Here is a 55,009-nt window from a genome sequence, read left to right on the forward strand (position 1 = left end):
GCATTTTGAAATCTGAGCTAAGAATAACTTTTTTTTGAGTATAGGAGCATTTATGATGTGCATAGGTATTTCATTCATGTCTGAGCAGAAGACTGTTTTTGGCAGTCACTCCTCTCTGAGGTATCAATTAAGACATATTTCTGGTATAAAAGTCTGTGTTTCTATCTAGAGATGGACAAGAATTTGAGCATTAATTGTATACTTTGAAAGTCAGTGGAAAAAAATACTCAGTTCAACTGGGACAAGATATGTTCATTTTTTTTTGGCTTCTACATACAAAAATAGGGACACTGTATTCACACCTAGCTGGTGAAGAGACATTTGTGGGTTAACAAACAGGGTAAAGTTGCAGTATTTAAAAATAATAATGGTAAATAAATACACATTTCCTAAGTTCACTCCAGATAAAGTGAAGTTTAGTGAGAACAGCTGTGTGGGGTTTTCTTCTGCTGGTTGAAGAAAGCAGTGTCTTTCTTCACATTAAGATCTCAGATGAACAGGATTTGTATGAGAATGTCATGAGTCTAAGTCACATGGATTCTGCTATGAAAGGGCTCTGTACTAACTGAAGTGCCTCTGCGGCTTGTCTCCTGCTGCAATATTCTGCTTACTGCTGGTAAGGAGCTGCTCCTTCCATTTTAACAGAACTTGAAATCAGAGGGAGAAGGAACAGGCAGCTGAGTGAGTGTTATCTTGCAGAAGACCTGAAAAGCAGTAGAAGTTCATGTCTGTTGCTACAACTTCTACCTGGTGTGGAGGCAACAGCCATTTAGATAGTATGCATATAGCTAATAAGAGATGAAAGAGCTCCTTTTTCCTTTTTTTTTAAGGACTAGCATTTTTGTCTTTTTCATTTAAAAAAAAAAAAAGAGCAATATTACCTTAATGGTTAAAACTTGAAGTGGAACTGATTTTCATTGTGGTATTCTGCCACGTGTAGCGTTAGATGTACAGATTGGCTGGAGCCTTTTCATGGATACCAATCATACTAGTTTTTTGTAACAATCACATTTTTAATCTCTGTCTTGTTTTTGCTTTGCTTTTAAGCTGTGTCCCTCTTTGATAGAATTATATTTTTAAAATTACTGTCTTCCTACTTTGAGAAAGCTTTTAGGAAGTCAGAAGGGCCAAGGCCCCTCTGTCCACCTGTGGTGGGCCGGCCACGGCCAGCAGCCAGGCTGCCCCCAGCTGCTTGCTCACCTTCCCCTGGCCCTCAGGCAGCTCTTCCTCAAACCACATTGGGGTGTGTTTGAGGACACTTCCAGCTGCAACTGTTTTGGCCTGGTGAGTATGGGTGGCCTGGCTACCACTGGTGTTCCAGCAGAGCTTGCTGAGGACATCCTGGAGCTCACTGTGGCACCCCACAGGTTGCAGTCCCTTCAGGGGTGTGCCTGCTCCACTACGGGGCACCTCATAGTGCTCTGACCTTGTTCTGTCATTCCCATGTTCCCTTCTCCTCAGAATTTTCTGCCTTCTTTTGAATGTGTTTTCACAGAGGTACCACAAGCTCATCCAGCTGTGGTGTGCTGCAGAGCCGGCTGGAACCGTGACTGGCACAGGTCACCTCAGACCACCTCGCACAGAGGGCACCCAAGCAGATCCCCACTTCCAAAACCTTGCCATTTATACCCAATATGCCATATAATTCTGCCCCTGTCCTTGCACATGCAGGAGAAATCCATCATCATTCACAGACCCAAATACTTTGAGCTTTACGTGGAGGTTTACTTTCCACGTGTATTTAATGAGTTCTTTTGCATGACACCTTACCTTCAGCTGCCTCAAGATTAGGTGACATAGATATGGGATCGCAGTTGAAAAGTGCCACAGATGTACTTAGAGAATTGTTGTTACCTATCTCCCCTGAGAATGGGCTGGAAAACAAAGATGTCAGGAATTGGCCTATGCTCTCAATGTTGTTCTGATGTAAACGTGTTGTGAAGGGAAAGAGAGATTCCTGCAGGGTAGGATTACTGTTATCTCCTGTTTCTATGCTGCTTATTCCCCTGAACACCTGAAGCTAGACCGTCTTCTTCTTCTATAACTATGACTATGATAGTTAGGATGATTCAATTTGCAGTCTCCTGTTCCTGACGTTCTGTGTAGAAACAACAGATCTTCCTCTGAAGACAAAGTTATTATGAAAACTCTGAGGTATGTGGAGCATCTGTAAATGGGGCAGATCCACCAGGGTGCTCCCAGTGCTGGAGATGCAGCTTCTGTCGCTTTATCCATTGATATAAACAGCAGTGTTCATTGGAAGAGCCTCCAGAATTAACTGACGCTGGTACAGCTGAGAAGCCAGGCTACCACCTGAACACCCAGTGGAGCATGCGGTGGTTGTGCAGGTGGAGTAACAAGTCTCAGTGCTGCTGATTCTTCCTCCTGCTTCTTCTGGTTAATGTGCTATTTCATGTCTTTAGGCCACACTCTCACTTTTGCTTCATGCTGTGTGTTGCTTTGCAAGCTTTGGAAAGCAGAGCAGTAGAACCCTGGCTTTGCTGCATCGCAGTGCCTTTCATTAAGGTACACAGCATGCAAATAATTGCTGCTGCTTGGCTTCTGAGTGACCTCTGAAGTAGGAATGATACTCCTAAACTTCAAACCTTTTGGAGCTATCTGGAAGTCTTTCCCTACCAGGATAGTATGCTGCCTCTTATCTGAATTTCCTTTCCATTTTATGCTTTGAGCTGAAATTCAGTAGGTCTTATTTCTTTAAATCCAAGCCTTCAGTCGCTGTTTGAGTCTCTGAGCTAAATCTCACATTCTGGCTATATAAACTACATTTGGTATCTACATAAATGTTATAGTTCTGCACCTCCTCCCACGCAGCTAGCACAAGTGGAGGCTCCCAGCCAATAATAATACTTCTTGCAAATTGTTTGATTAGGATGAGATTTCTTGGATAAGGTACTGCTGCATGATGAAGAGGAATCTCTGTCTCCTCGTCTATCAGCCAACACTGACACAGATTCCTTTGTCAAGACTATCCCCTTTTCCTCTAATACTAACACTTTGCTGCAAAAACTCACTTCATGATCTGTGTTCTGCAAGAAATCAGTTGGCTGTGGAGGCAAAATTGTCATCAGATCATCTGAAACTATCAAATTAGAGGGAGCCAGTCCTCTTCTGCCGCCTGTCAGCTCTTCCTCAGAGAAACCAGCCTCATCCGTGCCTCAAAAGGAATAAACCTTATTCTCCAGGCATTAGAGGAAGCTCTGCTTCAGGCTGTTTTTTAGGATCATCAGAAGGATCACAGCTGTATTCAGCTAAGTTTTCGGTTAAGTTTTGCTGGAGATTGTCTTGGCGACTCTACTATTAAGGAACACTTTTGTTAATGGTTCTCTGTATCCCTTATTGTCCTTCTTTGAAAGAAGGAAAAACCTAGGGCTGTTCTGTACAGAATCTGATTCTGAGGCACTTACATGGGATGCCAGGGCTCTTCTCAGAAGTGTCAGAGTTATCTTTAATGCTATAAAGATCACTGGAATCCTCCGCCAAGGTCTGTGCCATGAAAGAACATGCAATGTGGCAGCTCTTAAATTACACATTTGTGTTTTCCCTCTTTTTCAGCTGTTCAAGTTCCTGAAATGGTGACTGATATCATTCTGTTTGATTCTGATGCTGATTCTCCAGTTCTTTCACCTGAGCTTCATCACGTTCCCTTTTTGCTGGCCAGGGTCAGCCCACAGCAGTGGTTATTTCCAGGCCCCGTGTGCACCAGGGACAAAAAGGGCACAGAGGAGGAGCAGAGGTGGGATGTGACGGTTGGCTGACAAGTCCAGGTCGTGCTGCCGTGACTCACCAACAAGAGAGGTCAGTCTGATCTGGGAACGGGGAATTCCCAAAGCCTGGTGGCTACTCTGAGTCACTTGCCTGAAGAAGCCTTGCTTCCTGTCAGTCTTTGTGCACCTGGACGTGAAGTTTAGCCCGCAGTAACTCTAATACTAGAGAATTACTGGATCTGCTGTTGTTCCAATGCAGCTCATTGTACTAATGAAACAACATGGATAATTGTGCGACTGATTACTGTTTGTTACTGTACTGTTATTTAGAGAGAAACAACTTATCCCTAAAGCTGTTGGCCCTGTGTCTGTTACCCAAACTGTAATGCTGCTGGGCCATCTAAAACCCTTACACTGGGACAGCCCCATTCTCATCCCCCACCCCAAACTGGGACAGGAGAGCAACTCCTCAAGAACTAGGACCTGCCCAGCTTTGGAATTCAGACGAGACCTCAAGATATCTGCTGTAATGTACATTTCAATAATCTTCCAAGCAATGGCACATGCATTTACCAGCCATCCTATCTCCTGAGTTATTCAGAGAGGGATGCACCGCTCACTTCTCAGTTTTTTCAGTGAGAGATTTGTCTTTGTCACTGTGATACTGAAGAGTTTCTAGACCTGTGGGACCTCATCTCTGGTTCAAGGTTATAGATGCTAATGCAACTTGAACAGAAGGCTTGCGTTGCTAGCAGTCTTTCAAGTACTGGGATATTTGCAGTTCATGGTGTAGCTGCTTTGGTAGTTCGTATGCTTCCCTCACCATCTGTGTATCGGTTTCCAGCAGCACACTTAAACAGTTGCTATTGAAACATGGTGTAATTTGGCAATGATTTTATTAAAGCTGTTTTGAAATGTCTTTCTACCCCCACCTTGTCAGAACAGTTATGCAGTTATAAGGGAAACCTTCCTCAAACTGTCTCACAGCACTGAAGAACTGAGCTGAGACACTAGGTGTGAGTGAGGTTTGAGCTGAGCTCCTGCCTGCTGCAAGAGCAGCAACTCGCAGTGCTTTTCTCTACTTTGTGCTCATTTGTGCAGTGCTGACCAGGACATGGATACAGGCTCTCCCTTTTTTTTTCTGCTGCTACGCTTCATTAGAAAGCAACTTAAAACCATAGTGATATATGTGACTCATTTAAATAAGCCAGTTGAGTTATTTAAATAAGTCAGCTGGGTGTTACGTGATCATGGATGGAAGTGGAAGTAATTCAGAGTTAGAAATTGGTCACAAACTGGTAAATGGTATGTGCAATGCAGTGTTAACTTGATCCAGATTTTGTTTACTCTTAGTACACAAGAAATCAACAGAGCTCTTTTTTCCTTTTACCTTGGAACAAAGGGGACTTAATGTATTTCTTTTTCTGTAAATAGTCAAGGAATCTTGTGTTTAAGAGGAAAGGGTTCCATAAAGGGCAGAATCAATTTAATAATGTACATAAAATACAAAACACAGGAGGAGGAAAATGAGTTTATAATTCGTTACTAGATGCACGGTAGCTGTCATATATTTGTTCTATCACAATATGTAGTTGATTGCTCTAAAATGCTTATCATTGGAGATCTAAGAGGCTGATGCGACAAGAAAACCTGTGTAAAAACTTAATTTTTTTGGCAACTGTACAGGAATATAGGGTAGAGGATTCTCAAAAAAAAAAAAAATCTTTTTATTCCATTTTAACAGTTCCAATTTAGAGCCATATAATGATTTAAGACATGAATTATTTTATGTTTTTATCTTAGCTGCTTCTGAAGGTGAACTTCACCCTTGCAGACCACAGGTAGATCCCTTTATTGTGTTCTGAATTAATTAATTAACTTTCGAATCTGAATTTTGTCTCTATTCTGCAAATCAGCATATTTCTCATATATTCAAGTTGTGCAGACAGACTTAATACAGCAACAGATTTGTGAAAACTAAAGGGGAAGAGCAAAGGGAACAAAGTTCTGTTTGTTTATTTTGTTTTCTTTCAGACGGTCATTTCCTAATGGAAAATATTCACCGAAATTTTCTTTTCTCTAAAATTTTCAAGGATTGGGCTATGGTTCACCTGTTCAAGCTGTTTACACAATTTCTTTTTTTTTTCTTCTTTTTGAAGTTGAACAGTTATGTCCCTTATCTAAATAGAAATAGATCATAGAAAATGATCTTAGAAGTGGGCAGGCATAGATGTAACATCTGCCAGTCCCTTGAAGACATCACAAGACAAGTGCTAAAACCTGTCTTTTGGGTACTGTTGTCAATTAAAATGATACAACCTGGAAACAACAACAACAAGTTCAAAAATGCAGAACTGTCTGCAAAAGTCAGTATAAGTAATGACCTGTTCTTGTCACTAGCAGGGAAGTAAGAGGTATGATTGGTGAAATTCTGTCTGAAGGGAAATTCCTGTTACTTCAGTATTGAACAACAGCATTGCATGACTGCCAGTAATTGACATGCCGGAGAGATCCAGCAATATGAACGTGGTTGCTCAGCCCTTGCTAATAAACAAGGCATCATTCAACAGTGTTGGCATCACAGCATTTGCTTTGTATACAGTCCAAAACTGGACACTGAAAGGACCCAGGATGCTGGTGGCAGGTATGTGAAATGTGCACAGTTCTGCCTAAACTTCTCAAACACCTTTCTGTAATAAAGGATTTCCACATCAAGTGGCAGTTTGTGAGGACAGCTACACTCAGCAATGATTTCTTAAGAACTGGCTGGGCTATTGTTAGTTATACTGTGGGTGGTATTTTTTCTTGTCAAAGGAAATGCGGATTATCATAGTAATTATCCCAGATATTTCTGACACTCTTACAAGCTGTAAAAATCATGGATTAAAATTATAGATAGTAAACGCAGATTTCCCTGTGCTGCTTTTAGTATTATCTTTTGTGCATGGACGCTACGTGCCTCTGTGCAGGTATAGGCAAGGGCCTGAGTAACTCTTCTGAACAAAAAAAAATTAATACTTCAGACTTACGCTGGTCATGGAAAATTAAAGAATTGAATTAAGATACGAATAGAGTTCAGTCACATAAAGATAATAACTAAAGCGGCTTTTGTGTTTGTGTGTGTTTTTAGAGATCTGTAAAATAATTTGTAAGAACTGTTCTTCCAAGTTACCATGGTATCAGACTTAGGTATTTCTGAACTTCAATAGCATATAATCTGAGGTAGCCCTTTTATCAGACCAGAATTCTTTAATCGATAGCACCAGCACCCCACTTCAGCAGCACATCGCTACTCCTTCGAGTCTCTGCATTTCTGTTTCCACGTTGTGTGCACCTGCCTGACACACCTGGAATTTCTCCAGCTGGCCAGCACACTTGCTTGCTTTACATCTGTCTACTACTTCAGCCAGATGGTCTGCCCCTTTCATTTAGCTTCCTCTGACTCCGTTTTCCTTGAGTAAAATGGATGTGGTAATCTTTGAATGTATCACATCTATTAGAGTTATGATCTCATTTTACATTATGATCTTCAAAGATGTTTACGAACTATTTTACAACACCCATATGAAGCGGTGAGTACTAAGTTGGTTCCTGTATAGCTTATTTCATTAACAAACACTAAGTGGGTTTTGGAGCAACAAGTACTATATAAATGCAAAATATTTGTTACCAAATAGTTGTTCAGGGAATAATTTTTCAGAACATACACCAATGAGCTTGTTGTTCATTACGATCAACTTTTGTTGCATTTTTGAGTTCCTGAAGCCTCCTCTAATAACTACACGTAATTTTTTGTCTGAGTCTGTAAAGCTTGTTTTAAAACTTGGAGACTTTTTGGGTGATAAAAGTGGCGTTATGGTAGAACAAGTGTCCGATCAGCTGAGGTAACTGGCTGTCGTGAAGGAGGGTGAAGGGGAAACAAGCTCCCAGCCAGGGGCGGAGCAGATCTTGGAGCATCTCCTGAGCGCACTGGGGCGAGGGAGAACCCCTTGGGGAGCAATTGGGGTGCTCAGACCCGGAGCTGACAGCGCTGAGGCTGCACCTCAGGGGCTGCCCCCCGCGGCCTGGCGCTGCCGCCTCAGCCCCGCCCCGCCCCGCCCCTCCCCGCCCGCCGCCCCAGGAAGCTGGGTCCCGCAGCGCCCTGCCCGCCGCCGCCATGCATTGTGGGGCGGCAGCAGCAGAGCCAAGATGGCGGCCAGCAGGAGGCTGATGAAGGTAACAGCAGCGCCGCGCCGCCGCGGGCCGAGGGGCGCCCGCCCGCCGCCGCCCCCTCCCTCTCAGCGCCCCTCCGGCGGCCGGGGGGCCCCTTCCGAGCCCGGCGGGGCTCTCACCCTGATCCTCGCCGCCGGCCGGGTCGAGTTGGCCGGGCGGGGAGCAGCCGGCACCTAGGCCGCGGCCGTCAGGGGCCGCCCCGGCTCCCCCCCCCCCCCCTCCGCCGCCCGCCGGGCTCTGAGGCGCCGCCGAGGGCCCCGCCGAGAGCACGGGGCTGGGCGGGGGCGCGGGGCGGGGGCCGGCCGGGTCCCCTCCCGCGGGGGGCTCCCGCGGTGACTAAGCAAAGAGGAAGGGCCGGGGGGGAGGAAGCGCCGCTGCCGGGACGCCGCGGGGAGAGGCCGAGCCCCGGGGCGCTGCCAGGGGTCGGGGCAGCGCCGGGAGGGAAGGGGAAGGACGGGGGGAGAGGGAAGGGGGCGAGGAGAGGGGAGGAGAGCAGAGGCGCCCCGGCCTCCCTGCCTGTCCCAGCCCTGCCCCGGGCAGCGAGTGGGGCTCCGGGGCCGGGGGGGCTCTGCCCGGGGGGTGCCGTGCTCGGGGGCTGCCGGGGGGGGCTCCGGGTGAGGCCGGGGCTTATCGGTGAAGTCTGGACCCGGGTTCAGCACTTTGCTCAGACGCGCCGGGCGCGGTGATGTTTGCGTCCTCAGCCGGCGGCTCGCGCCCGAGTGCGGTGCTGTTTGCAGCTCGGCTTCCACAAAGGGAGCGTGTGATTTTTAAACCGACGCTTCGTCTGAGGGGCTTGTTTTGTCATCGTCTTGTTTGAGAGCTAAAATACTTCTTAAAAACAAAAAGATACTGATTGTCCCCAAAAGGTGCAAGTTTCTTCTGTGTTGTGTGTAATTGCCAATTCGTGTCACAAGCTGTTTGCAGTGGAATTTGCCTAGGACACGCATACTTAGTGGCATAAAATCTGGTCATCTGTAAAATGCTGTGGCAGTACCCTACAGTATTTGCACGCCTGGAACATAAATCAATGAACTTTACAGGCTAGTGCTGTGAAACGTAGGGGAAGGACCCTCAGACCATCAGGCAGTGCTTTAACCTGATTAAAAACCACCTCCCTGTGGAGTGCAACGTAACCGTGCACTAGGATTTGGCATATATATGGGTAATTCTTTTAAACTTAGCCTTTTAATACAGGGCTTAGAAGCATCTTCAAGGATGCAGACCCCCAGTAGGGCTGGGATTTGGCTGGGATAGGTAGATATTTGAAATTGTATTTCCTTAAGTGTGCAAATGCTTAATTAACCATTGAAGCTCGGTCACTTTTGAAGAAAACAATAGCTTAGTATTGCTTCCATAAGGGTAGTTTTAACATTTTAATTGTGCTATGTAGACATCACAAATTAAATAGTAAATAACATTATGTGCAGAGTCATTCATATATATTGAATCAATAGGAGTAAGCCTTTAATTGTCCTTAAGGATCCCGGTGAGATGACGTTCATTTATTTCATTTTTGATAGCATTTGTTCTTGTCACAGCTTTAGAATCATCAATATGTCTGTTCCTTTGTACTCAGATAAGGTTCTTTGTTTCAGATAAACTGAACTGTTGTTAACTATCTTTTTGCAAAGCAGTTTCTATGCTAGTTCTGAAAAATCTGTTAATTGTTCAAAAGAGCATTGCTACTTTCTTGTTAGAGGGGAAAAAGTGTAATTATTTTTTTTAAAAAAAAAAAAAAGCACAGGACATAAAAATCCAGGAGGTGAGTAAATTGTCCTTAATATTTACAGTGCCTCTTGCTTTTCAGCCCCTGTTCAGTTTCACTATGCTTCTTAACCATCAGGTAATACTTTAGTTTTGCACTGAAAGCATACCGTAAAAATGACTTTTGATAATGTGATGTTCTTTTCTAGAAAAACAGTGTGGCAATTGCTCTTCAGAGGGAGTGGTTTAGGAAGGAAGGAGGCATTGGTAACTTCCCTCTTACATTTTTACTTTCATTTTTATTGCCTTATATTTATGGACTGTGTGTTGTGCACTTTTCTATGCGAGTTCAACAGCTGTGAGATGCTTTATTGTGTAACTTGTCAGTGCTGCTAAATAGGCAGCTACCTTTGTGCTTTTTGCAGGGTCCAACATGCTTTGAGTCTTCATTCATCTCGGTAGGAACAAACCAGAGCTCTTGTGCAGATGATGTAATGCGGATCTCTGCAGCATGGTGTTTTGCAGGTCCGATCTCATCTGTATCAACCTGATACTGTTGTTTAAGTTCTAAAGTGGAAATTCATAGATCAGCAAATGACTTTTTAAAGTCTTTCACTGTTAAAGTTTTGCAATATTGAAGGGTAAATGTGGTGTTTATTTCTCAGGGCCATAGAATGATGAGAGATGGTAACTAAAGGAAATAGTTTTTCAGCACGTCACTCCATTTCCTAAAGCAATTTAGGATAAGCATTAACTGTCTTCCTTTGGGCTAAATATCAAGTTTGTCTTTGGTAGCTGAGAATAAGCTTTGAACCTTTTATAGGTCACATAAAATAAAGTAATTCCCATTTCTGTAGGTCTTGCCAGCATTTTGAAGTACTGTAATTTTTTCTGGGTGCGTGTCATGCAGCATAGTTACTCACATTAATCACAGTGGCACAAAGACTGGATGTAGTAAGTTTGTAATAACATGCTACCTGCCCACAGAAAAGTGGCAACGGGAGCCTTGTTGCCACCTTGCAGGTGGAAGTGGATGTCCTTTTCCGATGGTGGAATCTTCAACTCACAAGCCTCCTTGTGAAAGAAGTACTAAAAAAAATCAAGTCCTAAAGAAGTCAAGTTAAAACATGCATAAGATTGTCTTGTTATATCAGGCTCTGTGTGCACAGGTTACATTTCATGGGCTGGAGACCTTATTTATGGCCTCCTGTAGCTTTATGCCATTGACTTTATACCATTGACTAGTCTAACTCAAGTGTTCTCTACTGTTTTTTCAAGTCTTTCCAGGAGCACACCTAGGTTAGTAAAAATGTGAAATATTCATAGCTAATGAATCACGTTCCACCAACATTTGAGGTGGAGTTTTGATCTATGAGCCACCATTACACCTCTTCAAAGAGCCACAGCTGTCAGATATCAGCTCCTCATGAAATGTGAGAGGTGGGAATAAGGCAGTCTTCAACAAGGGTTTGTTGTTTTGGATCATCTCTCAAGGGGGGAAAAAAAAACAGGCAAATACAGAGTAATTAGATTTAGGAAAGCAGCATAGCTTTCTCTTTCAAGGGAGCTGCTTTGCTTCAAGACCCTTTCTCGTAAAAATCAAATTGTCTCCAAACACTTCTGATGGGGAACACAGATCTCCAGGAGACGTGCCAGAGATTTCACTCGAGTGCTTTTCACAGTTGCCACCCACTGATGTAAAACAAGCCGCTTTCCATTGGAGATCTGGAACTAAATGATATGTGGAGAGGTAGTGGGTAGTTGCAAAGGGAAGGCTATTTCGGGGCTGGATAGTCATAGTACTTGGGGTTTGAGTAGCGTGTGGTACCGACACGGGCCTTCAACTGGCATTTTTCAGCAACATCTGAGAAGGCTGGCTGCTCCCGGGCTTGGAGCTACTTCTTTGTGTTCATCTGCAATATGAGCAAGCCAAGGTTTCTGTAGGATCCATGCTTTTGTTCCTGGCTTTTAGATATCAAAAGTATTTTTAGCATTAAGAACTGAAAATAGATTTAAATAATAAGTAACAGGTATTTTCTTCTTGTTGTTCTCACTCTGCTGCCATGATTGCATAGGCAAACATTTATGCAACTATTGAACTTCATGATAAAACAGAAAAACAAAGCCACACCCATGTACCTGCTGTAGATGGCCTGCAATCTGCAGTATGCTGTGGTCTTGTAAACAGTATAACCATTCCAAATAAAGGTGTTTTAACCAACTTCGCTATTGAAAAACAACTCTACGTGGATCCAGACACTGGTCCTGTCCTCAGTAACAAGGGAAGTCTGGCTTTGAGCAGCTATGGTTGTCCCTATGGAAAAGTGAGAATACTGATTTACTTTCCTTTTTGGAAACTGAAGAGTGGCAAAAGGATTTGTAATCAACATCTTAAGAAAACATTTCTGAATAAAGATCAGATGGAAAACATTCTGCCAAAAAGTAGAATTAATAAATAAAAAGCGTGTGTGTATACAGGCTGTAATGTCACAGTGGAAACTTAATAATAGCTCCTATAAGAGCTAGAATCTGTTTTGTTTTGTTTTCCATTATACTGGGTTTTAATGTGTGTTTTTGTTTTTGTTTTTTGACCTTTCTCAGCAGTATACAAGATTCAGAGAGTAAAATTGGCCAGCGCCTTATCAGTGCTTTGGAGCCTTGTTTAACTTTGTCACGCTTCTCTTAGAGATTCTATTTATGACCAGGTAAACAGAAATTGTAAACACAAGACAAATGAGGTTTGGAGTTGTTTCAGTAAACTCGTTTTTCTCTGTGAATTTAATAGCATTTTGGGCTTGATGCAGAACTTGGTGAAGTCAATATAAGACCTTACCCTACTCCCATATCTTGGATTAAACTCTTACTGGTGTTAAGTCTTCACTGTGTTTTCATACTAGGTTTGTTTCTTTTTAGACAAGACCCCAAACTTCAGAGATGCATGGGCAAAGCAGTTTCAGGCCTGTGTTCAGAACCATTTTTTCCTAGTCCTGGATGGAATTTAGAGGAACTGGGAATTCTAAAAATTATTAGAACAAGAATATATGGATTTAGGTGTATACTTAATATTTGAACCTTCTTTTTAAGAGCTGAGTACGTTTTAAGCTGATGCCACTTAATTTTCTTCTTCATTTCAAACATTTTATTTTCAGTAGCATGTAATCATTTGTGCTGTCCAAAGCTAAAATTAAAATTTTAACAATTTATTGATTGATTATATATGAGAAGGGTAGCGCGTACTTGTAGGACTGCCTTCAGACCAGTTATTGCCTCTAAAACAACATTTTCCCCTTTTCACGCACTGTGTGTAACACCTTCTCTGAACATCTCCAAACTACAAACATCCTGTCCCAAGGGAGCCCCCTGAAATAAGACGTTTCTGTTTTATAAACGGGCAAACCAGTGCAGGCAGGCCACGTGCAAGGTTGATAACAGAGTAATGAAAGATGACTTAAATTCTTACTGCAGTGTTCTAACCTCTAGTTACACTCCTTCTGTGTGCCTTTAATTATGTTACTTGACAAAATTAAGGGGTAGAGGACGGGAATAGGAATTAATCCATTCACTGTCTGCCTAAACTCCTAAGGGTTATTTTAAAGTAAATATTTGAACTATATCCTTTAACATCATCAAGTAATTTTTGTCTCTTTGGACTTACTCAAGCTCATGTTAAATACAGTATGAACTTTTAATCTGCGCTGTTTGATGGTATTTAGTAGCTCATTCACTCCTAACTGTACGTGTATGCTTTAGTTGTGTCTGCCTCTGTAATTCAGAGGCAATTTAGATCTTTACTGGGGGTTTTGTCAGTTGCCAGAAAAAAAAACAAAAAAACACAAACACCCCCTGTGCCCTTTTTAATCCCGAGTACTGAATCTCTTATCACTCCTGATGAATTACACACAAAAAAGAACCTAAAAATATGAATTGCAAATATAGTATTACACTGTAAATACACTTCTAGGATAAATTGGAACCCGTCTTAAGCAAATAATTCATGCAAGTCGTATCTGTGTGAGGAGAGGAATTGCTGAGTTTATACTCCTCTGCTTCCTTTTTCAGTTATTAGTTACTACCTCAAGACCCAAGGCAGCAGCAGAAGCACAGAATGTAGTCCCAATGCACCGCAGTAATTTACCACTTCTTTGATTATGAAAGGGAACTCCTGCATAGGCTTAGCAAGTCATTTTAAAAGAGGAAGGTGCCCTGAACACGGTTTCTGCTTGCTCTTTGCCCTAGTGTCTTCCAGGCTATTTAATTCCCTCTCCTGTGTGGTGGACTTGAGGGAAAACAAGGAATAATTTTTGCATATTTGTCTGATTTTTTTTTTTTTTTCTTCCTTTCATGCGACTTTTCCAAACCTGTGATGATAACTTCCACATGGAAGCTGCACCCTCACTGGGATGTTCTGGGGATTTCTGTAGGTTTCCATATACGTGTAACATTTTAAATATATTGACTAGAAAATATCTAAACCCATTTTTCTTCCCGTGTTTTAGAGGCAAACTACTTGTGTTGCATGTTTATTCATGCTTGAATGCCTTATGGTTAATCTGGCTTGTTTTGGTCCTGGTGTTTGGCGCGTTACATCTGGTGTAGAAGGGGGTTTATCCCTATTACACCCTGTGGAGGGGTTGTTTGCAGGCCTTCACAGTTCTGTAAGTGTAGACAGCAAGCGGCTTAGAGCAGTGTTGTGAGTTAGTTCCTTTCCTGAACCAGCCAGGATGAGCAGTGTTGATCAGGTCATTCCTGAGCTGATGCTTTGTGCAGTGAGCGTTCAAAGCCAGCTGTAAAGCAGCGTGCAGATTTGCAGTTTCAGAGGTCAAAAATGATCTCTCATACCTGTGATAACAAAGGTTATTTTCATCTGGGTACTTTGACTTGCTCTGGATCCCTCTAAATGTGCTTCATGGGATTTTTTGTTTCCGTATGTTTTCCTGCATTAAGGAAATAAGATAATCCTCTTATCCTTTAGAAAAAGCAAAACAACAACAACAAAAATGTCTGTGATATTGCACAAATCTAACAGCAGTAGAATTTGGGGATTAATCCAGAGATCCAGCCTGAGCAGCTGGTTTTAGTGTCATGAAGATTGCGTTGGGCATCAGTTCAATATCCGAGACACCAAGGTTAAACTGTTGTGTTCTGAGTGTGCTCCTGCTTTCAGAGGTGCAGTGGGTGGAAGTGGAAATGTTCATCTTCTAGTGTGTAGCTGTCGTGATTTTTTTATTATTTGCTTTGTGCATTTGGAAATCTTGTTCCCCCTTTGTGTTTGTGTTTTATCATGTTGCTAAGTTTATGCAAGAGATCACTCCAAGCATTAAATCTCTGCCAGGCAGATGCAGAAAAGGTTGTTCTATGATGAAATACGAATATTTTAGCCAAAAAAAAAAAAAAAAACATTTACCATGAAACCTGTTTTGTTTTGTTTTGTTTTTCCAGCATACAATGTTTTTGGAGTTCATAGTTGGAGTTCCTATCATAACATACAGCCTAGTTTCACGAATGTGGTTGCACTCAGCAAAGAATTGTGTGCTGGCAGAGTGCACAGAAGCAACATTTTTCCTAACGTGTGTGGCCATACAGGCGTGTGCTTCAGTCTTGAAATCACCGGGAAGATTTTACGTTTCACTGGGGATGACTTGAATTCGAATTCACTTAAATTCTCATTAAAGGTCAAGCTCTTTAATTCAACAGCAAAGGCCTATCACTACTGGGTTTAAAAATAATAATTACAAAAAAAAAGTGGAGCCTTGAGGTGTTTTTTTTTGGTCTTAAAGCTTCAAGATGAAATACTCTGGAAAACAGTAGGGCTTATAGGTGACTTTAAATATAAAAATAGCTAAAATATTTGTTTTGGTGATAGATCACTAACCTATCGAAAATAATTTGACAGGTGATTGATGGGTGCAGAAAGATGCTTTGTTCAAGAGTGATGTAGTTATAAAGAGTGGCATCTTAATAAATGCTGCTAACTCAGAGGTATGAACCAAAGATGAAGAACTCTTCTGAACTCTACTTGAGTTACTGATCTAAATAAGTCTACCTTGGGTTGGATACTTTTCTGGATTTGCATCAGTTTAAGTTGATCTAGCAGGAATCTGTTAGTTTTTGGTTGAAATAATGGGTCTGTCTAGTGACTTAAGTGTTTAAAGCTGTTATGGAGTAATTCTTCCAAATCAATAGTTCTCATTCAGAAAAGTCCTCAGTTGCATTTGATTTTTGTTCTTTGCTGTTATCAAAGGCACTGATCTGCATTTGAGATGTAAAAACAGTTAAAAAATATACTTTTTCTTATACTGCTACTTCATTGCATGTATAGTGGTGTTATTAACAAAGCATTTTTGTATCTGTGACCTACCAAAAAACAACTATTTTAAAATACCCTGTCTCAGAAAATTTTACTTCCCACAGGGGCAAAATTTTCTGTTTTATGTGGGTTGCCGCCACTGAAATCTCAATATTCTTTAGTATCAAAGAACCCACATTGACCTGCAAGCATTCTGAAATGTTGATACGAGCATCTTGTCTGATGTTACTATTAACTTTCGCTTACACTCTGCTTGTTTTCCAGGAGCTTGAAGAAATCCGCAAATGTGGAATGAAAAACTTCCGTAATATCCAGGTTGATGAAGCTAATTTATTGACCTGGCAAGGGCTTATTGTTCCTGTGAGTATAGATGGTTCCTTATTCTAATGAGCTTTAAAATAAAGCAATGATCATTTGTATCACAAATGCACAGGTTAGCACTGCTGTTAGTGACTGTTAGTGCTGTTAGTCTTGTGAGGGTGCAAAACTATTTCTTACTGCTGTAAGAACTGGCTTTCGGAGTTCTGGTTTTCTGGGCATTTAATGTAGCCCTAGACTTAATTCTTGGTTCTCTTTAGACTTCTCTGATCTTAGGCAAATACTGTGACCTTCCTGTCTCATTTTACTTGAATGTCCTGTGTGGTTTTATTCTATCCATGTGTGATTACGTTAGTCGGTGTTTCTCATAACTCCTGTGAAGAAAAATCCATACGTAATTGAAAGAGATTCTAGACCTCTCTGATCGATACCTGGCTGGATGCTGCGCAGCTGTAGGCCTGGTCCAACAGACAGCTGCAACTGGCAAGGGCTGGGGCTCAGTGATGGCACTGGGTTACTATGGAAAGGTTTTGTAAAGGGGAGGCAGGTTCATTTTGTGGTTTGTTACGTTAATCTGAAAGTACAAAATCTACATCATAGGATAAAGTCTGAATTGTGAATACTTCGTTTACTTCTCAATAGCTTTTGGTGTGTGTTTCGGTTTTCAGTTGTTTTTTTTTTTGGTTGGTTGGATTGTTTTGTTTGTAACTGACTGTATTTCTAGAACAAAATTTAGTATTGGAAAAAGTTTGATGCAAGGAAAAGGTTTGGATTCCCAGAACTGAACTCTTTAAATTGAAGTCATGTGGATTTTCACCTCCTTTATTTTCCACAGCCATGGCTCACGCTTACTTAGTTACATGAGCTACTCGAATGTCTGCAGCAATAGAAGCCGTGCCAGTAGAGCATCAGTTCTGCTTTTCCTTTAGTACAACCTAAAAGGTCTCCTGACCAGCGTAAATCTGTCTTTTTAAAACACTTTGAAACAGTCTGGCAGTGCCTGTGCTGTGTTAGCTGAAGGGCATTCCCGAACTTGGATCATGCAGTCTCTGCTGAGATAATTGCAAGGCCTTTGAACTTGAGGTACTGTAAAACAGATTTAGTTTACTCTTTACATGCATTTCTGCAAATAATTCTAGTGGTTGAGCTTATTCTCGCAAATAAAGAATGCAGGATTTGACACTAGGATTTGGCATAGCTGAGGAACAGTGTGCTTTGTAAGCCACTACACTATTTGTGGTTCATGTATAACAGGATAGTGTTTTGATAATACAGTAATGTGGCTAATAAAGCAAAACACCAGAAAGTTTATTCCTGTTAAAATTTGCAGTACATGGTGTACTATTTCTAATACTTTCTGCTCACCAGGGTATGAGCATGAACTTTGTTTTCTTTGCAAAGATTCACATTGCAAGTGTTCGAGCATCATTGCAATGAGCCACACTTTATGCTTGCCTTTTGCTTTATACTGTGCCCTGTTGCAAGGGCACATAAATAGATTCATTACTGGTGTAGTTAAGAGGGAATTTTGTCACGAAATCTACGTTTATTATAGTAATTAATAATTATGTGTTGTAAATGTTGAAAGAGTAGTATAGATGACTATTCAGAGGAAATACTAAAAACGATGCTTTCTATGAAGCATAATTTTTTAGCTATTGCATTCTTGGGGTTGGTGGCTTAAAAATGTCAAATACAAACTGGTTGCAAGTATAGGTTGTTTGTTTTGTTTCTTTTCCTGAGTTGTTGCTTTTGAAGTTTTACTTGCTGTTTCCATTTTTGTTCTTGGTAAGGGTTTAATGACATACTACTCATATTGTAGTAGGAATAACTGGTTACTGATCATTAAACTCTGTAACTAGGCATTATTTTGGTCAGTTTCGTTTAACACTTTCATTAAGATATGAAGGTTAATATGTTAGTTCTGCATGTTCATGCAGAATTACTGTGAAAAATACAGCTCTAAAAACCTTTATATATCATATTTTGCTCTTTGCAATGACTGTTAGTTTTCCAGAGTGTTCAACTGAGACAGCTTGTCAATGTGTTTTCCTGTTCTAAATCCTAGAATAGGGCACCGTATGTACCCTATGTTGGGAAGGTACACTGTTTGTTTCAAACACCAGTACAAGACTTCAGGCTCCTTGCCCTTTTAAGAGGGACTGTTGGTGTACCATGAATTTCATTTTACTTTGTCCATAGCAAGCAGTTTTGATAAACTTTTGCAGAGTAAAAAAGAGCAGTTTTGATAAATTTTTGCAGCAAAATACTCCAGGTGAATGTAAGTCAACTGCTTGTCATCTGTGTTTCACTATAATTCTGATTCTCTCCCTTGTCAGTATCAGAATAAATGCAACAAACTATTGGAAATGAGTTGCTGGAATAGTTTGTGTTTTGTCTATTGAAAAGATGAGCAACCCTTTTACATACATTTTTAGTTAAATTTATTGGTGAGTTATAGTGAAGAACTGTTTTGACTGAAAGAGAGCCAAGCAGGAAATGGATGTTTTTAAGCCAGGTCAGTTCCTGTATCAGTTCATTGAACATCTTCACAATTTCTAGCATGTGGTGGAGGTAAGAACAAGTGAACAGGGTTGGGGGAGAGGGCATTAAATGCTGAAATGGTCGCTATGACCAGAAAGTTACCTGTTAAACTTACCAGGCTTTTATGATTGCTTTGATAAAAAGTGATTTTAAGGCACTTTACTTTCCTCTGGCCTTGACTCAAAAAGTTGTGCTTTATTTCTTAGAAATGCACAGCCAGCCTTCCCCACATGGATGAAACTAAAATAAAACTTCAAAATGCTCCTTACCCCCAAATATTGGTAAAGCTTTTTTTAACTCGTGGGTGAGTTTGATTGAAAGAAATTATCTGATGGGTCATGAAGGATCTGTGTGATTATACTTAACACAAACTGGAAACATTCAGTCTTCAACTGTTTTTCTTCAAGTATCTAGAAAGGCTTCATGACAGTTTTTTGTTTTCATTGCAGAATGGCATTTTTATCAGCTTGAAATGTAGCAATAACTTATTTTTCTTCTGCCTTTCTTCTGCAGTTACTATTTGAAACAATATCAATAGTCTAACAGGTTTTCTAAATGAGGTTCTAGGCATTGTTTTTTTCTGTTACAGCAGGAAGATCTGCTTTGCCTCCTTCACAGTTCTTTCATCGTACTCCTTCAAACATGATCTGATAACAGTGGGTGCTAAAACTGCATACGAATTCAGAATGTTCTCATCAGCAGACGCAGTGAATATCTATCTTTAGTACAAATGAATGCTCAGCAGATTTTTATGTAGTCAGCACAAAAAGGTTCTCAGAATGTATAGGGAAATCTGACGAATCAAGCTGCCTTTCTGTTCGAACCACCATGTTGTGAGACACACAAAATAACTAGGTTTAGAGAAACCAATTTCCTTGCCAGATTTCCTGTTAGTGTCTCAGAAAGGGTTTACAATGCTTTTTTTGAAATACAAAGGTGTGGAAATAAAAGTACTTACTAGATAGATCTCTGATCATGGAGTTAATGGTATTGGGTGCTTTCCTACCAGTAGAAATGTCAGCCTGCTTCAGAACAGTGATAATTCTCCTTTTCCAGGGTGAATACAAAGATAGAGGTTGTATTGCTTCTTTCTTCCCAAATTGGTTCTGATGTTCTGACACATGGACGTGTCAGTGTGCTTAGGGAAAAAAGTGCTTTAAAACGAGGTCATTTGATAGACTGAAGCCTGGAGCTTGCTTTTTCTTAAATTTTGTTTGTTAGAATATGCTGCATTCTTGATTTTTGTTACCTTGTTGCAGGACAATCCTCCATATGACAAAGGAGCCTTCAGAATCGAAATCAACTTCCCAGCAGAATATCCATTCAAACCTCCTAAGATTACATTTAAAACGAAGATCTATCACCCTAACATCGATGAAAAGGGTCAGGTTTGTCTGCCAGTAATTAGTGCTGAAAACTGGAAGCCAGCAACCAAAACTGACCAAGGTAGGAGAAATGGGGGAAAAAAACGAATATTAAGAGACTTTGCACTGTGTGTTTGAAGCTAGTAGCATTTCACCTTGTCAGGCAGTGACTGCTTTCCTGATGTATCTGTTTCCATAAGCTCTGCATCATGAATCACATGATGTGAGCACAGTGTGCAACTCTTTTGGAATCTCATTTTGTTATTAGAACATAAGGTAATGACACTGACTTGTGGCATTTCCACCTCCAGGAAACCACGAAACTTAATGACTGATGAGTTTATTAAGGTGGTAGCTCATGGTATATATTTTTTTTAAAAGTCATTTCTCTTGGTAGTCAGGAGAGAATGGTGAGGGTATTCATGTTCATGTTTCATTTTAAACAGTGACTTTATAATCCAGATGTGTCGTTTGCCTTGTTTGGTTAAGCAAAAACTAAATTATAACACAACTCTTAGCTCTTAAAAGATCACTGCTGTGAGGTTTAGTGTGTAGAGTGTCTTTGGATAAGAATTTAAATATTTTAAGGTAAAAGTTTCATCGGGTCCTTGGCCAGACTGAGAGTATGAAATGAATAGGCTTCGTCTGTTGTTGTTCCTGTTGGGGTGAGAATTTCTTTTTTTTTTCTGGCAGGGAACGAGAAATTTGATATTAAGTGATTACTACTGTACACTTTAAAAAAAAAAAAAAGGCAAGCATTCTTGCAATAACTGCATGTTTTAACAAGTTGAATGCAAATCAGTAGCAGTTTAATCCAGTGCAAGAACTTCAATGGCACTGATATGTCTTGGTCTGTAGGAAAACGTATTTCCATCTTCCATGCTCATTAGGATTATTTTCATGTGAACCTTGTTCCTGATAGTAAACAATGCTCTAGTTAAGATTTCTTTTTCTGTATATTTTTCTATGCTAATAAAACTACTTAGTTTGCACCATCTCACCCCAATGACAAAATAAATATATATATTTATGTGTGTGTGTATATACATATATACATACACAAATTTATTTTGGAAAAGAATGAGCAGTTGAATGTTGGGGGGGAAGTGGGGACAGAAGCAAAAAGAACCTGTTAAGTAGATAGTGAAAATCTTGCAATTTGTTCTGGATTTTTCTTAGAATATGTAGGACAAAGATCCTTTGGAGAAATGAAGTTGAAGCAATGTGTAGAAGGTTTCTGTGAACAACTTAGTAGTTGTCTCAACTAGAGAAAGCTAATAAGTTGAAGGAAAGGAATGACTTAATGGCTCCACCTGGCTAGAAGTGTGAGTTGGTGTCAGCTGGAACTATTGAGGAAATCATTTGTGTGTGGGAAATAGTGTTTCCTGAAGAAGTAGTAAAATCCTATTTTTCTGAGAAAAGCGATACAAAGTACCTTACAATTAGAATTTGGAACAGATCTTGGGTACCAAAATATTTCAGATTTCTCATTCTGCTGTTTTATGGTCTTTCGTGCATCTTTTTTCCTCTTTAAGAAGTCATTTTAGTGTCAATGTCTGATGTTAATTCATCCTTATATGAGCCTGCAACAATATCATTACAGCCCTGCTTAAGTGTCTGTCCCCTCTTCTGTAGGACTGCTCTGCACAGAAAAATAAACTTCAGGTTGTTTGCTGTGTAGGCCTTTTTCTGGAAATAAGGCAACGTTATTACTATGGGTATCAAAATAATTGATTTTGATCAGTTAAGTGTCACAGAATAGAGAAATGAGGTTTATCATAGATCATCAACTCATCTTTTGTATAGTGTTTAGAGTTGAACTTTATTAATTTAGCTTAATACTAAGACTATGGTGACAGTATGGTATTAAAATGCTGTGGCTGTTGAGACAACTACTGGTTTTAGGAATTTAGGGAATTAGGAAAAATGCTATTTTTTCCTGGTTTGTGGGTTAACTTCCTATAAAGTGTTACTAGATTGTTACAGTGTTTTATTATGTTTTACTGAGTGAAAAGGGTTACATACAGTATTGATCCTAGTCTGGTAAGTAAATACTAGCAATATGATGACAGTTTTCAGAAGTACAGGACAGGCAAGTTGCTGTGAAGTAAGCTAGTACCAGTTCTGCATTCCTTAGAAAGTTTGTTACAGTTTAAACTCTGATTTATGTTAAGAAAGGTTCCTGCTTGGCAATATACTGACAACCTTACTTCTTGGGAGTTTGTTTTGAGAGGTGTGTCCCTCCTTTGTGTCAGGTAAGGGTAGAAACGAGTATGAGTGTGAGGAGATTTGTGCTCTGACAGAAGCTGCTCTAGAATCTACCAGAGTGATAGGTACTGTAAGAACTGACATTGCCAAACCAGGGAGAATGCAGTTAAACTGGTAGGCAGAAGTTTCAGAACAATAGCACCTGACTTTCCATATAATGTGTAGTTCTGTTGTGGAGCTCCCTGCCACTGGATGTTGCGGCTCTCAGAATTTGATGCGAGTTCAGAAGGAGGCTGGCTGTGGTGTATAATGTGTGCAGTTAACAGGTGTGGTACGCTTACTTTAAAATATCTTGGTACTGCTTTGTGTTGCTCTCGATAGCCCAAACTTACTTCAAGTGGAATGTTGTTGCTATTCTTGTACAGAGAAATGCGTTTTCTGTGTCCTGTCTGTAGGCTTGCCCTGTTACGTACCTCCCTCTCAGTGGATGGGTATCAGATCTCAGGATTGTTGTAACCAATTTAGCTTTAAATGGTCATGAGAATGTATATGAGGAAAATGTAGCAATAAATGTCATCGTAGTATGTGAGGTTCATTGTGTAAATGTGAAGTGCGATGCAGTTATTGTAAGAATGACTTCCTTTGACAGTGATGAGGAGTGCTGATGAAATAGTTGTCAACAGTAAGGTAAAAAGCATCTTACAGTTCTTACCCATTTGTTTTCCGCAGTATCTCTCTACTAGGAGATATATTTGGCAGTTCAGAATAATGACAAGACTTGTCTGGTGTTTGTAGGGGAGGTAAGAGTCATAGAAAGATATAAAGCTGAAGAAATGGTTTCCCGAAGCAGACCCAATTACAACTGAATGGTGTAACTCATTGTGACAGGTGTCAGGAAAAAATGCTTCACAATGGAGATCCCAGTGTTCTCTTCATCCAGTCCATTTTAGATGAGCTTGTCTGTGAAACTTCATTTCCTCCTTAGCTGTGTGAAAAGTATTTCACAGATAGGATGCTAATTACATGGGAAATAATTTGAAGTGCATTTTGATCTATGCTGAAGTAGTTGATTTTGCTTACAGATATGATTTTCTGGTACCCATTCACTGTATCAAACTCAGTCTTGGCATACTGCTATTTTCTTATTGGAGATTTTTGCTTACATTTTGATATTAAAAATGAACCATCTTAGTATCTGACAATATTTATACTTCTTTTGACAGTAATCCAGTCCCTCATAGCACTGGTGAATGATCCACAGCCCGAGCACCCCCTTCGGGCTGACCTAGCTGAAGAATACTCTAAGGACCGTAAAAAATTCTGTAAGAACGCTGAAGAGTTTACAAAGAAATATGGTGAAAAGCGACCAGTGGACTAAAATCTGACACAGTTGATGTCAGCAACGTATGATAGAAGATCGGAGCAGTGCATTTGAGACACCCCGTAAAGCAGGACTCTATGGAAAATTGACAAGTGCCACCTTTCGGTGTTAACTTGTGGCTGTTACTAACTTTCTACAGTTTTCTTAATCAAAAGTGGGCTAGGTAACCTGTAAAGAAAGGATTAAAAATTTAAGATGTTCTAGTTCTGCTTTCTTTGTTTAAAAATCACTGCTTCAATATACTTTAAAGTATGCTGTTTTCTTTTTCTTGTCAGAATTTATCAAAAATATCTTAGACTTATATTCTGCCCTTAAATTGAAAAGGTTGTGGCTGTCATTTCTTTTTTTTTTTTTCCTTGCAGTTCCCACTATCCTGAGTTCACTTAATTCTTCATTGAATTTTCTCTCCTTCCCCAAACTGATGTCTTAGAAAAAAATATCCCAGTTCTGGCAGAAAATGATTGAGTGTTTGGCAGTTTTGTTTACTTTTCTCTTTGAACATTGCACTGTGCTTTTATGGGACTTGCTGCAAGTTCCCTTTAACTTCAGTTTGTAACATAATAAACAAAAAACAAACCCCACAAATACAATCAAAAATAATGTCCAGGTCTTATGTAAATCTGGCTGGTGTTACCACAAAATGTTTATTAAACGGGGAAACCCAAGTTTCTGTGTGCGTGATTGAATTAAAATATGGCTTATATCCTGCTTTTGGAAAACTATGGAAAAAACTAATCTGTAGCAAACAAATAGTGGAATGTGATTACAAACTCCTTTCACTTCTATTCTTTATGCCTATGCAGAGTAGCTAGGAAAACATGCACAGAACATTGCTACCAGTTCCAGAAACTGAGGACCAAGAGGTACCAAAGTAATAAACTGTTCTTGAGTCAAAAGTCAGTATTTTAGAAATAATTTTGATTTTAGAAATTATTTTGAATTCAAATACTAAATCTGTCAGCACTGCTAGTTATCTGAGTATGTTTTCTCATCAGAATGCATATGGAACATCTGTGCTTTAGGGGATGGCACTCATGCTGCTTCCCTGCCCAGTTGCTGTACAGTTCTTACTTAAAATAGTATGAGAATAGGATTAAGCAATAAACTGTAATAGAGTACACTTCACTACTGCTGTTCCTATGTTTTAGAAATACACAGTAGATGGTTTAATGACTACTTCAAGTATTGTTCTATCACCCTAACTTAATCAGGCAGAGCTCTTTTCCCTTTGCTCCAGGGCACACCCATGCTGAAGGCTGCCCTTTCTGCTCAAAACTGAGCACCCTCTACTCCCTGTATTGCTTTTCTTCTGCCTGCCTGTCCTAAATCTAAAGTGTGATCATAGCTCCACAGTCAAACTGCCATACAATCAAACTGCCTTCTCTTCCCCACCTGTGGAATTGGGGTATGTTAATGAGCAAACATGTTTCCAGAAATCCATAGGTATCTGGGAGTACATATCACGCTGATGTGCAGGAAGTTGAACTAGAAAATCCCTCACACCCAGATGGTTGTTTTTACTCCTAAATTCAGTTTTAATACAGCCTCTGCAACCTTTCAGAACTAGTGTGTCAAGCGGTAGGTCTCTTTTTTTTGGTTTTTAATGTATTGTATATTTGCTATTTCTTCATTCACTCTTCTCATCCAGCTTTTATTTCAGACTTAGCGTAAACAATGACAGCCCAGTACCTCACCTCTGTTGAAAGTAAATTTTTTTATAAGTTAGGGAGCTAAGAAATTTTATGTTTAAGTGTTCTTAGACAGATTCTTTGGCAGGTAAATAAAGTTAAACCACATTCACCTTATTTACGGAAACTTGCATTTCCTAAGTGTTTTCAGGCTTGTGAGAGCACTGTCTATTACCAAATTTTCACATCTTTGTGTCTTCATTTGCAGAAAGTTGGTACTGATTTTGTTTCATTCATGCTCACTCGGATTCATAATAAAATAATGCCAAATTATCTGTCAAACTGAAGTGTGTGTAACTTCTGCATCAGATGAGTCACTGTACCTTTCGATCATGTCTGCTGGCATAGAAACTTTCCATTCTTTAAATTTGCTTTTTTATTATCATTATTTAAAACAACTCTGGCACTAGTTTGCTGCCATCGTTACTACTAAACAATATACTTTCTGGTTGTAAGCCTCTCAGGTTAAAGACTGCATTTCTTTGAATCAGTGTGATGTGGATGCCATTGAAAGGGAACTGGAAGGGCTGTGTAATTCAAGGAGCTGCAGCTGATTCATACAGGCCTCTGGCAGTGCTATACACCGGCTACTCGAATTCATCTGTAAAGATCATGTAGAAGACAGGTGTTGCTATCAGTTCTCGTTGTGTGTTCTTCATAGCTCAATTTCTAAACTATGAGGTGTGTAACATACTTAATGGCTTTTGTCTGTAGGTGGCCCTCGGAAAGAAAGATGAGACATCAAATACTGTACTGTATGGTTGAAGTTGGGGGGGGCAGGGGAGAAGTCAAATCCTTTGTTAACTCAGGAAATCAAGCTCTTGTGCTCTTTGGTTCCCTAAGCCATGCTGAATTCTAAACATGCAGTTTAAAATCCAAAATAAAAACAACATACTGGTGAAACTACACCCAGGAGCACTGGTATAGGCTTTCTGCAATTCCATACTGCTACCCTAATAAAAATTGCTCTCAAAGGTGGTGTGGCATGGTTTTGTTTTCAGACTTCTTTTTAAATATCTTGATCCAGCGTCATTCATATGTAGTGGTCTGAATGCATTTTTAATTTGAACTCAGTGTTGTTTTTTAAAGCTTTCATAGAACTGCTGAGAAAACTTCACCCTGTGCGTTTTATGCATTTGAAAGGTTTCTTATTTAGAAGTCCTTCAGTAGTTCTTTATTCATTTTTCAATTTAAAACTCATTTGAATTTAAAAGAAAACTTGTGTTTTGATGCTGTTCACATAAATACGGTATTTATAGAATGTTTTTCTTAACAATACAGAGCCAACTCAGGTTAAGATTGCTGTCATCATGTTAATTTCTGTGTTGAGTTAGCAGAAAATGCACACAAGTCAACGTGTTGTAACCCATTGATGGTGATCAGAGCAAATTGATCAATCAGGATATGATGCAATTTAAAAGTTAAAAATAAGGTTAAAAATTACATGTCAAAATATGGTCCCATTACATTAAAAGCAGAGAACTATTATTAGCTAAGCTGCGTTGGTGTCAGGCATATTCCTGTATGTAAGATACCATCAGTCACTAGATGGCACTCACACGTCTAACTGCGCTCAGGATCTTCAGTCGAATTCCACAGGTTTACCATCTTTTTTTTTTGTATGTTGTATTGACAACAGAAACAAAAACTTTACCATCAAACACCGATGGGACAAGCTTCAGAAGTTGTCATTCCACGTGCTAGCTACTACTGTAACCTGAAACTGCTTTGTATAGCACTTGCATGGTGTGGCAGATGTTTGTTTAAAAAAAAAGTCAAATTAACTCTGTGATAGTAATCTAGGAAATAGCCTGAAAAAAATATTCATAAAATGTCCCTGGTGATGTTTTTCTTTTTTGTATTTGTACAGAACAAAAACTCCCTCAGATGTCCAAAAGGAAGGAAAGGTGAACTGGTTCCCATTAATGGTACAAAAGGATGTTCTTTTGGCATTCTGCAGGTGATCACAGTTAGAGTGGATACTTGAGCGTTTTTTAGCTAAAAGTAAAAATGAAAGTCTCTTGAAGCATTACAATAGAAAAAGGCCTGAGTTTATTCTTCATTTAAAAGAATGATGGTCATATTGAAATTTTTAATATTTTAAAAACAGTTAAAAGTAATGCTAAGTAGAGTGCTTCTGTGCAGAAAATTAGTGTAAACAATATTTTTTCCCCACATGAAAGTTACGAGCAAGTGACAGGGCCACAGTTAAAAATGCAGTTAAACATGGGATTACTAGGGCTTGCTGGAGTTCAGATGCTTTCATGATTGGAATAAAAATGAACAAAGGTACAAGAACTTTGTCCCCTTGAAAACTTGCTGTCAACTGGTGGACGGCCATCCCGTGCATTTTTCATGGCAGGCAGTGGGCAGCACAGTAACGGGTGCTGGTGAGCTCTTACATGCAGCAGCTACTGAAACAGCAGCTGGGTCAACAGTTGCTGTTCCTGTAAAGTCATCCCCCCCAACAAAAAAAAAGTATGAAAGGGCTGTCACTGATGGTTACTCTTCTGTGATGGCTCAATGCTGAGGCAACAAAAATAGAAAGAGCTTTAAGTGGTGCTGGCTGGGGACATCCATGGAGCATGGCTGTGCTCACCGTCAGGCTAAAACCACGCTCCGACTGCTCTGACTGGGGAAATGCTCCGAAGCAGCGAGCCCTTGGCACCATGGGCAGGCACGAGCAGCAGGTGAGGGTCCATGCAGCAAGACCATGTGTTAAAAAAATGAAATGTTGCAGGTTTCTGGTTCCCCTGTAGCCAGCCTGCAACAATGGGTTGTTCCAAAGCATTTGCTTGCAAAGCAGCGTGTGGGTTTGGTTTTTGTTTTGGCAATAAGTCCAGAAATGAAAAATGTTGCTGAAACAGAAACGATCATGCCTGGCAGGGTGCTAGCAGCCTCCTTGGTCTCCCAGCAAATGTCTTTGTGCCGTTTACCATCACATCAGCCAGAACTGACCTCTGGTAGTGTGAGCGGACCTTTGCTGCCATGCTGGTGCCACAGAATGGTGTGCGAGTGGGCTACACTGCAAAGAGCTGCAACGTTCAAAGCAGCTGCTGTGACCTAAAAACTGGGCTTTGGGGTACTGTCACTGCTCACAGGGTGTTGCACCTTCCATGAAAGGCCTAATGCCATTCCCAGGCCATCCCCGGCTCCTGTCAGGGAGGTAGCACAAACAGCAGCTGGCTGGCTTCTGCGCACCCCCAAAATACAAACGTAGGGGTGTGTGTATGTTTGCTTCCTTAGAGATCTTTGAATGAACAGAGCTGAATGTTCCTGCTTTTGTAATGGCTCTGCAGCTCTGGCTTAATTAATGTCTGGAGTTCATGCAGGCGCTCCCAGGACTGTGAGAAATCATCTGGTCCTTCCCCACAGCCGCCGATGGGCGGGACGCTCGGGTACCCTGGATGCACCATCAGTTCAATCGTTACGGTCCTGCTCCGTGGCGTCGGGTGCGTGGGCGAGGGCGCCTTGGATGTGAACTCCACAACGGCAGCGTCGATGGCACTGCAGATGGTGCTCACGGACATGTTCTTGCCCATGGTACTCAAACCTATGTAAATGTCTGGCCACCTGCAGCCAGAGGTGGGAACACAGATATTAATGCTAACAAGGCAGTTAGACAGGAGTGTGTCACGTCCAGTGGCTTAGGAATCACAGTTTCTTTCCTGATCAAAATCAAGCCACTATTTAGCGCAGCAGTTCTGCAGTCTGGCAGAAAGGCACAGCAGAGCCCCGACACCAGTGGTTCTGTTATCATTCTGGTAACATACACTGCATCACAGCACTGGCCTTGTGTGGCATCTGAGAGCTTACAGGTGCACATCATTGGCACAGAAGGGAAGAATGGAGCTAAACTGAGAAATGCCACTCGATTAAAGTAACTATTTATAGGCCAATTAAAACCCGAATAATAACCACCTCCAGATAATAACCTTCAGCTATGTGGGGAAAAGAAGTGACTGAAATAAAATGGAAACAACCTTGGTTAACAAATCATTCTCCTAGTATATGTCAAAGAGCCACAAGAACTCAAAGGACAAGATGAAGCACCAGGCAAAATGTTGTTACTACTAAAGACCATACACAGCTAAGAGGACACCAGCTGAAGGCTGCTTCTTATGTAGCTTCAGCACAATTCTTTGTTCACATCTGGCTGCAAACTGCAGTTCTAGCTTGGTGCATAAAAGCCCAGGAAGGATGTACAAGTGTATCTGAGGGCAGAATGAGCAGGCTTTTGGAAGAAACAAGCTAGATGCTCTACCCGTGTGCTCAAGGATGAGCCCAGCTGAATGCCCTCATCAGATCTGAGTTTGCAGCATTTGGGGAAAAAAAAAAGTTAACATTTTTTTTAACTGTAAACTGATCAAACTTGCTCAAAGGAGAGCCTTGTTACACAGTAAGCACAGTCTTGCCCTCTACAGTGTCATAAAGTGTACTCAGAGGGCTCGGTGTGGTATCTCCTTGCACAGATGCAGAAATAGAGTTGCAGCTTGTTCTCCTGTGACTTCAGCTGACCACCTTCCCCACATTTTCCTGTGTTTTTTCACATTACTTGTTTCTTTGGTAGCAGTCCATTCCTCCTCACTCTCCCTGGCACCTGGAGAAAGAGGAGGAGCCTGGCCCACTGCAGTGTTTCTGGGCAGGAGGCAGCTGCAGGTGCCCACTTATTGGGGCGGTGCCACAGCAGATATAAAGATGCAGCTCCCATAGCAGCCCTTTTCTCTAAGTTCCCTCCTGAGGGCCAGCAGGGTGGGTGCTGCAACAGGGGCTTTTTGGAAGCCCTGTGATATGGCACAGAGAGCCCTGGAGCATGCAGGATTTCTGCTAAGCTCCCTTCCATTATTCCTGGTGCGAAGCTGCCCTAAAAGGTAGGTTAATCTCTCCTGATTTCCCACTCTGAGTTACTGTGCCCTTCTCTTCAGAAATTGGCTGTTTTAGGAGAGTCTGTGTGCTCTGCCCAGGAAGAGCACAGTGAAATGCTGGTGTTCTGTTGGTGTTGAGAATAACTGATACCCCAAATAAATTGTGTAAAAGCCAAGAAAACTTCCTCAGCAGACTGAGAAGGTAATGAAATGTGCTACAAAAGACAGGTGACTGCAAGGATCTCAGCTAAAGAACTTTTCACCTGTAAAACACTAGTTTAAGCTTGTAAAAGAAGTATGTTACTGGTGGAAGGGCTGAGCTTTTGAGGTGCAGGACTGAGGTACGGGTGCTGTGTTTTGAGATGCAGGACACTGAAAAGACTGCTTAAAGCAGTGATCACTTGCTGTGGCACTGCAAGCTCTCTGACCATGTTTCCCCATAACTACAGATATTTGTTTTTAATTACTCTCTTTCCTGCTACTTAAAACCCTTTCTCCACTATTCCAAGGAGATGAGAAGTTATCTTTTGAAACCCTCCCCTTGATCTTACTTACAAAGTTTCAGTCTTGAAGTAGCACTTCAGTCTCCTACTGTCCCAGAGGCCAGACTAATCTACTTGATTGGAAAGGCTGAGAAGCAAACCCTGAAAAGAACAATCCCTTTCAGGTGAGAAGTGAGTTATCCCTGTTCAAACAAAACTGCATACTACCCTTAGTGTCACCACTGCTTTAGTACTGCTGCTGAATCCCCTTGGAAACCCCAAATTGAGGAGAGCAAGGTCTTGTTCCATCCCTGAAAAGATCCTATCAGGAACTGACAAGATCTTAAAGCTTTACCACAAAAAGGATGAGTAAAGCCTGTCTTACCTTATTCCATGACTTGTAAACACATCCACTGTGTTAAGAGAATCTTCTTCTACTCCCAGATAGAAGTCCATCAGGGATGGTGTGATCCAGTCACACTTATGAAGGCCTGGCTCTATTGGGACACGTGTGTATTTGATCCCATATTCTTCTAACACCTCTGCAAATACATTCCTGACTTCTGCAAGTAAAAACAGAGTTACTTTAGTCAGGAATCAAAACATGTCCCCTGCAACCTGTCAGCAGAGAGACATCTTTTCCTCTCTGCATTTAAAAAAAAAAAAAAAAAATCTCACTTGGCTTCTCTTCTGCTGAAATGGTTTTGTTCATCTTGATGGGAGTCCCCTTCTAAACTGGAAATATCTGGGAACATTACTCCCTCAACACCTGCTACAGGTGCCTCATCTTCCCCCCAGCACTAAGCATTTAGTCCACCAACTTCTCCTAAATTAGCCTAGTAGTAGAGTGCACCTGAGGCATCTGCACAGCTGGGAAGAAGTTCTTCACCAAGCCTCTGCACAGAGGTATTTGTTGAAAGAGTAGATTACTAAGAGCAGTGTCATCCAGAGACAGCTGTGTTGACATGGGGAATTACTGATTTTTGCTGTTTTCTATTTCTACCACAGTGACCTTAGTTGAAAAGCAGGGATACAGGTACTTGCCCACTGATGGAAAGCATGCTGAGACCTGCAACGACTGGTGTGGAAATGCAACTGACAGGATAGAGATCTTGAAGCACTTCAAAGAGCTACCAGCTTCAGTCTCAGTGACTAACTTGACCCAGGTGAGAATGCTCAAACTGCAATTGTAGAGCCTCTTTAAGGTCTTAAAGGCTTATTGCCCAGGGAGCCATGGCAAGTGGAGTCATCTCTCAGCTGACTGTCTCTCACCTGCTTGGTGCTGGGAAGAGGAGTGCCCTCTTACCTGGGAGGACATGAACGTGCTGGTGCCCATCCATGTGAGGAGGTAGGTGGCCTGTCAGCTCATGGAACAGCTCCACCTGGGCCTTTAGCTCCTGCTTCACCTGTACAGTAGAAAGGGGTTAAAGAAAGACCTGTCAGTAGGCTGAGGTCAGAAGAGCGCATAGTGCCTCCTGGAGATTTTGCTGTCCCTTTCCCTTTAAAATGAAAGGCAGCTTTAATCCTGTAGGCAGTTTTGATCACCTGAACACATTTACCTTTGTTCAAGGGGCAAAACCAGCCACTTCCCTAGAGAACAAAAGCCTCTGACAAGGTGATGCAAAGCCTACTTAGCACTTCTCTGACACTTTCCTTTTATTGATTTCTAGGTTCTTAGTCAGTTTCTGTTCCAATGTCTCTTCTGCCCTATCAGATAAGCAGCTAACAGCACATTAGCATGTGTGTCACTGAAGCAGGGAGGAATGGGTTCTCAGAGGCTGTGGTGAAATTAGGTGTAGGACACAGGCAGTTCCAGATGCCAAAACACAACCTAGATTCATCTGTAGGTGTACTCCCAGCTGGGACCTGGCAACGACCTTCAACTGTTACATTCTGGGATAAGTGCAGGCTAAGTTTTATCAGTTGCATGGTTGTAGGTGGCTTTCTCCTACCTCTGACATGTTCAGGAGACCTTTTGATAGGGCTGTTCTGAATCCCATCTTCCCGTGGAAAAATCCATCTTCATTGAGCAGAGAAGAGTTTGTCTTGAGCACCTCACATACAGGGGAGCCCTCGGAGAGGTTGGCATGCAGTCCTATCGGGATGTTGTATCTGTAACAGGATTGAAATATCTGTTAAGCTTTGCACCTCTACCTTCCTTACTGGGTCCAAAGGGTGAGATTTCAGACAAAGAGCTACTCTGATCTAAACAGTGTGCTCACACGAGTACATCTTTGGACCTCTGCTCTTCTAGAAAAGAAAACAGAACACTAGACCAGAGCAGGATATCACCAGGTAACAATCCTGTCCAGTTCTGAGACTCCCCCAGTTCTGTTCTCATCCTACTTTGAGTGGAGAGCAGCCACAAGGCACTTCAGGCTAAATTTTGTAACTGCACTAAAAGCTCTAACTGTATGGTGCTGAACTCATCAGTGACTGACAGAAATCTGGACCTTGCAACTCTGTTCTAAAGCACTTCATTAGCCCAGGTACTCCCTTGAGTTCACACTCCTGAAGATGCTGCATTTCTGAGACATTGGAGTTTTATTTGACAACCTCTAAAGCTGCCTTTAAGCAGAACCCCGCTATGTATCAGCAGTGCCAAAGGCAGCGGTTATGGCAACAGCACAGGCTGCAAGTGTAAATACTGCCTGAGTTCAGGGGTAACCTGGTCTGAGAGGCAGCAGCTGGAATTGCCTGCAGTGGCTAGGTTTCCGTCTAACCGTGCAGATGACGGAGCTGGGCTGTACCAAGTGGCATCTCCAGCACAGAGGCAGAGTTACACAGGAGGTTGGTGGTGTAAGTGTAGGGCCTTGTTAAGGAGATGAAAGGGTCCAAGTTGTTAGTGAGCTGCACTCTGCAAATTAAAACAAAAACTACCAGTGTATCTGCAGAGCTCCTGTCAGCCACCAGGCTTTGCACAGTGCTGGTGTTTCCTTCTGTGTGCTGTGGCTTCCCCTAAACTGAAAACAGGACCTGGGAGCGCTCAGTCTTGTGCGAGTCTCGCTGCTGCTCCCAAAATCCTCTCAGGGTGACCAAAATGATGCCTTGAGACTTCTCCCAAGACCCCCTCTAGCTGGAGTGCAGTGCCCCTTCTGTGCTGTCCAGCCTGCGTCACGGTGCCAAGCGAACTTCAAGGCAACAAGTCTATGGTTTAAATCCTTCCTGGAACTTCTGCACAGAGCTGCTAAAACAGGGCCTGGTCCCCGTTGCAATGCTTGTACTACAAGGAGGAGAGCAAAAGCAACATCCATTTAGGAAAACTCAAGTTCTCTGGCCAACCAACTTCCCTTCTATCCCTGCTGTCTTGAGAGAGAGGGTGGTTCCAGATGAAGCTGAAACAGCTGCATTTCAGAGAATGCTCATGTTTGGACAAGAAGTTTTAATGAGAAAATTTCTTATCCAGTCTAGGAGCTAATTTTCCCTTGTGTTGGTGTAAGTGTTGATTTAAGTTTTTCCACACACAAAGAGGCATTCATGGAAGAGGGACCTTTCTGGTTCAGGGTTTTAAGACTCATCAGACTGTGGCAGACTGCATCAAGCCCGTGGCTTAAAGGATATCTGCAAAACAGAACAGTTCCAACAGGAGATGTGGATCATCACAAACTCCTTCCCAAGATACAAATGACAAGCAAGGCAGGAGAGTTAACACCCAGCTTACAAATAACTGACCTTCCCCCAGAGCTATTCCAAGTTAGATATCTCTTTCATCTCTATATGGAAATGCCTGTTAAAGTTTTATGGGATCAGAAAACTGTCCTGTCCAGCTCTAGCTCCAAGTTCTGTTACCATAAATTGGTTCCTGTTTAGACATGTTCTCAGGATCCTCTGAGGACCTCTGCAATAATTCCAAATGCCTACGGGAGGACAGATCTCTGGTGGCAGTGGTTACTTCCAGTCCTGTTTTTGGAACAGATTTCTCTGGAGGGGTAATGGAAACAGGATGGCTGAAGGGTGCTAAATTTTGGAGTGATTTCATTGAAACACTCCATGGTGTTCTGGTTGCAAAAGGAGAATGTGAAAACCTACAGAGGTGCCCCAGGATGGATGGACTGCCGTGAACTTTGTCCAAGACAAGGCAAAGGGCTGGTGGAAAACCAGATCTCCCCTTCTGTCTGCTGCCCTGAGGCTGGTTAGTGAAGTACCAAGTTACAGGGGGCAGAGGGACTGTGGAGGGATTAGACTGGATCAGAACCATTTAGCTCCTCCAGGTTTTAAGGTTTTAGTCCTTGAAGGACTGAAATTTTCTTCCTGGCTCCTCCATGTCTTGTGCTCCAGGTGGATGGTGTAGTCTGTTGCTAGGTACTCCTCCTCCTGGCAGATGGAAGTGTTAAGCTGTATGGAGAGCTCTGTGAAACAAAACGAGTCCATGTCTCTGCAGTTTGAATGTCTGCTTCATGGAGCAAAACAGCTTGTGGAGGAAAAGGTCCTCAAACTCCTCTGATCTGGTGATTTCTTTGCAGCAGGACCTGGTTGTATAACTGACCATCTGATTTTCACACCAGGGGCCTGAGCGCATGGAAGGAGTTAGCGTGGTCGTGTCCAAGTTATCACTGGAAGATGCTGTCACTGGGAGCGGGGGCCCTGAGGCGTTCTGCTGAGAAGCTCACAGGCGGCTGGTGGCAGGGCAGGAGGCAGCTATGGTGCAGAAGAGGAGCTGTGGCAGAGGGCATCCCTTCCCTCCTGTCACCTGATGCGTACCTTGCGTGAGCCCAAAGGCAGAGGGGCAGCTTGTTCTTCTGGAAAGCCACTGCAGATTGGTTACCGTGTCTCTGGGAAGCTCTGACTACGTCAGCTGATAGCACTACTTGCATCACAGCCACTGCTGTCTACAAGAAAAGGATTCATGTGTTACCATGAATCAGCAGATGGATGACTTCTCCTGTGCAGCACTTGCCTTCTCATGTGTTGCAGGAGGGCCAGAAATGAACAGCTGGGCTTCCCAGGGGCATCGAATGAACTGCCTCCAATTGTGCGATGCCTCAAATGCTGTGAGTGAAGCGATCCCCAGGAAAAGGCAAGCCCCTCTGACAGGTGTGGGACACCGAGGAGCCAAGCACTGCACTGCAGAACACTGGAGCCGCTCCTCTGCCTGAGCTGAAGCCAGCCCCGGAGCTGGGGAATGTGCAGAATGTGGAAGTGCAGAGAGCTGGCCTTGTTCTCGCTGTAAGGAGAGCCTCTCTCCGTAACTTTAGAGCGTGTTTCAGAGCTTGGGCTAACACCAGCTGAGTATCTTAATAGTTTTCTCCTGGAGTTAGTCCTGGCTGGTCTGACAGACTGTCCACACTGAGGCGTCTAAATAGGAACTGTTAGCATTTAATAGCTCTGGGATAAAGGCACTGAAACCAAAACTCGAAACACAGCACACAATAAACTTCTTTGGGGGTATTCATCTGTGGGAGATGCATAGAAGCAAGCACGCCAGCTCTAAGGACATGTGAAGGTGGACACTGCAGTGGGCTCAGCAGCATTCTGCTGCTAGCTAGCATTTTCCTGTACCTAAAGCAGTTCAAGTCCTCTAAATGAAATGAGCCAGGTGCTGCTCCTAATCAGCACCAAATGCCCTGCAGCTGAGTGTTTGTTCCTAACAAACAGACACTGCACAAGTATCTGAAGCCCAAAGTGAAAGGATGAAAATGTGAGCAAAACTTCAAGCATTATGGTAACCGCTGGGCTGTGCCCCAGGAAATTGGGCTCCAGTAATGCTCTGTCCTGACTGGAGGCTTCGCCTTTAAGACTGATTCCATGAGCTTTTCTCTACTCCTGTGAGCACTGGACGAACTCTCTCAGCTGCCTCTCACCAGTGAAATGTAGCTGCTGCAACCAAAGAGCAATGCCAAGGCACATGGCACTGAAAGAAAGCCATGGTGCAAAGTGAAGTTAGAGGAACGCCCTGGAAGGACCCTTTTTTAGCAGCGGGCAGGTAACTGCTTCCTCTACACCAACGTGCTTGATAGTTGCTGAGATCTTTCCAAAGGCACTAACTGAGATATTGAAGCTGACAGAATATTGGAGCAGATACCAAGAGCCCAAGCTGCTTGGCATGTGATGCCATACTGGGACCAGAGCTCAGCTGTTGTGGGTTTGCCCTTAGATTTCCCCATGGATGGGACAGGATGAGCCCTGCTGGTCCTTACCAGCCAAATCTAACTGCTCGACCCAAAGTCTGATTCAAAACGATTGGCACCAAGGTTTGAGCATGGGTCTCTGCAATAAAAGAGCTGCAGTTAACAGCTACTACTGCCAACACAACATGGTGCTGAGGCTTGGTCTCTTAACTCCTGTTGCTGGTTCTTTAAGGCAGCACTGACCCTTCCACTACCTCTTTGGAGGGGTGCATGTCTAGGTGTTTGCACTCCCACTGCCCTGGAGAATACACGGATGTGAAGTGAATTTAACACAAGGGTTTAATTCCATCCTGATGAACCCAAAGGGCAATGCCTACAAATGCATGTTCCTGCTTCTACATCAGGAGTGTTGGGCTGGGGTCTGTGACCTTGCTGAGAGGAGTTTAAGGAGTTTGAGTAGCTTCTGCAGCCACTAAGGCTAGTCCATTAGTGAGCTGCTTCCACTGAGAGCAATTTGGCTGTTGAAGCGAGCCCAGCTCTGCAGCTCACTGCTCTGCATCCCCTGTAGAGGGGGGGAAGAAAGGAGATACCCTTGCAACAAATGCTCCAAGAGGCAACAAGGAATTAAGTCTGGAAAGCTTTCTCAGCCAACACGCCCAGCCCAGCTATCAAATAGAGGAAATACAATCGGCTAAACTGCTTCCTTTTCAAGTAGTTGCTTGTTTTGCCACACGAGTGCTCTGAACAAATGGCCCAGCTGAGGCAATGGGCTTTTGTGCAGTTGCAATCCCTGCTCGTTCATATCCTTAGCAGTAAAGGGTCCCCAGGGACCGTGTCACTGTACTGAGGCACTCCTTATAATGCCGCCAGCATTGCTGCACGTTTCTGAGCTTGGTGGATGACTACAGTGCCCTGCCTGGCCACAGAGAGGACTCTGTGCAGTCCCTGCGAGCAGCTGCAATAGCTGTGGAAATTGTGTGATTTCCCCAGGCCTAGACCTTGCCAATTGTTTCACTCAAGGCTGCATGCTCTGGGATAAGCGTGGCACTTACTCGTTTCCTTGCTGGGTAAATAGATCCTACCTTCAACATCCTGGTTGTATCCTTATCTGGGAAGCTACTGGCTCATCAGGTTTCAGCCCATGTGATGCAATTAAGAGCCCCATGTAAATATCTTTATGCAGACATCCTGCTTCAGTAAATGTCCAGTCAAAGCAAGGCTGTGCTCTACACAAAGAAGGGCACATCTCAGTTTCTTCAGGTGGACGTTTGCACACTTTTTTCCCCCACTTTCACTCTATAGCAAAATGTGTTTATCTAACTGTATCTTGTCTTGCTCCATTACTGCTAAGGATTTATTCTTGGTGGGAGGAACACTCCAAAGCCTCTGTTGTATTAAGAACCAATACTATAACAGTGTTTGGAACTGACTTTCTTTTCAGTTACATCTTTATTGGCTTTAGGTTTAACATCCATAACCTTACATCAGCAAAAGTGCTGTTTCCAGTGGAGTTAATTTGATCTAGGTCTCTAGTTTAATGTCTCAGCATGCTAACCCTAACCCAAACACAGTTGGGCTGTCTGCCGTGTGATTAACAGTCAGATAAAAGGATGATGAGAAAGCATGAGAGACTTCTAGATTAGTCAGATGTCAACTGGGAGGGTCAGAATTAAGTCACAATTTACACACACATTTTGCAATTAGTGTTGATGGGAAAGGAAGTGAAAACATAGACAGCAATTAAATGTGGTTTTGTTAGATTCTTCTGTTAAATGTACCCAGATGTGGGGGCTTCAGCTTTTGTGTAGTTGATGTTCAGCATTTAACAGAAAGGAAAAAAGAAGACGACTGAGGTTGTGTTCTAAAATATGCCACTCTTTATCAAGTGTTTGGATATAATCATCTAGAAAATGGGCCTAAAAGTCACAATTGAGCTGAGTGATAAAAAGGGGGGGAAGTAAGGCAGCAAACACTCATAGGTCTCTGTATTTCTGCTATCTCCATATTTGTTTCTAAAGAAAAATGAAGAGACCTGTTCAGTTAACAAAATAATTCTTCTGATCTCTGGAAAAGGCTCTAGAAGCACCAAGATGACTGCCAGAATCCAAGGTGGGGCTTGATAAAATACACAATTAAGATTACCTTTTTGGATAACCAGGATATCACGTTGCCTTATGCCTCATAAAGAGAAAACTTTTGAGTTACTGGAAAAAAAACAATAGAAATCTGTTCTCCCTTCTGCTGCTCTGGTTACACACTGCTCTAGCAATTGCTGTCAATAGGTTTGTCATCTGAGGATGAATCAGGCCTCTGCTGAAACTACTCTCTTGCCTGAAGTGAGTGGGCCCTTTCTTTTAGCCCGGTTGTGAAAGTGAGTGTGAAAAAACCCAAATCCAGAGCCTGAATGTGATGGAAGGTATATTATTTACTGCTTGGTTCTGCTGCTTTGCAATTAGTTTGTGTTAGAGCTGGTACAAACAGCTGCTGACTACAGTTACATTTCTGCCAGCTCTTCTAATGAAAGCACAGGACAACAGATGGCATACCCAGAAGCCTACAGAGTTATTGTGAAAATGAAGGGAAGAATGAAATTCCAGAACTGTGTTTTTGAAGGATGGTGAGTCCTAACATTGCAGGACAGCATAAGGTGCTTACAAAAGACTATCCTGCAAGAAACGCCTTTTTGTTACTAATTAGCTTTGCATGCATGCAATTAACTGCAGACCAGGTGAGGAGAGCTTACGACCTTCAGTGACAAGCAACCAGGACGTAGTTAACCAAGAAGCACACAGATGATCTCCACAAGTCACAAACACCAGCAGTCTGACAATCTTGGCACTGAGTGCAGAAGTTCAAATCCCACAGCACTGGGATGAACCCCAGGAAAGCAGAAGCTGCTTGCTGCAAGCCTTTTTTTCAACTGGTGACAGATCCAGCCTCCCAACTTACACCACTGTGTAGTTGCAGGCTGAAAGCACTGCTGGGGAGTTGATCATGCGTGTGTATATGTGTGTGTGTGTGCTTGGTACTTGCTTAGCAGGGTGTCTGTAGCGGAAGGCAAACATGGGATAGGAAAACAGGGCAGATTTTCATCCCCTAAAACATAAAATGCTGCAAAGTATCATCATTCACAGTGGGACAGGAGACAACATCAAGCAGGGGGAAGTGGCAATACAGTGGCAAGGCAGCAAAGCAACAGTGATACTTTCCCACTCCTGTTTGCCTTTCATCATGACACCACACAGTGAGGATTCAATGATGTTTTTAGTAAGTCCAACCTATTAGACATCTGTGTCCACAAAACTTTGTGCAAATCTCTGCATGATGGGAACATATGAGGGATGACAAGTTTGTTTACATGTTCAGATGCCAATTTAGTACATGTATATTCAGCACCTGAATTGAGGTTTTGCATTAGACAAATCCTGTGTCCTACACCTGCAAATATTTTTCCAGTGCAGGGGTAGGCCTGAATACAGCTGCAGTGAGTTACTCAGGAATGAGGAATTGTAGAATGTGGGCTGCTGATGCTAACAGATGTTCCTGAAGTCACTCAGATTATATTCTCAGAAATAGATTTTTAATCCATTTTGTTCACACATACAATTCAAAACCGCCCCTAAAAAAGGCAAATTGCAGCAGCAGGTTGAGCAGCTTCTGCTGTCAGCAGCCCTCCAACCTGGCTTTTCATACCCTTATCAGCTGTCAGCACAAGTGTCATGACCTGGATTCAAAGATGCTTTTTAAACCTCTGACTGTACAGCCTACTTTCTGGCTATGGAAATGAGGCCAGGTGGATTCTATATTTAAAAGCCTGCTAAAGACCACAGCTGAAATAGCAGACAACATTACCGCAGCTTTTGGGCTTAAAGGGTTTCATGGTGCCTGCAAGTCTGAGAGAAGTGCTGCCTCTACCTCCTCATTTTACATTTCATTTGTTTTACTAACAGGCTTTTAGACACCTCAGCAGTGTTGTGCCTACCCTGCTGCCTTTCCCCTTATCAGCCCAGAGGTGGTTCCCTCCCAGTGTTTGTGTCATTTCTAGCCCTTTTAACAGAAGTTTGCCACTAACACCACACCCTGACTTTCCTGCACTACACAATACTCATTTTCACCAGGGAAGCTGCAGGCAATTTCTAAGTACCTCCAAAAGTACAATTAAATCAGGGAGAAGTGTTCCAGGAGAACAAGGACAGCATGACTCCCATCAAACTGTCCCTTGCAGGAGGCATATGTAAAGCATAAGGTTTCAGTTTATCTAGTCCCATTACAGTTTGTTTCCTCCCTTTTTTCAGCCCTGCTCTTCTTCTTTTCAGGATGTACTCCAGCTCCAAAGTGCCTCCCCTCCGGAATTATAGTATTAGCTGGGTTTTACCTTCTAAATTGAAGTAATGCTTCCTGTTAAAGGATTTGCTGGGCTAGTCCAACAGAATGATGCATGCCATTTGATTTGCTACAGAGCAAACTGTGCCAGAAACCTCTGAAAAGTTCATGAAAGGGCAAAAGTGGTAGGTACAAGACAGGTATGAGGTATCATCTCTTGTTATGCTTGAAGATTGTTTGTTTGTTTGTTTTAAGAATGGATTTATCAAGTCTAGAATAAATAGAAATATTGATGTGTTTTTAAAAAAGTTTTTTTTAAAAAAGTTGAGTTTTCCACTGCCCAGCTTTATAGGTGAGCCTTTGCAGAACAATCCTGCTTCCGGATTCCAAAAACAATCTGGTTAATTCCATGTTCAGTCTGGCTGAAATTAATCAAATTAGATTAGGCTTAAAAATTAGTGCTTTTATGCCTCAATAGTTTTAGGGGTGGCAGTTTAGTCTGGCAGGATAGTGTGGACTTTCATTCTGATGGCACGTCTTTTAGAAGTGTGGGGAAAGAAAACCCACCAACCCAAACCGTACCAGTCAAATTGTGTAACTGGCCTTCTATCACCGTAACAAAATGGGCGGTGTAGGAGCTAACACCAGAGGAAAAGCCGCTTTGGGTATGTCTGGTAGGTTGGTGGTTTTGATATGAGGAGTTAGTTAAGATGCCTGTAATCCAGTTCTCTTATACCAATCCAGGTTATGATACAGTGTTTGTACTAGGGCTACACTATACTACAGTTCACGGGCTCGGCTTCCCTCGGATAGCCTGAGGAGGCTGTCCACAAAGGAGCTAAAGAAAGCAGCTTACCTCCTTGCCAGCTTGGCTGCATCTGCTGCAGCACTTCCGTTGACGAGCAGGGACACGTTAGACACCGCTCCAGCCAGGAAACAGTCCACAATGCCTTGGTTTCTCCGAGGACAATAGCCGAAGTCATCTCCCGTGACTATGAGCTTCACCTGAACCATCCTTAGAGGTCATCCCTGGCGAAAAATAAAAAGGAAAGGAGGCACAATCAGCACGGCCGGCAGCTCGGGGGCGAGCAGGAGCAGGCGCTGCTCGGCGGGGGCAGCCCCGTCGTGACTCAGCTCGTGGCCAACCCCTCCCGCCTCACCTCCGCCGGCAGCTGCGTGCTCGGGCCGTGCTCGCTCCCTACCTGGCCGCCCGAACGCCCCAGGGGGCAAATTCCCTCCTCTCCCGGCCTGCAGGGCCCGAGGGCAAAGCTCCCGGGGCGCCGCCTCGCCGCTCCCGGGGGTTAAGAGGCGAGGCGCGGCCCCCGAGCTCGGGCCCTTCCCGGGGTCCGGGGAGTCCCGGCCGCCCCCCGGCGCTGCGGGGCGCCGCTCACCTCCCCTCCTGCCCGCTGCCAGGTGCGGGTCCCGCTCGCCTCCGCTGCCGTCCCGGGGGGCCGCTGGCTCCGGCGGCGGAGCTCGGGCCGCGCCGCCCCGCCGCGCATCCCCTCACAGCCCCGGCACCGCCGGGCAGCCCCCGCGGGGAGCCGGCCGCTACCGCCGGGCCCCCCCTCGGCCGGCAGCACCGCCACACCGGCGGCCCCTGGCGGCCGCGGGCTGCAGCGCGGCCTCCCCCGGCCCCGCTGAGGTGAGGCGAGGCTGCCCGGCCCGGCCCGGCCCTGCCCGTGTGAGGGGGCCCGGCCCGGCCCGGCCCTGCCCCGTGTGAGGGGACCCGGCCGCGCTGCCTCAGGCTCCGGAGAGGAAAACGAGGCCTGGGGCTGCGGGAGGGCTGAGCCAGGGGGTCCCTCACAGCCCCCGGGGTCCCCAGGAGTTGGTCTCGGGCTGCCGGAGTGGAAGTGGAAGCGCTGAGCACCTCAGGAGTTGGGGGGGGGGGGAGATGCCAGCCTGCGGGTTTGCCTGGGGAAGGAGAACGTGAAGTGCCACCAAAGCAGAGCGCGTCCCTTCTCGGGCTGATGTTAGCCCCAGGTACCCGGCCACTGCTGCTGGCACAGGGAAAATAACAAAGTGGTGCTCGGGCAGGGGGAGAGTGGTGGTTCAGAAAGCTGACTCCTCCCCAGCATGTAAACAAACACTGACTAGAGGAAAACTCAGAGCTGGAGACAGCCTTCTGCCCCCTTAGTGGCTCTTTTTTTCTCATCAAAAAATTACACGGAATTAAATTAAAACCAAACAGAAACATGCTAAAATGCATTAGAGAACTTGCTAAATCTCCGTTCTGGCTATACCTGTGAGTATTTCCGTGATTTCACATTGTGTGCTTCTGTTACAGACAAGTTTTTGATGCTCTGTAAGGGCTTCCAGTGCCCTTGGCATTTCAGAGCGGGTATTTGTGCAACTGCTGCTTGCTTCCTCTTCTGGGACGTGAACCTCACGTTCCCTCAAGGCTTCATCTACCGATGAAGGCTATTACTATAACAGATTAAGTCAGCATGGCTCTGAAGTAATGTCATGAATGAAAAACAAGTACATCCTGCCTTTGCCAATGCAAACCACCTGGGTTTTGGTTTGCCTCTTTCTAGTACCGACAGTGCTGCTTGCCTCCGCACAGGTGAGAGGTGCTATGTAAGAATCTTAGACAAAGCTTGGCTTCTCAGCCTTCTTAATCTCAGTGTGTGTTTAATGCTATTAACAGTAACATCCTTCTTAAATATTGCATGCAATTCCTGGAGACTTTTATTTTTTGATTTTATTCCTGTTTATCCAGCTCTCCTTCCTGTGACTGGAAGCAAACACAGCAAGCAAATTTTGCCACAGTGCCACATCTCCTTGAGACCCCAGAACCATGTTTCCTCTGCAGCCTGCACACCCTTGCAGGCTGCCAAAATAGCCTTTGCATCCCACCCTCTGTGTAGTCCCGAGGAAAGCCGCTTACAAAATCAACCCGGAGCTGAAAGGCAAGGCAGGTTTTATCTGGCTACTCTCTCCTCTTCATTAAAGTCACAAAAGAGAATATTGGCCAGCATTTCTGGTTGAACTGCATGAGCCAGGGCATGTACAAAGCACAAGCTGCATCTTCCAGCTTTCTGGGAAAAATAAATAAATAAATAAATAAATAATTAAAAAAAATAAAAAAAAACATAGCCCAACCAACCTTATCTTAGTCACAGAAACCAGCAAGAGCTTTCTCCATCCTCAAGTTACGAGGCTTCACTGGTTTTCAGCTTGCATTTCTTTCCTGAATTTCCAGTTATTCAGTAGCAGATTTAGAGGTTTCCTGTATTTCACAAAAGCATTTCCTAAAAGCAAATGCTTCCAATAAACTGGCTGTTGACATAGAAAATGTATGCTGCTTTTCTTGTTCCCTCAGCTGCAGTGAGTTAGTTCATTTGGGATTACAATGGTAGCACAGTAGGACTTCATTTGTCTTTTCCTTGAGCGTGAAATTTTGTTGAAAGTACGAATTGTAAAAGACAAGGTGTTTGAATGAGATGAAGTAAAATCCACTCTTTACATGAAAGAACATTAACTTTTTTTTTTTCTCTTCCCCAGTCTTGAATATTTACAAAATCCTGTAACTCAGTGTATTATTTTTTAAATTAAAGCCTTTTCATCCCTCTAAGGAGATCTGTTTTCAGAGGGAAAAAAAAGATGCAGAAGGGGAAAGAGGCGTTGTGGGCTCTCAGGAAGGCTGAGGTAGGGGGCACGCAGGAGTGTTTGTAGGGCCGGGTGTTCGTTAGCTGTAACTCGCAGTATCTGTGTACACCTGACCAGGAGCAAAGGGACATAATGCTGAGGAGAGCTGGACTCCAGGTCAGGCTGCATAGGATTCACAGCGCTGGGTGTGACAGCAAGGCACGGCTCCCCGCTCCTTGAGGCCATCTCTGCGCCCTGGGGGCCTCGCCCCACCGCCAGCCCCGCTGCGGGGAGGCCCCTCCCGCCTCCCTGTGGCGCCCTCCCGCACTACAACTCCCGGCGTGCCCCGCGGCGGGGCGGCCGCTGCGCTTGCGCAGTGCCCCGGCCCGGCAGCAGGGAGACGCGGCCCGGGCATGTGGGCGCCATTTTGTGGCCAGGGGCCGGGGCTGCGAGGGGGGGAGCGGGCACGGCGGGGCGAGGGGCGGCTGCTGAGGGGGCTGAGGGCTGTACCTCAGTGTGCTGCAGGACCAAGCAGGGTTGCTTCTGCTCCAGTTCGTGCTCTGCCGCCTCTCCCCAACCAGTGGGAGGAGCAGTGCGCAGCCACCCCTCCGCTGGGAAAAGCCCTGGGGGTTCTGCATCACGAGGGGCGAAATCCCCAAGTTTTAGGGTACGTCTGCTGAGAGCTCAGAGATCTCCCTACGCTATAACACGTGGCGTATCAGTCACCTTCCCTTCTGAAATCCTCTGAATTTACAGACATACAAACTTCAGTCAGTGCCTCAACGTGCACAGTGCTAGCATGGGGGCACAAAGTGAAAGGCGAGGTTTGACCCACGACCTTATTATTAACTTTACATTTGTATTAAATTATCGGGTACTGCTAAAGTGCCAATCTCAAATCCTCTGACCCAGACAGGAGGTTTTTGGTACTCATTTGGTATCATGTTGAGGTGTAGGGAGACACTTCCCATTTATTTCAGAGGGTTATTTTCTCTCTGCTGCTGATTTTCCTTCAGCGTGTCCAATGTGGGGTAGAAATTAATATTTGATTGTGACCTAAGCTACAGCATCTGTGATTTCTGACTGAGTCTGAGATAGTGTAAAGTCAGCCCATTCATTCCTGCTTCTCAGTAACATTACTACACATGGAATTGAATCTGTCAGATCACTTAGAGCAATCGTTGTCATCGCTCAGCATCACTGAAAGCATCCTGGAAAATCTCAGCTGATTGAATGGACACATAAAATAATTCCCTTGGAGTTACGAGGAGGGATCCCATCTTCTTGAAGGACAAGCATTGTTCTGAAGAGTAGATGAAAGATGCTGACTGTTACCACACACAGATTGCCAGGACTCTGCAGAACTTTTAAGGAAGTCCTCGATTCTTCACAGTCTAGAAGCAGAAGACAGCAGTCAAAAAACTCCCCCAGATGAAAAATGCTTCACTTTAAATATCTGTATATTTTGTCAAATATCTTCTGCTTACTTAGTTTGCTTACTCCTCCATTCTGTTTATTCTTACATTCTACTTTTATCTTCTGATGCAAAATTCTGGATATCTGATTTTGGGTTTCTAATCCTTTAAACAGTATGGGCTAAATGATAAACTGTAATTATGTAAATTTTTGGCAAGCCATATATATATTTATTTTTATTTTGCCATTTTGATTTCTCCCTGGGTGACAGCATTTTGTTGTTATTACTACTTATTACTATTTCTATTTAGGTCATGCTTAGAGGTCACAGTTAGAAGAGCTCTGTTGTAAGGCATGCCAATGGATATAAATACTAGATCTGAAGTAAGGTTATAATTGTCAGTTCATCAGCATAGGGTGAAAGGAGACAGAAAGAACCGCAGAATGTTTACAGGCCTAATTCCCCAGTGTTACTCCCTGAATTCAGTACAATATGTCCTTACTGACATCAGTGAAAGGACTAGATGCAGAGAAAAGTCGATGGAAAAGCTCACACATTTATTTTTGCATCAGGTCTTAAGAAGGTCAGAACTGTGCCCTATATATTTTGTCTTAGATTAGTGACAGTCTGTGGAAGAGAATCCAGGCAATATAGTTGCAAGGTTCTTCATAAATTGGGGGCTGTCTCTATCCAAAGATACACCAGCGCTTTTTCAGTTGTAGATCAAGCTCAGGAGATGCCTGCTATGCTACCTTAGTTGTCGGTCACTGCTTTTGTCATGCAAAATAAATAGAAACCAAAAGCATTGACAGAGGTCAATGTAAAAAGAAGGAATGTCCTTTTCTGTAACATGCTTCTCTGAGTTTGCCAGTTTTCATGTACCTCAGGTCTCCTGTTCCTGCGCGCTGAAAGTGTTTGGCCCTGCCAAATCCACTAAAATTTGCCTATCAGGGAGGGGCAGGTCATACTTTGAAGCACACCTGAGTGGGGATAGTAGGTGCTTTCAGTCCTTGAGAACCAGATGTGAAAAATGACTGCAGGGTTAAGTGACTGAAGGCAGAAGGCATCCTTGTTACATACTGCATTCTCCCCTCTTACAGTGTTGTTCAATTATCTTGTGTGCATAAAAAAAAAGTCATGATGAGATTCCTGTTAAAATAAATAAATAAATAGCTGTCGTTTCCATTACCAACCTGCACCATCGCTTAATTTCAACAAAAAATTTACCTGCAGCTTGCAGCAGCCTGCTAGAAACAATAGTGGGCTTTGTCACAGTGAGGTGGCTGTTAATTGCCATGGGTGTTTGGCATTGATGGGGTTCTTTGTTGGCAACCGTTCTAACCCAATTATGTTTCTAAAGTACAACTGAAAAGCATTGTAGGGAGCACCATGTAAATGGCGCTAAATGCACAGAGACTGAGTGACCTCCCAGAAAGATAGACAGGTGCCAGCTAAAGCCCCATATTATTGATTTTCCACGGCTAAAATGGCAACTACAGACATCTGTTTTTGCCCTGTTTATAACAAGGGCAGCAAATGTGAGCTCTTGTCTTAGTTTTAGGAACAAGGTTTCTTAGAATGACAAAGAAATACGGCGTTTGACTATCGAATCTGTGGGGTTTGTGTTTGTTTCTGTGAGCAAATAAAAACATTTCTGGGACCACGAACTTTTAGTCCTCAGAAGAACACACTGGGCCTGTGTGTACGCGTGTGCACGTGTACGCCTGTGTGACTCGGTTCAGGAGCCACATTTGTTCAATGCAGGCCTGACATTTAAGTCAGAGATTCTTCAGAGATACAGATACAAAACCCAGGCCAGAGCCAGCATGAAGAAGACGAACCATTCAAGGGGGCGGCATCACATGGGTAAAAAAAGGAAAAAGCCTCACAGATCGGTGTAGGTGATAAGGAGTCAGCCGCGCGTCGCATGATGTTTCCCCTAGCCAGGGACATGAGTGCACTTTCTAACCCATCCTGTAACGGTGCAGCGTTGCAGTTCTGTGCTGTTCTCACACAGAATCCAGTTGTTACAAAGAGTGAAGGCCCAAGGCAGGTGCCTACCTAAGTGTTTCCCTGCTGTTAAGATAAAAATCCTGATAAAGGATAAATTTGTTGTACTCTTGGGAGCGTTACCTGAGGCTGACGCCAGGCTGCCTGTGATGCGATACATGGGGCAACCCAACGAGTGATTTCTGAGGCAAAACTAACTGGCTGTGTGCCCTTTGCCAACCTGCAGCCTCCAAACCAGTGAGGGTCGTGTGCTAACCTGCGTGTGTGGTAACCCTTTGGTACAGGGCAGCTCCTGACAACCTGTGGAAGGCTTTCACAGAGGGACAACCGCGGCAGGTGCAACCCTAGGAAATCACCACACGCTAAATGTCTCCGTTAGCTCCTCGGGCAGCGCGTACCGCCCGGCGGCGACCAGACCCGGCTTCGTTTTTCCCGGGCTGAGGCGCTGAGGGCCCGGGGCCGCCACCCAGCGCCCGCCCCGCCCCGCTCCCGTCAGCGCTGCCCAGCGGCCGGGGAACCCCGCGGCGCCGCAGTCCTCCTTCGCGTCCTCCCCTGGGAGGCGCCACGCCGCTCGCTCTGATTGGCCGCCTCTCCCCCTCGGCCCAATCAGCTCCCCGTGCCGGGGGTCCCCGGGCTTTGAGATCGCCGCGGCGCTACCCAATGAGAGACCGAAGCCGAGAGGAAGGTGGGCGGCGATTGGGCGGCCGCGGAGCTGGCGGGAGGCGATTGGCTGAGGCGGCGGCGGAGGGGGGAGGGAGGTGCGGAAGCGCTGTGGGCGGCGGGGCCGGGCGGGCTGAGGCGCGATGCGGGGCGGCCGCCGCCTCCTCCCGCTGCTGCTGCTGGCGCTGCTGCGCGGGCCGTGCCGCGGCAGGGAGACGGCGCCGGGCGCTGTTACCTGCGGCTCGGTGCTGAAGCTGCTCAACACCCGGCACAGCGTGAGGCTGCACTCGCACGAGGTCAAGTACGGCTCCGGTGAGCGGCGGGGGCGGCGCTGAGGGGAAGGGAAAGGGGGGGGGGGGAGATGGGGGGGGAAATCCTGAGGGGAATGGGGGGGGGGGAGGCCCTGAGGGGAAGGGAGGTGAGGGGGGGAGTCCTGAGGGGACGGGGAAGTGGTGGGGAGGGGGGGGTTTGGGGTCAGGGAAATGGTGGGGGCATCCTGAGGGGGGGCTGAGGGGAAATGAGATGGCCGGGGGGGTCCTGAGGGGACAGGGAGGTTGCAGGGGGAGCAGGGAGGGAAGCTGGGGGTCTCTGAGGTGCGTGTCGCTGGGGCAGAGGGGGCAGCAGGCCGGAGGTGGGGCTGTGGGGTGGGCTGGAGGCCTGGCAGCCCAGCAGGGAGAGGGGGACAACGAGGCCTGGGTGCAGGAAGGTGTTGGAGGTGAACCCCATGGGCCCTGGGGTGCTGATGTGCTGCCTGGTCCTCGAGGAGAGCCCTGGTCTGGGGCCTCAGCAGCACCTTCTGGGGAGCACCTGCTCTGGTAAGACTGAGGCTGCGGAGTGCCTTGTTGAAGAGCTTTTTATTAGTTTTGTCATGAGTCAGAACTTCACTGTGAGCTCTGGCAATTTGCATGTGCTAACATGTAGCGTGTTGAAGTGCCTCAATCTGCAGTATTGTATGGTACCATTCCCACCAGAGTAAGTGAACAGACTGTGAGAACTAAGCATTTCTTAAATATGAGGGCATGAGAACATTAAAGCAGATTTCTCCAATTCTTTCAGGACTTTCTGAACTGGAGAAGTGGGTTAAGTCTCTTGCCATTAATTCTATTCCAACAGGAAGCGGGCAGCAGTCAGTGACAGGAGTTGAAGCTTCAGATGATGCTAACAGTTACTGGCGGATTCGGGGGAAGAGCGATGGCAGTTGCCAACGTGGAACACCAGTGAAATGTGGGCAAGCAATACGACTTACCCATGTGAACACGGGAAAAAACTTACACACTCATCACTTCCCATCACCGCTCTCCAATAACCAGGTAAGTTGTTCTAGATCTTAAGCTTTTGCGTAAACAGTGCATGGCTGATTTTTGACACTAACTCTCTTCAAAAACAAGAAAAATGGAGAATCAGGCGTGTGTACCGCCAGAAAGTGTATCGCTGGATATGCTGAGTCCAGATGGATTCTTCTCTGCATCTTTGTCTCTGTCAATAACTTGAATACGTTATTCTAAGAGAAATATTTACCAGTACTTGTTTGCCAGAATAGTTTTAACAAACCTGTATTTGTTTCTCTATTCTGCACCACTGATACTGGGAAGACTGTTCTGAAGTATTCAGGACTTTTACAGTCCAGGAGATTGGGCACCTTCCTGAACATTATAAAGACTGGTCTAGAACCAGACAGCTAATCTAGTGTTAGGACGCTAGGCTGTTCTGCATCCAAGTTTCTTGGAGTTCCAATCCATTAGTCTCAATCATCTCCCTGTCCCTGTTTTAGTTCTCTATTCTTATTTATTTGCCTACTTTGCCAGAAAAAAAAAATCATCTCACAATCACATTTATTTGTCATTTTATAATTTTCTAGAACAATGTTTCTCACTGTATAAAAATCTAAATTTATTGGTTATTGGCAGTCATTTTAGTTTTCCTTTAGGCCAAGTAGTTAGGCCATTCGATTCTAAGTTGAAAGACCAGACGCTGTTTGAAACAGATTTGTCTGAAGTTGGCTGAAAAAATAAGGTCCAGTTTTGTTTGGAATATCTAGTTTACGTATTTATCAAAACAAAAGAAGTGATGGAAAAATAACATATCAGAAGAATTATTTAAAGAACAGATGGACTTTTTAAATCTTCCACCATTTGTCAATTTAGACAATTCATTTAACAATTTAACACTGTCATTAATGTAAAAAATATTCAGCAACTGTCTTTTTTTGTTGTTGTTGTTTTCCCTTTGCATTAGCTATGTGCTTGCATAATTTCTAAGCAAAAGGAGATTTTGCATGGCTTCCCTGAGATTGATAGTACTGTGACTTATCTTACTAAGCATGGTGTGGTTCTGAGCACAAACTTTAATTTCATATTCTTAACAAATAAGTTTGTTTTTCAATTAATAGCTTGCCTTTAACAGTGTTTGGACTACATAAACTTGAATAACATGACCCTAAAAGATTAACTTGCTAGGTACAAACTATTTCTGTTCTACTTTCAAGTTGTTATTCACTTCTAGTCATCAGATTTTTTAAGAATTAAAATCTGTAGTGAGTCTTAAACGGTTTGAGCTGAGACCTACCGTGTTTCTGCAAACACTTGGAATATTTTGGGGTGCGTAATGAAATCTGATCTTTAATTTCTGTGTTAGCAGGAATTCATTTGCTTTATCTTTTTTTTATTATTATTTTTTTAAGAGCCCTTCAACTGTCTGTCTGAAGTAAGAGTGCAAAACAAAATAGTTGTTAACCCAGTTGTAATCTTGGTGTCATTAAGTAAAAAAGGAATACAATTACTTAGGCTAAATTGTTGCAATGTTGTGATTAAAAACACATTATGCTGAAAAAAGTCTGTTGCAGTGGTAACTCTGAAAGTGGTCATGCTAAATATTTACAGTTACAAACTTGTTTTAGTGGAGAAAATTTGTATCAGCATTAGTGTTTCTTTTGATTATTTTATTTTTGTCAGAAGGATTGTTCTGATCTCTGTGCTCAAGTCCTCTTTAATTTCTAATATATGTTGGGGTTTGGTGGCTCTTTGCTCAGATTGTGCATTGGAGTTTGTTGGCATCTTATCTTCAGATTGTAGTGTGAGAAAGTTACTGCTTCAGGATTTGACCGCTGTTGACAAAGCAATTGATCATATTTGTCTTTCCTCTCCATCCCTGCCTTTAAACTCTGCTGGCTCCGTGGCTGATATTTCTGTGTGCGCGTTGAGTGTTTGCTTACATTTTCACTTCAGGAAGTTTGTGTCTCTAACAGGAAGTAAGTGCCTTTGGTGATGATGGTGAAGGCGATGACCTCGATATATGGATTGTGCAATGCAGTGGGACACACTGGGAGCGGGAGGATGCGGTGCGCTTCAAGCACGTAGGAACTGAGGTGTTCCTTTCGATAACGGGGGAGCAATATGGCCATCCAATTAGAGGCCAGCGGGAAGTTCATGGCATGCCCACCGCTAATCACCACAACTATTGGAAAGCAATGGAAGGAGTCTTCATCAAACCCAGTATGGACCCTGCAAAACACGATGAGCTCTGAATTGACAGAGGATCCAAAATGCTTCAGCTTACTCCAATGTTCGGAGATGCTAACCCTTGGTCTCTTACAAGTCCTGCCTTGCCTAAGTGACTGACTTTCTGTGTTACTGAAGGGCATTAGTTCACTCTAGGAATGCAGCACTTCTGTGGGGAATGACATCTGCCGGGTTCAGACACTGAGATTTATTTAATAAATCCCTTCTAAATTTTCAAGCTTATTTGGTGAAACTAGTTCATACGTCTGTTAGTTTTCACTATTGTTTGTTTTGGTTGTTACTTTTTCTCAAATTCAAAGGAAATGGAAAAAAAAACAAGTAATACATTTCTGTAGTCCCAAATACAGCAAAACTTTGTATTTTGTAATCTTTTTCCAATTATCATTAAATATTTGGAAACTTCCTTCTACTTGTTAATGGGGAGAATGTTATTTCGGAGGAGTTGGAGTAAGTCTAGAAAGGGAATATAATGCTTGGAATGTAGTATCTTTTGAACGGTTTGAAGTCAGCTACTCAGCCTTCCAGAAAAATATCACAGCCTGTCTGAAAATTGCCTCCAATGTCTTTCTTGAGTTCTGTTGTATATGTATGAAAGAGTTGAAAATGTTATATATATTGGCATAAGAAGACAAAAGTTTTTGTTTCCTTTCTCCCAAGAAGTTCAGGTTTTCTGGCAATGGTGATACTGCTAATTATCAAATGGTAAGACTGTCTTGCTCTAAGAACTGGTGCACGAAGCTACTCTCATTTAATTAATACTATAATTTTGTAAACTGATGTGAAGGAATTTGATTTATATTGTACTTGCATGTCACCGCAAGACCAGTATGAGAATCCAGATGAATAAATAGTGGGACTTATACCCACGTGGAGTTCTTTTGTGTGAATCCAGAAAAAGAATTAATTTTAGAAATGGTTTGGTTCTAGATTTTTATCAGAGAGGTATGCTATAGAGTGCTGGCAAGGAATCTACTATGAATAAGGCATGAATTTCTGTGTTCCTGTGTTTTATTTTTATGAAAAAAATAACTCTTGAGTATGTGTTATACAGTGATGCTGGAACCACTGATTAAAATTTGAAGTACCATACATTTTCTATTGGTTTTAAACAGGAAAGCTCGCTAAATGAGTATGAAAAGTCAGAAAACCCAGGTGGTTTTGTTTCCATGTGTAAACAGCTTGCTAATTATGTCTTGAATTAGTCAATCAGTTAAAGAAGCAGGAAAGTGATTTGCTGCTTTTAAATTGTCAGTCATGTGGTGCTGTGTTAGAGAGTTGTGTTGATGAGGTGCAACACACCAACGCAGTTTCATTTAGACTTTAGCTGTACCTACACTTGTCTGCTTCTTATCTAGTGCCTTATGCAGTGGTGCTTCACAGGCTAGCTCCAGTTTTTAGTTAAGGGTTTTTGATACTAGTGAAGACCCTTCACATCCTACAAAACAAGACTCCTCTGTAGCTGTCATTCTGCAATGCCTGATTATTCTTCAAATAAGGTAAGATTATTTTGTTTTCTTATGAATCTTAGTTGAATGTTGCTATTTAAGGATTGCAGGTGTTGCATTTACATAAGGAAAAAATAAATTTGGCAATGAGTTCTCTGTCAGTAAGAGTTAAATATGTGTTTGTTGGTGCACTTATGGAATACTGGTTTAGCTGAGAAAGGGTAGGTCTGTGTGGCTCACATCAGTCTGTGTGCCAGGTAGCTCTGTTTGTTTTGCTTCTTTTCACTACAGAAGTTATGCTGTTAAACAACTCGAGTTGAAGTACCTTAGTTTGGAAAAGCCTATTGGAATGCTGAGATAACTGTTGTCGTTGGTAATGTGCTAAATGCAGACTATAAAAGTCATGAGTTAATGTAGGAAATGCAGAGGTTCGTAGCTGTAAAAAATGATGGCTTGTACAACTGCTAATGTGCTTCCCTTTTTATATAACTCCTAGACTTACAAGACCTCCATTAGTATCTGTTTAATGTTGTCTTTTATGCTTTAAACTGCATTACTGAGACTTCAGAATCTCTTTCAAGTGTTTTTATTTACTCTGACTGCTTAGAATTCAAGTTTTCAGTTCATCCTCCACAGCTGAGGACTAGAGACTTCAGAAACTGAAGATTCTTTTATTGGATTTTGGTTTTGCTTGTTTTCCGTGTAATTTATCTGCCTAAAGATGTTGGGACTTTGAGTAAAACGTGAAATACTCAGATATAGATATGAAAGTTTGAAACACTGTTTTGCTGCTTTCTCTTCTTTCCCTTTGTTATTTTCTACTGTGGCAATGTAAGCTCTATAGTACCTCCTTCCAAAGCTCTGTGTGCGCTCTAAGGCTAAGTAAAAACTACATGTTTTGGTTGCTGATGCTAGCAGAATGTAGTGCTTTCAAACAACTGGTAGGTGCTCTGCAATTTGTTGCTCATTATGCTGTTACAGGAGCTCTGAGAGAAGGTGTGCCAGTGTTACGCTGCCTTTAACAAGCTAGAAAAGCTTTGGGGGGGAAAAGCATTAGAGGGATCTTCATAATTGTTCTCAGTGGGAATATTTGCCGAAAGAAATCTGCTTCAAGTTCTCTACTTTGAAAATTCTGCCAAATGCTGCATCTATTTCATGTAAACGTGTATATAGACCATACCT

General features: G+C 43.3%; 3 protein-coding genes and 1 long non-coding RNA gene across 6 annotated transcripts; 3 read left to right on the plus strand and 1 right to left on the minus strand.

Moving 5' to 3' along the window:
- The first annotated feature begins 7,798 nt into the window (after positions 1 to 7,798).
- Positions 7,799 to 24,428, plus strand: UBE2L3 (ubiquitin conjugating enzyme E2 L3). 2 transcript variants are annotated; one of them, XM_027469860.3, is made up of 4 exons: positions 7,799 to 7,940; positions 16,213 to 16,308; positions 20,070 to 20,256; positions 23,606 to 24,428. In XM_027469860.3, the coding sequence occupies exons 1-4, from the start codon at positions 7,914 to 7,916 to the stop codon at positions 23,758 to 23,760; spliced, it is 465 nt and encodes a 154-aa protein (XP_027325661.1). In that variant the 5' UTR covers positions 7,799 to 7,913; the 3' UTR covers positions 23,761 to 24,428. The 2 variants fall into 2 exon arrangements, with proteins under 2 accessions (XP_027325661.1, XP_038043221.1); XM_038187293.2 differs by lacking the exon at positions 7,799 to 7,940 and adding an exon at positions 12,323 to 12,346.
- LOC139998796 (uncharacterized) lies at positions 8,417 to 11,762 on the plus strand. Its single transcript, XR_011803737.1, has 3 exons — positions 8,417 to 9,699; positions 9,851 to 9,908; positions 10,067 to 11,762. It is a non-coding gene; the product is annotated as an uncharacterized lncRNA (long non-coding RNA).
- Positions 24,101 to 42,203, minus strand: YDJC (YdjC chitooligosaccharide deacetylase homolog). Of its 2 annotated transcripts, none has more exons than XM_027469858.3 (5): positions 42,046 to 42,203; positions 32,751 to 32,910; positions 32,105 to 32,204; positions 31,184 to 31,361; positions 24,101 to 29,024 (listed from the first exon to the last, which is right to left on the minus strand). In XM_027469858.3, exons 1-5 carry the CDS (start codon positions 42,201 to 42,203, stop codon positions 28,694 to 28,696), a joined length of 927 nt encoding a protein of 308 aa, XP_027325659.1. In that variant the 3' UTR covers positions 24,101 to 28,693. The 2 variants fall into 2 exon arrangements, with proteins under 2 accessions (XP_027325659.1, XP_027325656.1); XM_027469855.3 differs by having other exon boundaries at positions 24,101 to 29,057.
- A 6,745-nt stretch (positions 42,204 to 48,948) lies between these two features.
- Positions 48,949 to 53,244, plus strand: SDF2L1 (stromal cell derived factor 2 like 1). The gene is made up of 3 exons (XM_027470196.3): positions 48,949 to 49,176; positions 49,978 to 50,174; positions 52,109 to 53,244. The coding sequence occupies exons 1-3, from the start codon at positions 49,008 to 49,010 to the stop codon at positions 52,385 to 52,387; spliced, it is 645 nt and encodes a 214-aa protein (XP_027325997.1). The 5' UTR covers positions 48,949 to 49,007; the 3' UTR covers positions 52,388 to 53,244.
- The last annotated feature ends 1,765 nt before the right edge of the window (positions 53,245 to 55,009 follow it).

Source organism: Anas platyrhynchos, chromosome 16 (assembly GCF_047663525.1).
Source record: "Anas platyrhynchos isolate ZD024472 breed Pekin duck chromosome 16, IASCAAS_PekinDuck_T2T, whole genome shotgun sequence".
Taxonomy (NCBI): Eukaryota; Metazoa; Chordata; class Aves; order Anseriformes; family Anatidae; genus Anas; species Anas platyrhynchos.

Bases quoted from the DNA above. Each gene is read 5' to 3' on its own strand.
- UBE2L3 (XM_027469860.3), top strand. From the start codon at position 7,914: ATGGCGGCCAGCAGGAGGCTGATGAAG. The intron at 7,941-16,212 runs GTAACAGCAGCG...CTTGTTTTCCAG, and splicing joins CCAGCAGGAGGCTGATGAAG to GAGCTTGAAGAAATCCGCAA. The intron at 16,309-20,069 runs GTGAGTATAGAT...ACCTTGTTGCAG, and splicing joins GGCAAGGGCTTATTGTTCCT to GACAATCCTCCATATGACAA.
- YDJC (XM_027469855.3), bottom strand. From the start codon at position 42,203: ATGGTTCAGGTGAAGCTCATAGTCACGGGAGATGACTTCGGCTATTGT. The intron at 32,911-42,045 runs GTAAGCTGCTTT...ATCCTGTTACAG, and splicing joins GCAGCCAAGCTGGCAAGGAG to ATACAACATCCCGATAGGAC. The intron at 31,362-32,104 runs GTAAGAGGGCAC...TTTTACTTGCAG, and splicing joins GCACGTTCATGTCCTCCCAG to AAGTCAGGAATGTATTTGCA.
- SDF2L1 (XM_027470196.3), top strand. From the start codon at position 49,008: ATGCGGGGCGGCCGCCGCCTCCTCCCGCTGCTGCTGCTGGCGCTGCTG. The intron at 49,177-49,977 runs GTGAGCGGCGGG...CTATTCCAACAG, and splicing joins CGAGGTCAAGTACGGCTCCG to GAAGCGGGCAGCAGTCAGTG. The intron at 50,175-52,108 runs GTAAGTTGTTCT...TGTCTCTAACAG, and splicing joins CACCGCTCTCCAATAACCAG to GAAGTAAGTGCCTTTGGTGA.